Source organism: Lolium rigidum, chromosome 1 (genome assembly GCF_022539505.1).
Source record: "Lolium rigidum isolate FL_2022 chromosome 1, APGP_CSIRO_Lrig_0.1, whole genome shotgun sequence".
NCBI lineage: Eukaryota > Viridiplantae > Streptophyta > Magnoliopsida > Poales > Poaceae > Lolium > Lolium rigidum.
The window spans coordinates 304,051,025-304,114,568 of record NC_061508.1 but is presented as its reverse complement, the minus strand read 5'-3'; the positions used below and the strand labels follow the sequence as shown (position 1 = coordinate 304,114,568).

Genomic DNA, 63,544 nt, shown 5'->3' with positions numbered 1-63,544 from the left:
TGAAAAATTGTTATCCGGATGTTAATCTCGCCGATAATGCTAAAAATAAACCTTTGGGGAAAGTTGATAATGTTCATATTATGGTTAACAATAACCTTGTCCCCGTTGATTTTGTTGTCTTGGATATTGAATGCAATGCATCTTGCCCCATTATATTGGGAAGACCTTTTCTTCGAACCGTTGGTGCTACTATTGATATGAAGGAAGGTAATATTAAATATCAATTTCTTCTCAAGAAAGGTATGGAACACTTCCCTAGAAAGAGAATGAAGTTACCTTATGATTCTATTATTAGAACAAATTATGATGTTGATGCTTCATCTCTTGATGTTACTTGAGTTACACTTTCTGCGCCTAGCTGAAAGGCGTTAAAGAAAAGCGCTTATGGGAGACAACCCATGTTTTTACTCCAGTATTTTTGTTTTATATTTGTGTCTTGGAAGTTGTTTACTACTGTAGCAACCTCTCCTTATCTTAGTTTTGAGTTTTGTTGTGCCAAGTAAAGTCTTTGATAGTAAAGTAAGTACTAGATTTGGATTACTGCGCAGTTCCAGATTTCTTTGCTGTCACGAATCTGGGTCTACCTCCCTGTAGGTAGCTCAGAAAATTAAGCCAATTTACGTGCATGATCCTCAGATACGTACGCAACTTTCATTCAATTTGAGCATTTTCATTTGAGCAAGTCTGGTGGCCTAATAAAATCCATCTTTACGGACTGTTCTGTTTTGACAGATTCTGCCTTTTATTTCGCATTGCCTCTTTTGCTATGTTGGATGAATTTCTTTGATCCATTAATGTCCAAGTAGCTTTATGCAATGTCCAGAAGTGTTAAGAATGATTGTGTCACCTCTGAACATGTGAATTTTTATTATGCACTAACCCTCTAATGAGTTGTTTCGAGTTTGGTGTGGAGGAAGTTTTCAAGGATCAAGAGAGGAGTATGATGCAATATGATCAAGGAGAGTGAAAGTTCTAAGCTTGGGGATGCCCCGGTGGTTCACCCCTGCATATTCTAAGAAGACTCAAGCTGTCTAAGCTTGGGGATGCCCAAGGCATCCCCTTCTTCATCGACAACATTATCAGGTTCCTCCCCGAAACTATATTTTTATTCCGTCACATCTTATGTACTTTGCTTGGAGCGTTGGTTTGTTTTTGTTTTTTGTTTTGTTTGAATAAAATGGATCCTAGCATTCACTTTATGGGAGAGAGACACGCTCCGCTGTAGCATATGGACAAATATGTCCTTAGGCTCTACTCATAGTATTCATGGCGAAGTTTCTTCTTCGTTAAATTGTTATATGGTTGGAATTGGAAAATGCTACATGTAGTAACTCTAAAATGTCTTGGATAATTTGATACTTGGCAATTGTTGTGCTCATGTTTAAGCTCTTGCATCATATACTTTGCACCCATTAATGAAGAAATACTTAGAGCTTGCTAATTTGGTTTGCATATTTGGTTTCTCTAGAGTCTAGATAATATCTAGTATTGAGTTTTGAACAACAAGGAAGACGGTGTAGAGTCTTATAATGTTTACAATATGTCTTTTATGTGAGTTTTGCTGCACCGTTCATCCTTGTGTTTGTTTCAAATAACCTTGCTAGCCTAAACCTTGTATCGAGAGGGAATACTTCTCATGCATCCAAAATACTTGAGCCAACCACTATGCCATTTGTGTCCACCATACCTACCTACTACATGGTATTTATCCGCCATTCCAAAGTAAATTGCTTGAGTGCTACCTTTAAAATTCCATCATTCACCTTTGCAATATATAGCTCATGGGACAAATAGCTTAAAAACTATTGTGGTATTGAATATGTACTTATGCACTTTATCTCTTATTAAGTTGCTTGTTGTGCGATAACCATGCTTCGGGGACGCCATCAACTATTCTTTGTTGAATATCATGTGAGTTGCTATGCATGTCCGTCTTGTCCGAAGTAAGAGAGATCTACCACCTTAATGGTTGGAGCATGCATATTGTTAGAGAAGAGCATTGGGCCGCTAACTAAAGCCATGATTCATGGTGGAAGTTTCAGTTTTGGACACATATCCTCAATCTCATATGAGAATAATAATTGTTGCCACATGTTTATGCATTAAAGAGGAGTCCATTATCTCGTTGTCCATGTTGTCCCGGTATGGATGTCTAAGTTGAGAATAATCAAAAGCGAGAAATCCAAAATGCGAGCTTTCTCCTTAGACCTTTGTACAGAGCGGCATGGAGGTACCCCATTGTGACACTTGGTTAAAACATGTGCATTGCAAAGATCCGGTAGTCCAAGCTAATTAGGACAAGGTGCGGGCACTATTAGTATACTATGCATGAGACTTGCAACTTGTAAGATATAATTTACATAACTCATATGCTTTATTACTACCGTTGACAAAATTGTTTCATGTTTTCAAAATAAAAGCTCTAGCACAAATATAGCAATCGATGCTTTCCTCTTTGAAGGACCATTCTTTTTACTTTTATGTTGAGTCAGTTCACCTATCTCTCTCCACCTCAAGAAGCAAACACTTGTGTGAACTGTGCATTGATTCCTACATATTTGCATATTGCACTTGTTATATTACTCTATGTTGACAATTATCCATGAGATATACATGTTACAAGTTGAAAGCAACCGCTGAAACTTAATCTTCCTTTGTGTTGCTTCAATACCTTTACTTTGATTTATTGCTTTATGAGTTAACTCTTATGCAAGACTTATTAATACTTGTCTTGAAGTACTATTCATGAAAAGTCTTTGCTTTATGATTCACTTGTTTACTCATGTCATTACCATTGTTTTGATCGCTGCATTCACTACATATGTTTACAAATAGTATGATCAAGGTTATGATGGCATATCACTTCAGAAATTATCTTTGTTATCGTTTTACCTCGCTCGGGACAAGCGGAACTAAGCTTGGGGATGCTTGATACGTCTCCGACGTATCGATAATTTCTTATGTTCTATGCCATATTATTGATGATACCTACATGTTTTATGCACACTTTATGTCATATTCGTGCATTTTCCGGGACTAACCTATTAACAAGATGCCGAAGTGCCGCTGTCGTTTTCTCGCTGTTTTTGGTTTCGAAATCCTAATAACGAAATATTCTCTGAATTGGACGAAACAAAGACCCAGGGGCCTATTTCGTCACGAACCTTCCGGAAGACCGAAGAGCATACGAAGTGGGGCCACGAGGTGGCCAAACCACAAGGCGGCGCGGCCAAGGGGGGCCCGCGCCGCCCGTGGTGTGGGCCCCTCGTCGGCCCCCGACTCTGCCCTTCCGCCTACTTAAAGCCTCCGTCGCGAAACCCCCGAGGCGGAAAAACCACGATACGGAAAACCTTCCTGAGACGCCGCCGCCGCCAATCCCATCTCGGGGGATTTCGGAGATCTCCTCCGGCACCCTACCGGAGAGGGGATTCATCTCCCGGAGGACTCTACGCCGCCATGGTCGCCTCCGGAGTGATGAGTGAGTAGTTCACCCCTGGACTATGGGTCCATAGCAGTAGCTAGATGGTTGTCTTCTCCTCATTGTGTTTCATTGTTGGATCTTGTGAGCTGCCTAACATGATCAAGATCATCTATCCGTAATACTCTATGTTGTGTTTGTCGGGATCCGATGGATAGAGAATACCATGTTATGTTAATTATCAAGTTATTACATATGTGTTGTTTATGATCTTGCATGCTCTCCGTTATTAGTAGAGGCTCTGGCCAAGTTTTTGCTCTTAACTCCAAGAGGGAGTATTTATGCTCGATAGTGGGTTCATGCCTCGCATTGACACCGGGACAGATGATGTAAAGTTCTAAGGTTGTGCTGTGTCTGTTGCCACTAGGGATAAAACATTGGCGCTATGTCCGAGGATGTAGTTGTTGATTACATTACGCACCATACTTAATGCAATTGTCCGTTGCTTTGCAACTTAATACCGGAAGGGGTTCGGACGATAACTCCGAAGGTGGACTTTTTAGGCATAGATGCAGCTTGGATGGCGGTCTATGTACTTTGTCGTAATGCCCAATTAAATCTCACTATACTTATCATGACATGTATGTGCATTGTTATGCCCTCTCTATTTGTCAATTGCCCGACTGTAATTTGTGCACCCAACATGCTTTTATCTTATGGGAGAGACACCTCTAGTGAACTGTGGACCCCGGTCCATTCTTTAATACTGAAATACAAATCTGCTGCAATACTTGTTTTACTCGTTTTCTCCGCAAACAATCATCTTCCACACAATACGGTTAATCCTTTGTTACAGCAAGCCGGTGAGATTGACAACCTCACCGTTTTGTGGGGGCAAAGTACTTTGGTTGTGTTGTGCAGGTTCCACGTTGGCGCCGAATCTCCGGTGTTGCGCCGCACTACATCCCGCCGCCATCAACCTTCAACGTGCTTCTTGGCTCCTCCTGGTTCGATAAACCTTGGTTTCTTTCTGAGGGAAAACTTGCTGCTGTGCGCATCATACCTTCCTCTTGGGGTTGCCCAACGAACGTGTGAAATACACGCCATCAGGCTTCGTCGCTGCTGGCGAGCGTTTCCGGCTAAGGGTCTTCCGGCTCGCGGAAGGTCAAATGGGCAAGCCGGAAAATACAAAACCAGCACTTGCTTTCAAACTCAACGAAACATGCAAATAATATTAAACGGATAGCAGGATAAGTGTTTTCCGCCCGCGCATAACATGTTTTCGTCCCTAGCTACTTAAGAATTTAAGTTATTCATTACAAACCCACTCCGGGGCCAAAAGTGATGCATCAGTTCTCATTGTTTCACAGGTTCTCGGAGGACTGCTCTTCATCAGAAGCTATGTAGGCGGAGCCGTCGTCCGAGCCATCGCCTGAGCCGTCGCCGTTGAAGTCGGAGCCGTCCTCGTCATGGTCAGCACTTGACCCGGAGCCTTCCTCGTCGCCTTCCTCGGCAACCTCTTCTTCCTCTTCCTCCGGGTCGGAAAAGCCTTCGGGAAGATCATGCTTGTTGTACCAGAACGAGTGGTTAACTCGTCCAGCGAAAAGGCGATCAAATCCCATGGCTTCCGCAAGGAGGTGTCTCATGGTGGTACCCTTGGGGGCTCCGCGTGCGACATCTGCAAATTTCATGGTGGGGAAGTGCGCCTTGCAGGTGGCTAGCACGAGAGCAGCAACTCCGTGAGATGAAGACTCCTGCCAATCCTTGATGAGTTCCGGCACGTTCCTCATGAGCTTCATCATGCGGTCAATCACCGTTGTCTTGGCTGTCTTCAGGTTCAGGGCCTTGGCAATTCCGCGACATGCTTCGACGAGGTCCTCGATTGAGGTCCGCGCTTCATCATATGCCTCAGTCCTTTTGATGGTTGACTCTTTGGTCCATTCAAAGCCAAGGCTTGCTGCAAAGTAAAAAGGATCAGTTTCTTCCGCGGACAGAGGAAATTTTGAAGAAGCCGGAGTTAAAACAATAACAAAAAGGTTCCTTACGGAAGATCATCTTGTCAATAGCCTCCGCCTCCGCCTCCTGGATCTTGTTCCTGGCCGCCAGGGTGGTCACCCTTTGATGGCTCTTCTTGCGTTTGTCAGCCAGTTCCACCATTTCGCGGGAATGTTTTTCCGAGAGCTCCTTCTTTTCTTTGGTTTCCTTCTCGGAGGACTCTTTCAAGAAGTTCTTCAGAGTTTCATTCTCCGCCTCCAATACCTGGATCTTGGCGGACAAGGCGTCGATGGTGGGGCGCTTGTCAGTTTCTTCTGAAGACAGAAAATCACACAAGTTATACATTATGGTTGTTCATACAGTACAAATTTAAGCTACTCGGATTTCTCACCTTTCAAATGGGTTTCCAGGCGGAGCACAGCTTGACGGTTATTCTCAGCAGTCTGGCGCAGCCCTTCTATTTCCGTCATCTGCTCCAGCACATGGACGCGCAGGTCTTCGTGCAGCTTCCGCGTGCTCTGAGACGCAGAGAGGATTTAGCCGGAAATTCAAAATTCTGGGGGCTGGCGAGGAGTTCAAAGTTTTGGATCGAGAAAATTTTAAATTTCCGTCTAAGACTAATGTTGAGAGAAGCATCGGCTAACACATGTTACACGGAAAAATGTCTGAACCAATGCTTGGGGCTAGTGTTACCTGGCGCACCTCCTTATGTTTAGCAAAGAAGACCTTGAGTTCGCTCTCGAGGTCGGAGAGCTCCTTCATCTCTGTATCCGTAGGCCCCCACACCTTCTCCATCATGGCTGAAATTTCCGCATGACGTTCAGAGAGGGGGAGCTTCTGCAGCGACGGAGTCTGGGATGCGCCAGTGGCACGGATCAGCTGCACCTTCTGCTCGTATTGTTCGGCCGTAGGCTCGGCGGAAGTAGCGGTGGGTTGCTCAGGCGGAGGAACAGATGAGGAGGCGCCCTTGCCGGAATCTCCTTGGCCAGTCTCGTCGGTCGGGTCTTCAGGGATGTCATCAATGGTGATGACGTCCTTAGGATCCGGCTTGGCGGTTGAAGAAGCCTTGGGCGGAACTCCGACTTCTGGTGTGACTGGTATGGAAGCCGGAGACGGCTTAGTTTTCTTCTTGGGGGCCTTAGGGGCCTTGGGGGGCTAGCTTCCGGAACTTCTGTCGCGAAAAGAAAAGAGCGTTATGATTAAGTATATGCTGATTCACGATGGCGGAAGGATTTTCCTTCGGAAATTTAGCACTTACCCGGAAGGTCTGAAGAACTGGTGGATTACTGGTTGGGCTCGGTTGCTGGTATCGATAAGTTTGAGGCGCTTTTTCTCCGCCTCCGCCTTGCGAGTTGCCGCGGTGCTGAGCGCTTCGCGGGCACGTTTGGCTGAAGGACTGGAGGGGGCAGCCCTCTTCCTCTTGGATGGGCGCGGTGCTTCAGGAGCTTCCGCCTCCGATGCGGCCTCCGGGTCAGTATTGCCCGCGTGAGGAACCCGGAGGAGAGTTCCGAGGTCGCCTTCCTCGAGGGCTTCGAGCTTTGTTGCAGAGCCAGTACTTAGTCAAATTACAGATTACAAATAAGATAACAAGTTAAGACGCGATAACATACCGCGGTCCCGGAGCCGTTGGTGTGGATGTCCTTGTTACACACATGAACGTGAAGATCACGCGGAATCTTGATCAACAGTCGGATCCGCTTGTCGATGGCGTCGGCGGAGAGGTTGTCCTTGGACGCACGCATAGGATCGTCACGCCCCGTGTACTGGAACATCAGGCGGTCCCTGTGCTGAAGTGGTTGGATCCGCTTGGTGAACCAGGACATGGTAAGGTCCTTCCCCGTCAGACCCTCCTCCGTCGGCTTGCGGATCCGCCTAACCATCCGAGTCGGCCGAGGCGACTCGGAGAGATGAGGACATTGCGTCCAGGCCGGATCCTCGCTGGCAGGGCTGTTCTTAAAAGGTGGCAGCACCCTCTCGCTCGCCGGGTCGGAGACGTCCTTCAGATAGAAGAAACCCCCTGACCAGTATCGCGCGGATTCGTGGCGATCAGTTGGAGGGTAGACGCGGCCGGGGCGGAGCATGAAAGTGATTGATCCGCAGGTAGCCAGCTCGGAAGCTTTGGGAATCTTCTCCTTTTTCACGAAGAAGTAGTACTGGAACAGAGCAAGGTCAGGAGCTACCCGGAGATGGCCCTCGCAGAGCGTCACGTGGTTGCTGATCGCCAAGACAGAATTCGGGAAAATATTGTGGGGCTGGAGCCCATAGGTCTTCAAGATTTCTGAAAAGAAATCAGATGGCGGAAAAGAGAATCCGCGCTCCACTAGCGCCTTCGTCACCACCATCTCTCCGTCTTCGGGAGCTGGAGTGGGGGCACCCGGAAGTGTCCGCCAGGATCCGGGTTTAATGAAGCCCTCCGCCTCGAGGTTGGAGAGCTCCGCGTCGATGGTGGTGCAGGGCCACCACTTTCCCTTAGACTCGTTGTCTCGTTGACGAGCCTTGGATTTCTTGGCGGCTGCCTCCTCCGCATTCTTTTCCATTTGCTCTGCGCCCGCGATGTCTTCCGGGTTAGCAGAGGTGCCCTCGATATTCTTGCCGGAATCCTTTGAGGACTCCAGCCGAACTGGGACAAATGGAGGAGGGGCGGAGGAGATAGGCGTCGCCATGATTGGCTCGGAGGTTGGAGGCGGAGTCACAGAAGACATCTGAAGAAAAAAGAAGCGGTGGCGGAAAACGTAATGTTAGTCGGATCCACGTCGTCTTCCTAAGCATCCTCTCTTTCAACTACGGCGAAAGACTGAAGCTCGAGAACTCACCGTAATGGATTCCGCGGTGGTCGGAGGCGCCAGCGACGAGGATTTCGCGCGGTGGTGAAATCGCTCCGGTGAAACTCCGGCGAGTTTTCCGGCAGACTCCGGCACGGCGGAGGAGGAGCTCGCGGGCGGCACTTCGCAGAGAGGTGAAAGAGGGGGTGAATGGGAAGGTTAGGGTTGACGGTGGATATTTATAGGCCGCGGGGAGGAGATTCGTGCTCCGCATCATGTGGTCGGAACGCAAGCGTCGCACCGTTGGATGCGTGACACGTGTCCAAACCCTAAACGGTAAAAATGGCTAAGGATAAGTTACCGCTCAAATCGCGCGAAAATGGCGCCAGAATTGGCGGAACCGTTTGAGTCTCTTAAGATTCCGGGTAAACAGCGCGAAGATAAGCAGTTCTCATTCGCAAGCAGGGGAGTAACCCGGAGACATGTTTTGAACTGTCGATGGATGAAGTCCCGCAGGATGGGGAGGTTTTCCGACTAAAAGTTGGGAAAGAAGAAAATGTGAAGTTGGAGTTCTGCAAGTTTCTCCGCGTTACCAACATTGCCGGAGACCATAAGGCGCTAGCAAGGCGGAAACAGAAGGTGAAACTCGGAGAACTCTGGGGGCTACTCGTTGTGGGTATACTTCATAGGTGTACCATCGACGGTGCCTAGATCCGGCAAGCCCGGGTGGCCCATAGACGGTGATGTGGCATGTGGCCCATCGGGCGGCCCGATCTTGCGTTGATCATAAAGGATGAAGTCCGGCCCAGGATCAGTAAGCCGGATCCGGCCCGACCTTCGGAGGAACCCGGATCCGTGGAAGCCCATGAGGAACCCGGATCCAGTACGACGTATATGGAAGGCGGATCCGTGACGTACACGGCAAGACATTGTACCGTAGTTAGGCAATCTGTAATCCGGCTAGGACTCTCCATGTAAACCCTAGATCCGTGCGCCTTTATAAGCCGGATCCCGGGAGCCCTAGAGGCACAACCACAACTCATTGTAACAACGCGAAAGCGCCCGGATAATTCCGGACAAGCAGCGGTAGGCCCCGTCATCGTGCAGGTGTTCCGAAGCTGGGTAAATCGCGTACCACCGTCCCGTGAGCACTCCGCCCTATGGCCCCTACTTCTTCTCCCCCTCGTGAGGATCCCTCCTCCGAGGTACCGTCGATTAGGCAACGACACCGTCCACCGCGCCCCCGGCCGCCACCTCCGCCGGTAAGCGCCGGCGCCGCCCCTCCTCTTTTTTTAGTGTTAGATTAGTTAGTGTTAGAAAATAGTTAGTGTTAGATAAATAGTTAGTTTGTTAGATAAATAGTTAGTGTTAGTGTTAGTTTGTGTTAGATAAATAGTTAGTGTTAGTGTTAGTTTAGTTAGTGTTAGATTAGTTAGTGTTAGAAAATAGTTAGTTTGTTAGATAAATAGTTAGTTTGTTAGATAAATAGTTAGTGTTAGTGTTAGTTTGTGTTAGATAAATAGTTAGTGTTAGTGTTAGTTTGTTAGATTAGTTAGTTTGTTAGATTAGTTAGTGTTAGATAAATAGTTAGAAAAATTAGTTAAAACAATAGTTAGAAAATTAGTTAGAAAAATAGTTAGTGTTTTTGTGAAAAAGTTATGAGGGCCGCCGCGCCGGTAACCACTACGCGCGATGGCGCCCCCAAAATACGGTAGTGCCGACGCCCCTGCCGCGCCCCCAAAATAGAGTATGTAGTGTCGGCGCCCCCCAAACGGTAGTGCCGGCGCCGACTAAGTAGTGAAGTTATTTTTAAATTTATGTTAACGTTGGTATATATATATGATTTGTTTTCGTAGCTACGATGCCGCGACAGCCGCCGCGCCGTGGTCTGACTCTTCTAGAGGAGATGCAGCAGGCTGGGGAGGTCCGGGACCGGGCTCCGCCGGGGTGGCACCGGGAGGTCTTAGCTTCGGGTCGCGCACCTTGGTGCGGAATCCGGGTCCCGTCGTCGACCCGGATATTCTCTGGTGGAGGTCTTATGGGCCACGGTCGTTTCAGAGGGAGCCGGCCCCGCCGGAGGAGGTAGCTCAGCGCATTGCGGCGGAGGACGAGCACGTTCGCCGTTACATGTATGAGTTAGACAACATGTATAGGACCGGATGGAGTGTTATGCAGGGATCTCATGTTAGCTATGCTCCCGTGACTGTTCCGTGGCTTTGGGGGTTCACCCGGCGCGGCTCAGGTCCCGGTCGGCGCGTTATAGGACCCGGTCGGCGCGGTTGAGAGGTTGTAGTATTGATTGATGTATTAGGGTTAAATAAACATGAACCCGATCTACGTATGCATGTAACTGCACTATCTGCTTTCAGCACTATATTATCGATCCTTAGTTAAGAACTACATATGTAACTCCATTTTCAGTTTTCTGCATTATCCTTAATTTGATCATATGATGGTTCCTATATATAGCTTGCAGGTCGTTTTATAAAGCATGGAGAGAGATGAAACTCAAGAAAATTTTATGGCTGACCTCATAGCCCACGGTACTCTGGATGATCGCGATGACGACGTTATTCCAGATGATGGCGGTGACGATGTCACCGCAACTTTTTTGAATGACTCCGGTGAGGGAGCGGAGAATATTGAGGAAGAAGATCCTAATGGCGCCGGTGAGGAAGAAGATCATCATAATGGCTCCGGAACCGTAGTTATCACCCGTGTATATAAATTAATTAAGCCGCTGTTGATCGACTAGATGCATTAACTAATTAAATTGTACTGACTATGAATTATTTCTTTTTTAGCCCTCCGGATCGAGCACTTCTTCTGTAAAGTCGAAGAAGCGAGGCCCGGCCAAAAAGTTGGACGACGGTGTTAGGCACGACATCACCCATATCGCTAAGGATGGTAAACCGATTGCTCCAGAGAAAAGTGCAAAGTCATTTATAGCTCAATGCGGAGTGCTTATTAGGGACCACGTCCCGATCACCGTTCGAGAATGGAACAAGCCGAAGGGACTAGTGCTGTCTGCAGAGGAAGAAGCTCAAGGTCTTTATAACGATGATGTAGCCAAAGACAGCATTCTGACCAAGCTCATGTCGCATTTCAACATAGTACCCGAAGAGGGGGGTGCCGCTGAAAAGGCCAAGATGGAGCAGGCCCTCCGCAACTTTGCCAAGAAGAAGATGGCCGAACTATTCAAGAGCCACAAGAAAAGATTGCGCGTCCTTATCAAGAAAAAGAAGACTCCGGACAGTGAGAAGGTAAAAAAATCACTGGGACGAATTCGTGAAGTACAGCACGGAGTCAGAAGAATTTAAGAAAAGGTCGGCAACAAATAAGCAAATGCTGCGTTGAAGCTATATCACCAAATTCTGGGTCCAGGTGGATACAGGGCTAACCGTCCTAAGTGGCAGGCAGCTGAGGCGGAACTTACCAGGAAAGGGATCAGATTAGGGTGTTGACGTCAGAAACCCACTGGCGGGCAGAGACGGGCAACACCGTAGATCCGGGAACAACTAGGGCTGCGGCTGGCCCTAGTCCCTCTGAGCGACGGCCCGCAAAGCCTTCTGGTCGCACGCGCCGATGTTTATCACAAGGGCGTGCCACCTGACCTATACCTGGTCAGGAAGGTGTGGATGATGCCTCGCTTAGTTTCCTGCAGGGCACACACGTAAACGTTAAATACGAGCCTCGATCGGCTCTCAGGTTATCCTGTGAATCGGCTCGAAGAGCCGATCCACCCATGATTCAGACGAGGTGTCCGAATATATGGTGGTCCTGCTTGATCAAGGTAAAGCTAATGAAATCTACGACGATCTAGGGTTTTCACCGCATAATCGGATCATCCTACTCAGGTTCGGGCCTCGCGCTCGCGCACGGTGACCGTAGGTCCGATCCTAGACAGGGCCTAAAAACCAACACGAGGTTGATCCCCGAACATCCGTTCTAGGACTAGCAAACGCCACCCTACACGCCGCTGGATCCTCCGACCCCTTGTAAGGCCTAACTATTGCGAGATATTAAACTAATCCTTGTAGAACAAGGAGCAATCGTAACGGATCAGATCTACTAAACTATGATCAAGCGGGGTGCCGCCCCTACACCTAAGATAGGTGTAAGGGCGGCTAGACATGCAAGGGTTGCACTACGAAAGCATGCAGGCATGAAGAACAATGCTAACCCTAACATGTCTAAGATAACTACGTTGCTCGCCATCAAAAAGGCTTCGATACGAGCAACGCATGAACAACGTAGGCAGGCTTGTCTTTGCCTAGATCGCAAGATGCGATCTAGGCAGCATGATGCTTACCGGTAGAAACCATCGAGACGAAGGAGTTGGCGATGCGCCGAGATTTGTTTGTGGTTGAACGTTGGTTGTTGTTTATTCCATAAACCCTAGATACATATTTATAGTCCGGGGACTTTCTAATGTGGGCGTGCACTAAACCGTGCACGAGTAAGATTCTAACTTCTAAACTAAGATGCGATCTAATATGTTACAGATACATGGGCAATTAAGCCCAACTTGGTATAAAAGGCCGATTCACGTATTTCTTCCATGTATATATTCTTCAAGTCCATCTCGATCGCGGCCCACCTCTAACTTGGTCAAATTCTGGTGATAACACATGCCCCCCTGGTTTTGGAAATGACATTTCCAAAATCATTATGCCTTTCTTTCATCGGGTCATGTCGTGGCAGAACCGTCGCAGTATCCGTCACCATGAGGACTTGCCTTCTCAACTTCTCCGCGTGACTTGGCAGTCTTTTCTCTTTCTTTCAAGCACCACTCCCTCGGAAACTGCGGTGGCATTGAATTTCCACCATATCCCCTTTTATTTAACCGCTATGAACAGTTCTGCTCTGCACCTCCCTCGCATTAGCAGTCCAAAAGCCCTCCTGCGCCACCATGTCTTCTTCCTCCTCTCGCTCCATCGGATCCTTCCAGGCCCAGTCCTCCACGTCCCGTGAGCCGACGCCGGAGTACAACCCGGCGGAGGTCCATGCGGCCAACACCCGTCGCGCCATTGCGGCCGGGGAGGAGTCGACCATGACTTCTCCATCCGGTCCGAGGATGACCAGTCCTCGACGGACGGGGAGAGCGACCTCCGGTTCCTCGCCGACGGGGAATCGGAGGAGGAGAGCGATGACGATCGCTTCTCTCGGGATGACTTCACCTCCTCCGAGGGGGTGGAGGAGGAGGAAGAGGAGGAGGAGGACGACGACGACAGCCCCTCCGACGAGCCGCCGGCCAAGCGGTTCTGCCCCTGGCCGGGCAACCTTAGTGACTTCGACAGCAATGAGGACGACGCCGACGAAGAAGACGAGGACAACGAGGGCCCGGTCGGCGGCCATTGGAGCGACGACGAGCCCGCCGGGAGCGCGCGACAGCGGCCGGCGAGCGGCGACGACGAGGGCAGTGACGGCCCGTAGATAGGACCTCTAGCATAGGGCCAGTAGTAGTAGATGGGGCAATGTATCCCCTAGTATTTCCTTCCGAGAGCAATCAGCTCTTTGATGTAAGAAATCCCGCCTATTAATGAAGAACTTTTCCCCAATTCGATTTTGCTGATTTCCTTTGAGCTTAATTTAGCCGATTCTCTCTCATACTGACCCTGCCGATTCGTCCCCTTTGCCAATGCGTAATGAGCCGATAGCAACGCATCGGTCCTTCGACATTCACCCTTCCATCCTTCAACTGATGATTCTCTTTCCGGTAGATACTGTGGGACTTCCAAGAGAGCCCTTAAATTTCTCCCACCAGTTTCAGAGATCCTCCTTAGCGAGCGCTCATCGTTTTGTGAAGAAGGTTGCAACGGAGATCAGCCGATGGTACCCCAATCGGTTCCTCAATAGAGCATCTACCAGGCCTGTTGCCCCCCGAGTCTCAGCCAAGGCAAAACAGAGACAAGGATACGCAAATTAGCTGCATAGACCTGGGCTTGATCGTGTGTGGGGAAGTTCCTTATGCAGAGCCAGCCGATTTGAACATAAATCGGCTTCTCTAAGCGAAAGCCTTCAAGGTGAGCTGCCCCCCGAGCTTTCTTCAGTTCTTGCCGGCCAGATCGGCTCCTTCCCTCTGGTGGACCTGATGCGCTCCATCCTTGACCTGATCCGCACGTCCAGGCCGCTCCTGGCATTGTTCTTGAAGAGAGGATCCAAGCCCTTAGACTACTCCATTGAGGAGCTCTCTTCCATTAGTGCTCCATGACCCTACGATCGTAACGATTACTCCTCTTAAGTCGATGTCTCGCTGCATCGGCTCGTGCTCGAAAATTTTCGAATTTTCAGCTTTTTGGCCGACTGGTGCATCGGCCCCCATACTCCAATACCCATCACCAAAAGATGAGATGCTTCCGTTGCATATCCTCGTATTTTATCCCCCTGGGTGCCCCCCCGAGCCGATTCTGTCAAGAGAGTTGATGGTATCGGCTCTGTTGGATAATATGTTGAACCCAAGCAGAACGGTGGGTGAGGATAATTTTGGCCGATTGCTGGAATCGGCCTCCATGTTGCTTGTTCGATGAAAGGTTTTGTAAGTTCCCTTCATAAATTTTTGGGGCCGATCACAAGGATCAGCCTTGCCATGTTTGCTCATTGACGTGCTCTTGTCACTCGTTCAGGCCGGTCGATAAGACCAGCCCAATCTCTGACTTTATCATGTTGGCACGCTTGCTGTCGCCCACCTTGAATGCATCGTGTGATCGTGGAGCGCTAAGCTTCGCCGGAAGAACGAGTACCATGTTTGTGCCAGCCGATGCTTCATCATCGGCTTTCCTTTGCTTGGGGCGCCACTCCATTTTCCGTGGACGACCCTCTTCATCCAGGGTTCGCTGAACCTTTGCAGCCAGATCAGGCCTTGCCTTCCTCAATGTATGCAAGTATAACCTCTCGGCTTCTTCCAGGCCGCGCAATCGTTGAACCCTGCGTTTCTGGGAACGGCTGAGTCCGTCAGGGCACCACCTTGGCCGGTGGTACCTGTTTTCTTCTTCCCCCTCGTCTTCTGAATCTTCGAGATCTTCCAAACGAGGGGGCTCAGCTCGTTTGCTCTGTGGCGGGAGAGGTCCTAAGCGCTCGAACACGGACACGTTGGCTGCCTCCTTCTTCTTCCGGTTGCATTCTGGGCAATTGCCGATTGTTGGCAATCGGCTCATTCCTGAATCCCAGCGGTGCTCGAAGAAAGGACAATCCCGGTGCTCTGTCCTCGTCGTCTTTCTCCCTTGCCTTTCCCTTGGCACAACGCTCGTGCTCCTCCTCATCGCGATTACTGCCGACGATGTCTTCTGGCTTCTCCGGCCGGACGAACTCTTTCATCATCGTCGCTGGACCGTCGGCGTTGGTCGTACTGACTCACATACTTGTTGAGGAGGTGATCGAGAGAGAGGTCGCCGATATCTTATGTTCTTCACTTCTCCCTCTCGTTACGTAGCGCTTGCCGTCTTGGCGGAGCCGATCGCGTGGAGCGGCTTCCTCTGTTTCTTTGCTATGAGAGCAGCTGCCCTCATCTCCATCCTTGCCGGCGTGGTGTCCAAGATCTACCATGTTGATATTGCACGAGGAAACCCGGCTGGCACCCGCATGGCAAGCATACTCCACCATGTTCACGGCGGGGAAGGGCTGGGTATCGACCTTCATGGCGTACTGGTTGAAAATTAGACGCCCGTTCTCTATCGCCGCTTGGATGTGCTCTGCTGCCACACCCTGCGGTCGTTGGTGGTGTGGGAGAACGTGTTATGCCATTTGCAGGTATGGCCTTCCGTTCAGCTCTTGCACCGTGGGGAACTTGTGGCCTTCGGGTACCTTTATATGCTTCTCCGTGAGTAAGAGATCAAAGATGCTGCTCAGTTTTGGTCACGTCGAAGTCGAACCCTTTCGGAGGGCCTTGTGGCTTCACCCATTTGCAGGTCACGGGGCCTGTCGCTCGAGTCCATTCAGCCACTGCTACCTCCTGATCTCCCATGGCACCTTCGTCTTCGTCTGCCTCAACCACAGCCACCACCCGCTTGAATTTGTCCTAGTAAACATCTGGGTGGCGCTGTTCATATGCGGTCAGCTTCTGCACCATGTGCGCTAACGAAGGGTAGTCTGCTTGGGAGGCCACGTCCTTGATTGATGATGAGAGACCCACCACCGCCAGCTCGACTGCTTCTTTTTCACTTATACGAACCGAATAGCATCGGTTCCTAAGATTCCTGAAGCGCTGGATGTATTCTGTCACAGTTTCTCCGCGCTTCTGACGTAGCTGTGCTAGATCGGCAATGCTAGACTCGGAAGCTTCTGAATGATACTGCTCATGGAACTGCTCTTCCAACTGCTTCCAAGTTTGGATGGAGTTTGGTGGTAGCGATGTGTACCACCCGAAAGCCGATCCTGTGAGGGACTGTGAGAAGAACCTCACGCGCAACTCATCTGACGCTGAGATCGTGCCCAGCTGTGCCAAATATCGGCTCACATGCTCGATGGAGCTGGACCCCTCTGACCCACTGAACTTTGTGAAGTCCGGGAGCCGATATTTGGGTGGCAGCGGGATCGGTTCGTAGCTGTTGGGGTACGGCTTGGTGTAGCCGAACGCCTTCCTTTTCGGCATCATACCGAACTGATCTTTCAGAATTGCACAGATCTGATCCGCTGTGATGGCCGTAGGCGCCGAACCCTGAAGATTCGCCGGGGTGGCATACTTAACCAGCCATGCTTGCTTTTCCGGTTCTAAGCCAACTGCAGGAGCTGGGCCTTGGAGGTTCGTCGGGGTGGCGTACTTAGCCAGCCATGATTGCTTCTCAGGATCGGCTCCTGACGTTCCTCCTGACGTTCCAGAGGCCGCTGATATTGCAGCCTGGTTCGAGAGTGCCCGTGCGTTGCGGTCCGGTACGTATGCGCACGTGTATCCGTGCGGGATCTCCTTAGGCGGCTCGGTAGGAATTGGTAGTCCCTAGGATCACCACCATCCTTGTAGACGACGTATGCCGATGAGTTCGGCGGTTCCGGTGCTGCCCATGCGAACGGCTGGGGCTGGAGCGGCATCTCTCCTTTGAAAGTCCCCGAGCCGGTCCCGACGGGGAGTACCGGTGACTCATGATTTCCTGGACGACGCGCGCAGCGACACGCTCCAAAGTGTTCACCGAGGCTCTCGAGTGGCGGTGCGGCGAATGAGCCACCATGTAGTTGATCTCCTGCCGCGGCGACCTGGTGCGTTCTTCTGACGGGGCGGACAGGTCCACTCCATCGAGCGCGCCTTCAGGTGTGAAACCCTTCCACCTGACGCCATGGGAGCGGGTTCGGTGGAAGGAGCCGATGAGCTCGGCTTCAAGGGTTGCCTTGATCTCGTCATGCTTCTTCTTGAGCTCATCAGGCAGATCCGCGTACGTGACCGGAGTGTCTTCCGCCATCTCGGATGTAGATGGCGATGTCGTGGACGTCGTCGATCGTCCCACCGGGCGTGCCGGAATGTGTTGACGTCGAAACTCACCGGCGGGCGGAGACGGGCAACACCGTAGAGCCGGGAACAACTAGGGCTGCGGCTGGCCCTAGTCCCTCCGAGCGACGGCCCGCAAAGCCTTCCGGTCGCACGCGCCGATGTTTATCACAAGGGCGTGCCACCCGACCTATACCCGGTCGGGAAGGTGTGGATGATGCCTCGCTTAGTTTCCTGCAGGGCACACACGTAAACGTTAAATACGAGCCTCGATCGGCTCTCGAGGTTATCCCGTGAATCGGCTCGAAGAGCCGATCCACCCATGATTCGAGACGAGGTGTCCGAATATATGGTGGTCCTGCTTGATCAAGGTAAAGCTAATGAAATCTACGACGATCTAGGGTTTTCACCGCATAATCGGATCATCCTACTCAGGTTCGGGCCTCGCGCTCGCGCACGGTGACCGTAAGCCGATCCTAGACAGGGCCTAAAAACCAACACGAGGTTGATCCCCGGAACATCCGTTCTAGGACTAGCAAACGCCACCCTACACGCCGCTGGATCCTCCGACCCCTTGTAAGGCCTAACTATTGCAGATATTAAACTAATCCTTGTAGAACAAGGAGCAATCGTAACGGATCAGATCTACTAAACTATGATCAAGCGGGGTGCCGCCCCTACACCTAAGATAGGTGTAAGGGCGGCTAGACATGCAAGGGTTGCACTACGAAAGCATGCAGCATGAAGAACAATGCTAACCCTAACATGTCTAAGATAACTACGTTGCTCGCCATCAAAAAGGCTTCGATACGAGCAACGCATGAACAACGTAGGCAGGCTTGGCTGCCTAGATCGCAAGATGCGATCTAGGCAGCATGATGCTTACCGGTAGAAACCCTCGAGACGAAGGAGTTGGCGATGCGCCGAGATTTGTTTGTGGTTGAACGTTGGTTGTTGTTTATTCCATAAACCCTAGATACATATTTATAGTCCGGGGGACTTTCTAATGTGGGCGTGCACTAAACCGTGCACGAGTAAGATTCTAACTTCTAAACTAAGATGCGATCTAATATGTTACAGATACATGGGCAATTAAGCCCAACTTGGTATAAAAGGCCGATTCATGTATTTCTTCCATGTATATATTCTTCAAGTCCATCTCGATCGCGGCCCACCTCTGACTTGGTCAAATTCTGGTGATAACATAGGGACACACGGTTGGATCGAACGGTGTAAGGAGTGGTTCTACGGGATTGGGGGAACGTTGCATTCAGAAACAGGGAAGTGCATCTATAAGAAAGCTCATCTGAAGTTTCCCATTGAAGCCCTGGAAAAAGCACATAAGGACGTGGAGGAGGGGAGGTTCCAGCCCGAAAGAGAGAACGATGAGCTGACACGCGCCCTTGGGAACAAAGAACACGGCGGACGAACACGAGGCACAGGAGGCTCCGTTCCGTGGAAGTATGGCTTTCTGCGGAAAGGAAGAGATTTCCCGATAAAAGCCATGAGAGGAGAAAGGCAAGGGAAACGGACCGCATAGCGTCCTTAGAGGAGGGTATGAGCACCATGAAAGCCCAATTAACCATGGTAACCCAAGTACTTACATCCCGAGATGGCTCGGGGGCAGGCTGTAGATCCTGCATTGCTCAATGCCCTCGTCCCGCCGCAATCTCAACAACACCGGAAAAGCAGGCATGGCTTCCGGTCAGCAGGTGGATAATGATGATGATGACCAGGTGGTCGAGCCTCCTCGCTACCCCCGTGGATGATCTCACCGAGAGCCGTCCTTGTGAGCTGCATGTTAAAGTTTTCAACCTATCCTTCAAGGCGGCGGTCGGCATCCTCTTACCTACAAGGTCTTACCATTGCCGTCCGGTCCAAGACGACTTTGTCTGTTGTGATGGTGGATGAAGTGTTGAGAGATTATGAGGGGTTGGTGCTTGAGCACCCTGCAGGTGAAGATGGGGAAATCAAAGAACTGGGAGAAGCCCGTAGAACCACCATGCAATGGCGGAAGGAGAACATTGTGTTTCCAGGTGAGAAGCCACCAAGCAGGCCACCTCATCCGCCTCCTCCGCCACCTGCGCAGTCTCCTCCGCGTGATGATTCTCCTATGCGCGATGATGATTCCCCTGTGCATGAGAAGTCTCCTCCGCGTGAAAATACTCCGCCGCCTCCTCCTCCTCGCCAGGAGACTCCGCCGCCTCCACCTAAGCAAAAGAGGAAGCTAACCGCGGCATCTCCTACAGCTCCAAAGAGATCATCAACTCCGATGAGGGCATAGACTCCAGAGTTGTTACCACATGAGCAGACTGAAGAGCAAAAGGCGTTTCTTGCGCCGAAGAAGATGTTTATTCCACCGCATACAGTGAAGCACTTTGCCGAGACGAGAATGAAGAGACCTGAGCTAAGAGCTGATTATGACCGCTCTCTTGGACAGTCCTCTAGAGCGAGCAAAGAAGCAAAAAAAAGTCGCCCAGCTTGGACAGCAGGACATTCAGGCCATACCCCACTTCGTCGTGCAGCCCTATGATGATCCAGAAACGGCATCGATGATCGAACAGGAGGCTAGAGCTCAGGGAGCATCAGTTGAGTACGAAGATTACTATCCAACGGCTCAAGTAGTAAACAAGTATAGATACGGATCTGATCTCGTCAAACCTGGCGAGCTCGCGCGTCTAGGGACTCAGATGCGAAGGTTGCATGACTGGTACCTGAAAGCCTGTCGAAGAGGTGATCGCTACCTCACGGTGTATCTTAGAGATGAGCATTACTTCCGGGGGTCGAGGAGATAAACCTTGAGTTAGAAGAACTGTTTCAGTTATTCAACCAAGATGCCCTCGACAAAGCTGTCATCAGTTGCTACTGCCTGTAAGTGATTTATTTATGTAATTAAGTCTGTAGCTCAGCGCTCATTCATTTGCACAAACAATTATCCTCACTATATTCTTTGTGTACGCTATACATTTAATTATGCAGAATGAAGAAGCTCGAATGCAAAAGAGGCAAGCTCCTACCGCTGGGGTTCATAGACCCAGACACAGTTCATGAAGTTACGGTTCGAGACTTCGCCAAGGACACAGAGGACAACATGGTAATGCTTTTAGTGAAGCAAGCAAACAAAGAGGATATATTCTTTCCCTACAACTTCAAGTGAGTGTTATATATAACATACATTATGCTTGTGCAGCTTCCATTTTATTCTCGTAATCATTGAGCTATGCTTGTGCAGATTCCACTTTATTCTCCTAATTATTGATCTTCACAAAGGAGTCGTAAATGTCATGGACTCGAAACGTAAAGAATATGCGGAATGGGCGGACATGGCTGCCATCCTCCAGAGGTAATTTCAATCAATTTCGTATTGGCATCTTCATCTGTTCTAATTCGACGATATCATCAACTAATCAATAACTCATTTACTCATTATTTTTTGTCGGGCAGGGCTTGGAAACGGTTCATCACTACTGTTCCGGGTAAATGGAAACCGGAGCTTACATTTAAAGATTACCCTGTAAGTAGTACTATATATATAGCTATGTCCGTGAAACTCTATATATGATATTTACTTTCAATACGATGCTTGATTATTAGTTTGATCAAACTATTTTTTCGTAAAGTGTATAAGGAAGGAACCCGGGAATAACTTATGTGGATACTACGTCTGCACCTTCATTCGTGACATGTCGTGTCCCAAGGGTGGGGATGCCCGTATACACCAAACTCGTGTACGATAACAAATTCTCAGAATTATCTTAATTAGTACTATCTATTGTATTGATTTCTATTCATATATTGATCTCCTTTTTAAAATATAGATGATACGCCTGCGGGACACTCTCATAACGGAGGATCAATACGAGCAATTCAAGAGGAAATCGCGGGATTTTTTCTTACCGAGGTCATTACCCCAGGTGGAGAGCACTATGCGAGGTCATAGCTAGGTGTTGAGCAACTTCGTAGAAGCTAATAGATTTAGTAAAGAGATCCGACTTTATATTGTAAATATGCATGCATTACGTGTACTGTTGACGATGTCTATATATATTCACGACGATTTTTTGTGGTTTCTTGAATGATATATATGCATTGCTGAAACTCTGCCGCGGCAGAGAAACGCCATGTTTCTCTGCTGCGGCAGAGAAACGCTGCTCCACCCTAAACCTGTGTCGCTGCAGAGAAATAGCAATTCTCTGTCGCGGCAGAGAACCCCAGGCCCGGTTCGTACCACGAACCGGGACCAAAGGCTATCCACCGCGAGCTTCCTGGCCGCACCACGTGGCGCCGCCTTTAGGCCCGGTGCAACTTTGAACCGGGACTAAAGGGGGGACCCTTTAGTCCCGCCTAATTGGTCCCGGTTTGGAAACCGGGACTGAAGGCCCAAATGGACCGGGCCTATAGCCCCGTTTTCCACTAGTGCATCAAACCTTTAGTAGTTTTTCCAGCTTCCTTAAGAACCGTCTATGCACATGATCTAAACATGTAAATCCACCAGCCCTATCACGACACATACGCGCATCTGTATACCTAACCTCTCTCACAAGTTTTGTGCTCTTAGCCTCTCTTCCATCGATAAGTCTAGACGCAGAGTAGGAACCTCTTGGAACCAAAATGGTGGGAAAATTTAATAGATTCGTTCACTTACGAAATAACGTTTATGATTCCCCATCGTAGAAAGGTACTAAGCTCGCGTGCTGGAAATTTTACTATTACCCATTCAACTCTATCTACTTGACGTCGGGAACTTTGTAAGACTTCTGGAAATCCATTACATTAACAACATTTCATTGTTATAAAGTCACAAGATGATTAACTATTTCATGTATTTCTTCGATAACACGTAGATGAATAAATGTGCATTTTCTGACGAAAACAAAAATACATGCGTATTTTTCAACATTATTTCATCATCTAATAATCATTTCAGACAGTTGCCTCCACAATTTCGATTGGTAATTTTATGGACATCCGTTCACATTTAGGACCACTTAGCTAAACTTTCATGCATAGTTTTTCATCTAAAAAAACAGTGCCTACAATAAAAGAAATTATGAATATCTATTATTCGCAATAAAAGTAAAAAAACATATATCCTTTTCGACATTTTGGCTAGGTGCACATAATACCATCCAATAAAGGGTGATTAAAAGCCAACATGTCATAAAAAAATGTGTTGCACCAATCTGGAAGTGAAGTGGAGGGTATTATAGGAAAAAGAAGGCACTACTGCAATTTTTAGCTGACACACTTACCAACGACTTGCTTGGTCGTTTGGGTGAAGGCCAGCTCTGACCTCTACCCTCTCCTGCACAGAACAAGCCTAGATATTTTTGGTTAATTTAAGGATATTTTGGAGTGCCATGCACCCCACCCGTACCCATCTTTTGAACCAACCCATGCGGGCACCAGAATAAAATTCAGCGTTAAGATCCCTCTCCATCGCCTGCTCTCTGTGTCATCATCGCGTATAAAATAACCTCACCACCCTTCCCCTCCTTCCTCTCCACCTTCCACGCATCGAGCCAGCCATTCGCGCGATCTCTCCCCCTCGATCAGAGCTTCTACCCCCTTGACCTGATCGCCATGCGTGTGCAGTGCGACGTCTGCGGCGTCGAGCCGGCCGCAGTGCTCTGCTGCGCCGACGAGGCCGCGCTCTGCTCCCCCTGCAACCGCCGCGTCCACCGCGCCAACAAGCTCGCCGGCAAGCACCGCCGCATCACCCTACTCCAACCCTCCTCCGCCACCGAAGACGCCGGTCCGCTCTGCGATGTCTGCAAGGTGCGTTCTTGCTTGTCCTATCTGCCCGTCCGACGCTACAAAGGTACTAGGAGACAGTTGAGCTGACGGCTCTGCTTCTGGTGTTTGATTGCAGGAGCGGAGGGGCGTCGTGTTCTGCGTGGAGGACCGGGCCATCCTGTGCGCCGACTGCGACGAGCCCATCCACAGCGCCAACGAGCTCACCGCCAAGCACAGCCGCTTCCTCCTCGTCGGGACCAAGCTCTCCGCCGAGCCCGTGGACCAGGAGATCCCCTGCCCCGACGGAAGCTCCGACGAGCATGACGACTCCTCGGCCGCCGAGGTCAACACCCCCGCGGTTCTTGAAGTTGAAGCCAGCCACGGCAAAGGAGGAGCAGAGGTAGGACACGACAGCAGCAGCATCTCGGACTACCTCACCAACATCTGCCCCGGCTGGCGCGTCGAGGACATCCTCCTCGACGACGCCGCCTTCGCCGCCGCCGCCGCCGTAAGTCTCCACTCTCCAGCCATCTCTTTCCCCTGTTCCGTCTGTCCAACGCATCATGAGTAAAAGTAAAACTGATCACCCAAACTTTTGCGCTTTGGCAGAAACAGAAGGGCCGCGACGAGCAGGTGCCGTTCCTGGACGCTGACCTGTTCGACGTGGTATCCGGCGGGCGGCCTGGGAAGCGCGGCGGCGCGTGGGCGCCGCACGTGCCGCAGACGCCGGCGCCGCCAGCGTGGGGCTTCGAGGAGGTGCCGTTCACTATGGTGGCCCCGCCGACGGCCAAGGCCAAGCAGGGGCACGTGAAGGATTGGTACCACAGCGACAGCGACAGCGACGTGTTCTCCGTGCCGGAGATCTCGCCACCGCCGCCGGCCAAGAGGGCGCGCGCTTCGTCGTTCTGGTGCCTGTGAGCGAGCTATCACTCACGCCGCGCAGCGATCGGGCGAGCTAACTGGCTCGATCGATCGATCACTAGTGTAATCTTTGCTCGTTGTAGCTTGGTGTGACTGTCACTGAGCTAATGCTGCTAGCTGAACTCTAGTAATTTTGGGGCAACTATGATGATGTTATGTAGTACTATGAGATTGAGATGTTTTAAATTGTTTCATAAATAAGTAATGTATCTCCATCTCCTTCAATTCTCGCATTCGAAATTTCAATTGCTAAAACCCAAATGTACGAGACTGATATATATGTGGTTGTATGATACATGTGGTTGTATGATATATGTGGTATGTTTCTTGATTACACAAACTTTGATATATTGTTGAGTACTGATTGCGGACGCAAATTAATCATATTGAGTTAGCATTTTCACGTTAGAACGATTGATAATTATTTGCCAAAACAAAAACGGAAACAACGTTAACGTCCGTCCTTTTTTCCAGAGGAAATCCATTTGGCGGACCAACATCACCGCATCGAGTAATAGACATGTAGGTTTTCAGCAATTGCACTGAAATTTCAATATCTAATACAAACCCTCCCTTTTTTTTTTGGGTCCGTTCTAGTATGATCATCGTGTGTTCTTCTATGTTTTATCTAAACTATTACAACTATATTTTCATAATCCTTTGGTTTGCAGCTTCATTCTTGCCAAATTCTTGGGTTTACCATTCATATATTCCTTCATGTACTATACTGATATTCTAAACATCTAAAATATGAACCTTTATAAGTTTATATGCCTGCGTTAAAAGAAGAGATCCCATGTTAGGGCATGTTTGGAAGGGAAAAAATGAGTTATAGCGAAGATATTTTTACAGTGTCGCACCGAAGTAAGAAGAAATAAACATCTCCTAGAATATGGCTATTCCACACTAATCCTAGAGATGTCTATATTTTGCTTGATGCACTAATACAATTGCCTCTGACAAAGTAATCGGGAGAGAGAAAATAGCATGAGGTTGTTTACATGTTTCCTTCCTTGTGTCGATCTCAAGTGTTCCTATGGTTCATCATGTACAAATGTGAAGAATGTGCCACTCTTATTTGTAATACATCTTATAGTATTTTAAGAAAAATGAATTTTATTTTGAAATGGTACATCCCTTTTGGCAATAAGGAATATACATACATGCAATCGAATATGGGGCCTAGAAGACGGGCTGGACGAACATAATATAAGTCTGGATTTTCACACAATATTTACTAAGCGCGTTAATTACTGACTTAAATCTTGTCAGATAAATTATGTAGCTGCGACTATGAAGAGGTTGTTCTGAACAGAATGCCTTTGTTGAAGCGGATCAGATGCTTATTCGGCTAACCAATTAAGGTATGGTCCATGGTCCATCCATGCTCCTTGGCTCTTTGCTATAGAAAGGGCAGCAGCGAAAGGGAGAGGAGTGCCCTTGGTGCAGTGTAAGCAAATTATTCTCTCCTATATAGGGATGCATGCACCGTCACAGCAACCATTTCAGAGAGGTGCAATTGGTGAAGATACAGCCGCCGCTGATATTATTGCAGGTAGAGTAGTTCCTATGAGCATAGAAGGCATGCGTTGTACATTTCGCAGTTGGTCTCCAAATGTTTCTTTCTAGCCAAGAAACAAACACCATTTACTAAACAGCATGGCAATAAACAACCTTCTACTCTAGTTTCCTGAAACCTCCTCCAACGATGTGCGAACCGATTTGTAATATCCGACCCACCCCTGCAGCTCTAAATGATTTATAGACTTCTTTTGTGAAATACATGATCTCTCGACTGATCTCCACGGGCCATCACTACCCTTTCCCGCACACTTTATACTCACTCTTGCACACTCAGGAAGTACGACTTCCCAATCGGTTACACATATTTTAGTTGCTCTAGGCCAAGCATGTTTAAATGAAGTTTCTTTGGAAATGAGTTTTCGGAAATGGAGTTACGTATGAGTATCGAAAAACGTGTGTTTGACAGGTGCTCACTACACACCCATACATTTTTTTAGTTTGTCATTTGTATCTCACAAACTCCACAAAGTATGGATTTGAAGATCTGCTGGTCACAGTACAACGAGAATGTAGGGAAAATATTTCCAAATATTTCAAGCAATTTAATTTTTTTAATATTTAAAATTCAAAAATCTTTAAATATTTATGATTTTAATGTCATAAAAATCCTGAATTATTGTTCCTACATTCTGTATCAAACATTTCAATGAGATGCAAAGTTTCAAGTGCTAATGTTATATAGTGTGAGAGATACAAAGGAAGAAGTTGTTTGTGAGGGGGAAAAAGTTGGCGCATATCCGAGATAGGGATGTGCAGTGAGCACCTGCTGTGAACATCCCACCTGCTGTGAACATCCCCTCTCGTAAGTATCTACTATCAATTTATTAAACCCACACACGCGGCAGGAGCGTCGGTCTCACCGTGACGATCGATTGATCCATCGGCATCCATGACAATCCACATGTGAGATGGATGACTAAATAATTAAGCTAGAGAGAGTGCATGTATGAGTGAGAGATCGGCGCCCTTGGTTAACTCCTTTAACAATTCCTACTTCCTCACACATGCACTTAGCAGTTGACACGCCAGCGGATGCATCGATCGATGCCGATCTCTACCAAAGGTGGCATTAGCCATAGCCAGCTAGTCACTGCATTGTTGCCCAATTCTAGCAGAGTTACACACACTGTGAGTAGCAAGGTACCGGTAGGCTCCTCTTTCCTGGATGCAAGACTCTTCAGTTTTAGGTGTGCTTCAAACAGAAAAGTTACCTGAATTAGGTGTGCTTCAAACAGAAAGAAAAGCCATGACCAATCAACGGACCAAATATGCATGATACGATGTAGGAGTAAGAATTATTCCCAAATCGAAAGTTAGTTCTGAAAAGGACGCTTATCAAGGTTTATGCTGGGTACAGTTGGGAAATGCATGCCTTAAGTTGATCCCGCCTCACACCAACGCCGAACCCAGTCCCAGGGATTCATAGTTATCTCAAAGAGCACGAGGAATAATATTTTGTACGTTCAGTAGTTGTCAAAAAGATTCTGTAAACCCAGATCGATTGAACGCGGCAACTTGACTCATATGCGTATTTTAGTACTCGAATTTCCGATGTAAACATACATTGGTGCCTGCACCATGTATTAAACTGACTATTTCAGCGCACCTAAAGAAGCAAATTGTTCCTGCAAAACAACATTCTACATATTGTAGCTTTCATGTCAAGTGGGAACCGACATGAGTCATCTAACCCATCTTTTTTAGTCAATTGGATTGAGATACTGTTATGATTTTATTAATAGGTAATGCACCACCATCTCTTTTATTTCTCAAATTTGAATACTAAATTGCTTAAACCCATACGTATCAAGAAGTAATGTAGATGATGTACTTATGTTTCACCCACATTTGAAAACTGAATTTAGAGATAGATTAATAACACTGAACTTAGGTTGTTGTGCTCGAACAACCATCGCTTTGTTTAGATAAAAAAAGAATTTGATCTTATGCGACCATTTGGCACACAAACAAGATCACATATTTAATGAAATAATATCATTGGATGACTTTCATCATTGCATACAAATTTTAGAATCAACTTCAACCTCTTTATGAACCCTTCATTAGAATTAATGGCATTCTCATATATATGCCTTTTTTAATATTCTATTAGAATTACCCTTATCACCTTTCTATATTTTGTAATCATTTGTCTTTCTTACGGCAACATTACATCTTTGAATTGAGTCCAGCTTTCAAGTTAGCACATGTTTGGGCCAAAACAGACAATGATATTCTTATTTGCAGATTTAATTACATGGGAAAACATTAGTATACATTATAGACAAATAGTTATCTCATTAATTTCTTTATTAATTCTCATGGTATGGCTATTTCACAATATCTCATTTTAAAATTTCTTAGCGTATTTATAAAAATGTGTATTATCGAAAACTAATAATTCTATATAAAAATGACATGTGGTTATCTTTTTTTTTGTTTCTTCTCCTTGTGTTGAATCTTGAAGTGATCATATGCTTCATCACTTATAAAAGTAAATAACATGACACTCCGACTCGATGATTTGAATTCCTTTACTCCAAACTACGGCATTTTTTTTGTCGTAACTAGGTAGATACATGTGTACACCTGAGTATGGGGCCCATGAGGGAATATTGGTGAACACAATACCACTATGGATTTTAACATTTGTTTCTAAGGTCATTAGTGATCTAAATAACAACGGGTCAACTTATATAATCACAACTATCAAGACGTGGTTCTCAGCATAATTACACTATCACATGTCTAGTTGGCTAACGAATTTAGCCCATGGTCCATCCATGCTCCTAGTAGATAAAGAAAAGGAAACTACGATAGGGATAGGATTGCCCTTGGTATAATGTAAGCAAATCATTCTCTCCTATATATGGTGATGGTGACCATTTCACAGAGATGCACTTGGCACAATTACAACAGTCCTTATATTTTTGCCAGCCCTATGAGCAAAGATACATTCTATTTTGTTAGGATCGAAAGATATTTCAGGTACGCACATGACATTTTTGCACTTGATCTCGATAGATTTTCTTCCGTCTAGAAACAAGTAGGATTAGGTGCAGTTACTTAATAGCAAGTCAATTAATAACCTCTAACTCGGTTATGTTTGCCTTCTTCCTTTCTAGATCTTCGTATTAGCGCCCATTTTTTTCAAGTAGACGACTGAGTAAGGATCGCTTGTTGAAGACTCTAGACCCGGATGGATGTGTCCACACTTCACCATACTTGGTGTGTTACATCGTAACGCACGATCTCCATGGGCTATGACACTAGGTCATGCTAGTGACATTCTCCTCTACATAGTAGAAATGGTTATGTGTTCTTTATGGAGTAGATGCACCGCCTTAATGTATCTCAAATTACTCTCTTCATCCTCTTCTCTTTGCGGCACTATTTTGGTTTGTGATCGTCTCCACAGAAAAAAGTTATGTACTGTCAAGGTGATTTAATTTTCGTGGCCGGTTCTTCTATCCAATTCCGTGTTTTCGTTCGAGACTCACCTAGATCGATTTTGTGAAGTCCCTAACACCGGGCGATTGTGATCTTTTCTGAAATCCTTTGACCAGTAGCTTCACCTCGCCGTCCCGCAAAAATTCAATTGTTCAAGCTTTCTGCTTCGGTAGTCATAGGGGAAGTGGACAAGTGGTTACAGGTTATGCTAGCACACATGATGTTGGAGACACATGTGGTAAGTTTACCATGGTAAAAAGAGATGGATACGATCGACTTAATGCAAGCTTACATCATAGACAACCAAATCTGGAGTGTCTGTTCCTTTCAAACTCCTTTTTTTTTTTTTGCGGGGAGTTCCTTTTCAAACTCAATGCAAAAGACAACCAAACGAGGTGCGTAAATCTCTGCCAGAGCTCTCCCACCAAGACAGCTAAGCATAGCCTGCTGAGAAACTGGCTATGCACACAACCAAACCATGGCAGGCTATTTGCCATTTTGCCCCTGTCTATCGCTCGCCAGCTGCTGGTCTCTGTCCGAGGTAGGAGGCGATGGAACCGGAGCGCGCGCGTGGAGTGATTCCTCCACGCGTTCCCGTCACGGGCGTCGGTCTCGCCGTGACGACTGATCGATCCATCGGCATCCATGGCAACAACGGCGCGCGCGGCGGATTGCTAAATTAAGCTAGAGATCGGCGCTCTTGGCTAACTCGTTTGACAATTCTATCTCCTATTTGGCCGATCTCCGCGCGTGATGTGCCATTCTGTTCGCCCTTCGCTGCACTGCCGCCCAACTCTACCGGAGCTAGATACTCACACAGGATTATCAAAGGTAGGCTTCTCTTTCCTGCAACCTGGATAGATAGATAGACTTCTCAGTTTCGTCTCATGGACGGCGGCGCGCGCGCAACCGCAACGGAAGGGAGGCGCCCTTCTGTTCCCGAAAAGTTCCTAAGCATTGCTGTCGCAGAACTGTAGAGGGTTACCTGATGAATGTCTATCTGTACGCCGTTGCCTCAATAAGGTAGGTGCTCCAAACAGAACCACGATTGACCACCATTCAACTGACCGAGCATGCATTCCCAGATCAGAAGTTCGTTATGAAAAGGACACCGCGCGCGAGCAGGGTTTATGCCGGGCAACAGTTGGCAGATGCGTGCAGCAACTTGATCCCGTTCCACACCACACCAACGCCGCCCGAACCCAGGCAGAGAGAGAGAGAGATTCATGGTTATCTCAAAACAGAACGAATAGCACATCACGACGAACAAATTTATATGTACGCCAGCTGTCAAATAAGATTATGTAAACCTCTACTTCAAAAAAAAAAGATTATGTAAACCTCAGCCAAGATGGATCAAATAAGATGGCAACTTAATTGGAAAAATCGTATGCTTATTCTAGTTGAAATTGTGCTGCAACCATGCGTCCATGCATGCATGCGCCATTTGACCAATTCGGCACCCTTAAAGAAGCAAATTATGTTTGCAGAGCAGGTTTCTTATTATATATACCGCGTTTTCTTCCCACTAGAGCTTTCATGTCATGTGGGATCCGACATGAGTGACAACTCAATCTGGTTCACAGGTAGGATCATGCATGGGGGCTCTGCCTAATGCTGCCTGCTGGTGGGTTGGGTGCGCCCTACATATATAATCAGATCATATTCGTCCCATATATCGAACCCATCTTGAGATAGACAAGAATAAGGCCCTACCGATTGCAGAGTGGTGTACTTTTTTAATATGTATCTTTGGGTCGTATGCATGAATTGATAAAGAGGCCGGGATACCCCATTTCAAAACAAAACAAAAACTGTATTTTTGGGTTAACAAAATAATCCATCCATTGTCCCATCGGAGTCTGAAAATAACACTTTGTCTTTTTAATGATATGCATGAGCTCCACCGGCGCAACTTGCTCATCAACAATCACAGGAAAATAACAAAAGTATTTATAGAAGATAGGGAATTCGAGAAAAGTAGCAGAATAATTGATATTTTTATGAATGATTTGAATCCTACTATCTTGTTATAAACTTTCTTGAATTCTTTGGGCCGTATGATTTGAACCGAGGTCCATATGCGTATTCGACTCAAATTTCCAACGTGATCATACATTGGTGCATGCACCATGCATCAAATTGACTATTTCAGCGCACCTAAAGAAGCAAATTGTTCCTGCAAAACAACATTCTACATTCCTTCAAAAAAAAAACAACATTCTACATATTACAGCTTTCATGTCATGTGGGATCCGACATGAGTGACATCTCAATCTGGTTCACATACAGGGGATCATGGGGGGCTCCGGCTATTGGTGCACCCTACATAATCAGATTACATTCGCCTCATCTAAACCATCTTTTTTAGTCTATGGGATTGAGATACTATTATGGTTTTATAAATAAGCAATGTATCATCATGTCATTCGTTTCTCAAATCTAAATAATAAATTGCGTAAACCCACACCTACCTATAAGTAACGTATGAGAACCAATTGATGTATTTTTGTTCCCCCCACATGTGGAACTGAATTTAGTGACATATTAATCACACTAATCTTAGATTGTTGTTCTCGAATGACCAACAGTAGTTGAGAAGAAGAAAAACCTAAAATCAAGGAATACGCCAGATTTTTGGAGAAAATCATATTCAGTAGAATTTGATCTTATGCTACCTTTGGCAAACAAATGAGGTCATGTATTTAGTTCGATAATATCATGGCTGATATTTATTCATTGCATACAAATTTTAGCATCAACTTCAAATTTTTATTACTCATTCTTTTATAATTATTGTGATTCTCATATGCTTTTTTATTTTCCATTGAAACAACAATCCTTATAACTTTTCTATACTTTGTAATCATTTCTCTTCCACTTGCATTATTGCCAAATGCTTGGGTTTACCATCCTGCATTTTATCATGAGTTGTGATGAGATTTAAAATGTCTAGTGCTTAGCAGAAAAGTTACATTGCTGAATTATAGTCGAGGTTTGAAGTTAGGATATGTTTGGGGAAAAATAGGCAATGCTATTCTTATTTGCACATTTGAATATGGAAAAGAATTTCTATAGATTTCTTGCCGTATTCATAAAAATGTGTATTATCAAAAACAAATAATTCTACATGAAAATGACATAAGGTCATTCCTTTTCTCCTCTTTATGTTCAGTCTTGAAATGTTTATATATACTTCATCATTTCTATAAATAAATAAATAACATGACACCGTGACTCAATGATTTGAATTCCTTATTCCATACTACTACATCTTTTTGTTGTTACTAGGTAGATACATGAATGCGACCGAGTATGGGGCCCATGATGGAATATTGACAAACACAATATAACTCTTGATGATTTTAATATTGTTTTTGCTAATGTAATTCTTGATCTAAATAATAGGTAACCTTATATAATTACAACTATGAAAACTTGGTTCTCAACTTAAATGTCGTGTTCCCAATCAAATGTTTATTTGGCTAACCGGTGTAGCCCATTGTCCATCCATAATCCTAGCTAAAGAAAAGGCAACTGCGATAGGGATATGAGTGCCCTTGGTACAGTGTAAGCAAATCATTCTCTCCTATATATAGGTCATGGTGAACATTTCACAGAGGTGCACTTGGCAAAATTACAACGGTCCTTAATATTTTTGCAGGAAGTTCCTATGAGCAAAGACACATTCTATTTTGTTAGTGTCGAAAGATATTTCAGGTGCGCACATGATATTTTTGCTCTTGACCTCGATAGATTTCCTTCCATCTAGAAACAGGTAGCATTACATGCAGTTACTTAATGCCAAGTCAACTAATAACCTCTTACTACTCAATTATGTTTGCCCTCTTCCTTTCTAGACCTTGGTGTTAGCACTCATGTTTTCCATGTAAGCCGACTGAGTAAGGATGGTTTGTTGAACACTCGAGACCCGTATTTCGTCATAATCCATGGTCTCCATGCATGGGTATGACACTATAGGTCATGCTAGTGCCATTCTCCACACCATAGTACTAATGGTTACGAGTTCTTTATGGAGGAGGTGCACTGCCTTCTTGTACCTCTCTCAGTTCACTCTCTTGATCCTCTTCTCTCTGCGATTGATTTTGCAAATTCCGTCGCGTCGGGCGGTATTTTCTGAATTCCTTTGACTAGTAGCTTCACCTTGCCGTCCCACACAATTTCAATTGTTCAAGTTTGCCATGCTAAAAAGCGATGGGTACAACCGCCTTAATGCAAGCTTACATTTAGACAACCAAATCTGGAGTGTCGGCAATTCTTCTGCGTAGCAAGTTTCTCAGCAAGCTATGCTTAGGCAGTCTTTTTTTAGACGGAAGGCTTGAAATGAGCCCGACTTTGAATTAACAAAGCCATCAACCGGCCAGGAGTTACACCATAAGTTACAACTCACACAGAGTGGAAACTAAAAACTAACAACAAAAGACAACACAAAGAGTGCAGCCAAGCGCCATGTTGAGGAAGCCTTGTCTTCTATTGCACCGGAGCGAGCACATCGTAGTCCACGCCAACAAACCTCCTTCGCCCCAACACAATATCACAAGGGGGACTCAACGACGGGCTAGCAACCTAGCAGAACTTGAGGATCCAAAGGGGAGGGGACTTGCGGCGACGCCTCCAAGAAGGTGCATGGCGCACGAATGCGTCATCGTCGTCGGCAAAGACCGGTCGGTCTCTGCAAAGCTTTCACCCAGACCACGAACCACCACCCCCGAGCTCAGGTTAGGCCCAGACCAGAAACACCACATCTTCCAATGCCATTGGGATAGGCACACCGGCCGAAACTGCGACCAGACACCGACCTAGCAAAGCCCCCCAAGGCACTAGGCGAGTCGTCAGCTACCGAAGCAAGGTCGTGTATAAGCAGCCAGGCCGACGAGGTGCGAGGGCTGGAACACCAACGAGAGATCAAAGGGTGATCCACAAGACACTACAAGAGAAGTGTGGTGACCCGGCATACCACTGCATGGTGTAGTATGCAAGTCTGATATAACACCAATGAAACACCGTTCCACTAGTATTATATCGCTCGAGTGGTACAACGAAAACATATGCGGGTCCAAGGTATGTCTATAGAATTACAACATTGACTCTGTTACATAAGATCATCACAGCCTCCTACTTTACAATGAGGTAAAGCTGCAAATAAACTCCAGAAGAACGACTCGTAGTCTAGTCTTATCACGAACTCTATTTGTAGAGTATTTAACTAGCTATAGAGGCTAAGAATAGGTTCTAACTAAATAGGGGCTAGGTTTAGGAAGCTAGTTCCCTTCTATGGCTATACTAGGTTTTCTCCTTGTTGGATGTGATATCTGACTCCTCTGACAGGGTCCTGTCTCTTGAAGTAGTTGTTAACTCCTCGGCCTTCGAGTTGCACTGTAGATCCTCCTTCGATGCCTCCATATCTAAGCAGGGGATTTAAGAGTGGGATGAGTACGAGCGTACTCAACAAGTTCATTATAGGAAAGAGGTGTTTAATGCACTAGCTACAGCATTAGACCAGAAAGTCTAATACCAATGCAGGTTTTCATAACCATTTCTTCAAAAGGTTGTCTTTATTCAGAAGAACTATGTCCGTCAGCCTTCACCGGTTTACTAGAACTTCATGGAGCTCCTTTCCGGCAGCGTTCGCAGTTCCATATCCCGGAACAGGGAGTGACAGGTCACGATTCATTACACTCTGCAGAGGTGTGTTGCTTTACCCATAAGAGATCTTAACCTTGGTGCCAACCGAGCCGCGAGCTCGTCCACACTTCTTTTGGTGTGAGGCCCGGTATAAGATCTAGCCAATCATGTTCCTCCGCTACCTCGAACACCCACCCTTTGTTGCAATCTCCGACCCTGGATCCTCGCCGGTCCTCTTACACCAATTAAGGATGGACCCCGACCACGACGTCAATGCAGGGCTCTACCATACATTCCTTCGCCGGCAGTTGCAACCCATCATAGACCACATTACCGTGGGGACTTCTACGGGTTCCCCACCCTGCATCTTGTCTCTCAAGATCAAGTGCCTACAGTAATGCGCATCCGTTGATGAACGAGAGGTGGAAACACTTTTGACTACTCCGTCCCACTCCGGATCTTATGGTTAACACGGTTATTACGGCACAAGAATCACTGGACGACATTTGTTGTTTAATCCTAGCTGGATATAACCCTTGCAATGGAACCTCCACCATATCAACACAATCCATGGTTCCATTGCCCACCACATAGTCATATTCATAGTTATGAAAATAGTGGTTTTTCTTTTTATGCAATAGTGATAAACATAGTACTTTGCAAGTAATTTGGTAAAAATACTCAAATGACATGAGCAAGTGATGAACTTGCCTTTCTTGGCTGCAAGATTATGCAGACAAGGTCTTCGATACGCAAAAACTCCAAATTCTAAAATAGCATCATCGTCCGGTAAGGACGATGTTTAAAAGATTGCCAAGGATGCAATAATGCATAAGTATGAGATGCAATCGCTCTAAACGTGACCTAACCCCGATGATTTAGGATTAGTGAGTTTGTATGATTAGTTTTGGTGTGTTGCACTTTTAGAATGATTCTCATACAAGGTTCTTATTCAGGTGTGGTTACATGGTATCATAAAGAGGTGTTGCAACATATCATAACAATAACACTAATAGCACACAACAATAAGATTCGGTATAATCCTAACATGTAATGAATAGTGGTTGGTTTTAGTACTATATGTCATGGTTAATGATTGATTATTATATACTTCAAATGAATAACTTTTGAAGAACATGTTCTTCAATAAAGAACAAGTATGATAATAAAGGTTGGGGAGTTCTATGGTTTACTATGGTTTCAACTAGTTTCTGGAATATGGATTAGATGGATCACAACCTAGTTGGATTCATCAACACCAAGGCTTGTAAGGTTGAGTTAAGCCTAGGCATCCTAAGCAATTATTCATACAAGGTTGCTATCAAGATTGGTTCATCTTGTTGGTGGTAGCTAGCTAGGGTTTATAGGTCCTTATAAGCAGGGTTGATGATGATTCTTTATTTACTTCAAAAGAATAACTTTTGAAGAACATACTTCTTAAGTAAGAAGAAGTATTACAATTAAGGATGAGGTTGTCTAGGATTAGCTATTGGATCTCTAAGTAGAGAATGGTGGGTTCCTAAATGGGATGGTTCATAAGTATCTCACATTAGTAGGGTTAAGTGGAGTATGCTATATGATGCACAATGTTGGCATGGTTGCTATTGGAATTTATCACAATGGTGTGATGCTAAGCATGGTCAATTAAGGTTGATATCTTTAAGGATAGGAGCTAGTGTTTAGACTTGGTTGATCCTACTTGATCAACTAGGTTTTATTAGGATGAAATACTGATTTATTAGTGAGGGGCTTCTATATCTAATGTGGATATAGATATGCACTTAGTGGCTGATTATGGATCTATGGATGAAAGAAAAGTATCTTGATCACATGTCCTAACCTAGGGTTTAAGTTTAGAAGTAAATTAGGGTTCCCATAAAATAATAAGGTTAGGGTTTTAGAGTTAAAACAATTTTGGGGTGATCACATAAAATAGTGGGATCGAGGTTCTTACTAATAGTAGTATTAGGGTTTCTAAATATGATACAATTCTTAAAATAATAGTTGGTACTAAAGTTAATGTGATTAAGTACTTTAAACAAAATTAATAAGCCTTAGCATGTAATTATTTTAAAAGGTTTAAGAATTAAGACAAATACTAGTTAGGGTTTAATTTCTAGAATTAGGGTTTTTATGTTGGTTATTTAACTTATAAATTATTAACTTGTTAAATAAAAAGGTTGGAGTAAATAAATAACTTTTCATTGCAATTTAATATTAGTTATTATTATTATTTTATTTGCCTTTTCTTATCACTTTATTTACTTAGAGAAATTTTCTAAAAAAATTACATCCTAAAAGAATAGGATGGGCAGAGCCCATCAGATTCAGTCGGACCCAGTTTAATGGGCTGGCCTAGTAGTGCCCGTCCTGGTCGGGTTCAACCCGACCCAACCCAGCTCTCACTCACCCCTCTCTCGCACACGCACACGACCCCCACCTATCTTTCTCTCTCGCGACCACCAGGCCCCTACGGCGTCGCCGCCCGCCCCCGGCTGCTCCTGGCCCTCTCCGAGGCCGGCGAGTTAGGGTTTTGGTCGGCCGCGCCCAGCTCTACAAGCTCGACCTGATCGATTTGTTTTCCTCGGCCTAGGTTGCTCGCTCACGACCCTGGAAACCCTAGTGGTCACCGGCGGTTTTACCGCCGCCTGCTGCTGCTCCGGCTGTCGCCGGTCTACTCCTCCGGCGCTGCTCCCCGGCGTGGCTTCACCACGGACTTACCGACCATCAGCCGCTGCCTCGGCGCCGCCTCCTCTCCCGCACGCGTGCCTCACGGCAACCCTAGCCTACGAATGGCTCGGTCGCCGGCGTACTGCCACACGCCGTTGCGCCTCCCTTTGGTTTTCTGTGTCTCCTCCACACCACCATGATCACCTGTACCTCAATCCCTTCAGGTTCCAGCTCTATTCCGCTGTGTCCGGCTGTTCTGGTTCATGAGGTGGTGATGTTGGTGTTGGAGTGCTGCTCGTGATGCCTACGTTGACGGTGAACTGGTGGCGTGGCGGCTACTTTGTTCTCGACGCCGGCTGGACGGTGCCGTAGGCGCAACCCCGGCATCGACGGCTGCGACTACGCCCCTACTACACTGTGAGCTATTCCTCTTTTCTTTTTGTGCTCATAGCTACTGCTATCTGGTTACTACTAGCTTGTGGTTGTACTAGTTCATTCAATTGACTATTGAAAACTTGTGGTCATGAGGTGATATTGGTGATATATATGTGTGTAATGCTGCCGGATGATCCAAGTACCTTGTGCTTGATTCAATGCCTCAATATGACTCATCCCGGCATGTGTTATAGCTTTCGTGAGGTGTGGTTCGGGGCTGGCCCTGCTCTGATTTAATTGCTCACTGGCTTGTGCTATGTGTGGCTTAATCTTTAACTTGAGATTGCTGTGATAGTGTGGTACCCTATTTAACTAATATATGAGTGCGGACAATAGGATACAGATATTGTTGCCACAAAAGGACAATTTACCTTATGATTGGCCTGGTAGTTTGATTTTGAGCTCATATGCATGCTTACAGTGCTATGCTGCGATTATGGTACTACTTGGTGATACGTCTCCAACGTATCGATAATTTCTTGTGTTCCATGCCACATTATTGATGTTATCTACATGTTATATGCACACTTTATGTCATATTCGTGCATTTTCTGGAACTAACCTATTAACAAGATGCCGAAGTGCCGGTTCCTGTTTTACTGCTGTTTTTGGTTTCAGAAATCCTAGTAACGAAATATTCTCGGAATCGGACGAAATCAACGCCCGGGTTCCTATTTTACCCGGAAGCATCCGAACACACGAGAACCGCCGGAGAAGGGGGCGGGGCCACCACACCACACCCCGGCGCGGCCAAGGGGGGCGCGCCGCCCTAGGGTGTGGGCCCCCCGTAAGCCCTCTCCGCGCCGCCTCTCCGCCTATATAAAGCCCCCGACCTAAAAACCTCGGGGCGTTCGACGAAAACCACGAAACCTTCCGAGCCGCCGCCATCGCGAAGCCAAGATCCGGGGGACAGGAGTCTCCGTTCCGGCACCCCTGCCGGAGCGGGGAAGTGCCCCGGAAGGCTTCTCCATCGACACCGCTGCCATCTCCACCGCCATCTTCATCACCGCTGCTGCTCCCATGAGGAGGGAGTAGTTCTCCATCGAGGCTCGGGGCTGTACCGGTAGCTATGTGGTTCATCTCTCTCCTATGTGCTTCAATACAATAATCTCATGAGCTGCCTTACATGATTGAGATTCATATGATGATGCTTGTAATCTAGATGTCATTATGCTAGTCAAGTGAGTTTTACTTATGTGATCTCCGGAGACTCCTTGTCCCACGTGTGTAAAGGTGACCAGTGTGTGCACCGTGTGGGTCTCTTAGGCTAGATTTCACAGAATACTTATTCACTGTTGAATGGCATAGTGAGGTGCTTATTTATATCTCTTTAAGATTGCAACATGTTTTGTATCACAATTTATCTATGTGCTACTCTAGTGATTTGTTATTAAAGTAGTTTATTCCTCCTGCACGTGTGCAAAGGTGACAGTGTGTGCACCGTGTTAGTACTTGGTTTATGCTATGATCATGATCTCTTGTAGATTGCGAAGTTAACTATTGCTATGATAATATTGATGTGATCTATTCCTCCTACATATGCATGAAGGTGACAGTGTGCATGCTATGCTAGTACTTGGTTTAGTCTCGTTGATCTATCTTACACTAAAGGTTACTAAAACATGAGCATTATTGTGGAGCTTGTTAACTCCGGCATTGAGGGTTCGTGTAATCCTACGCAATGTGTTCATCATCCAACAAAGTGTAGAGTATGCATTTATCTATTCTGTTATGTGATCAATGTTGAGAGTGTCCACTAGTGAAAGTGTAATCCCTAGGCCTTGTTCCTAAATACTGCTGAGTTACTACTGCTTGTTTACTGTTTTACTGTTTTACTGTGTTACTACTGCTGCAATACTACCACCATCAACTACACGCCAGCAAGCTATTTTCTGGCACCGTTGCTACTGCTCATACTTATTTATACCACCTGTATTTCACTATCTCTTCGCCGAACTAGTGCACCTATTTGGTGTGTTGGGGACACAAGAGACTTCTTGCTTTGTGGTTGCGGGGTTGCATGAGAGGGATATCTTTGACCTCTTCCTCCCCGAGTTCGATAAACCTTGGGTATCCACTTAAGGGAAACTTGCTCGCTGTTCTACAAACCTCTCGCTCTTGGAGGCCCAACACTGTCTACAGGAAAAGGAGGGGGAACGTAGACATCAAGCACTTTTCTGGCGCCGTTGCCGGGGAGGAAAGGTAAAAGGCTCTCATACTACGGTCTCAGGTAAAGTATTTTTCTGGCGCCGTTGTGTGTGTGCTCGAAGCTATTTCCTTTAGATCCTGCAATTGCATCTTGTTGTTTCTTGTTTACACTAGTTTGGCATAATGTACAAGAGTGAGCTTCTTATTCTATTTCCTGATTTAAAACATGGATTGTTTGATGCGAAAATTAAAAAACCTATGAAATCTTCCTTGCATGATGGTAGTAATATTAGTATGAACGCTTTGAACACCATTGTTGACAATAATATAGAAAGTTCTAAGCTTGGGGAAGCTGGTTTGCATGATATTTTTAGTCCCCCAAGCATTGAGGAGAAAATTTTCTTTGATGATACTTTGCCTCCTATTTCGATGATGATAATGATAGTGGTATTTTTGTGCCACCTACTATGGAGAGTAAATTTTGTTGTGATTATACTATGCCTCCTACACTTGATGAGAATAATAATGATAGCTACTTTGTTGAATTTGCTCCCACTACAACTAATAAATTTGATTATGCTTATGTGGAGAGTAATAATTTTATGCATGAGACTCATGATAAGAATGTTTTATGTGATAGTTATATTGTTGAGTTTTCTCATGTTGCTACTGAAAGTTATTATGAGAGAGGAAAATATGGTTGTAGAAATTTTCATGTTACTAAAACACCTCTCTATGTGCTGAAATTTTTGAAGCTATACTTGTTTTATCTTCCTATGCTTGTTACTTTGCTCTTCATGAACTTGTTTATTTACAAGATTCCTATGCATAGGAAGCATGTTAGACTTAAATATGTTTTGAATTTACCTCTTGATGCTCTCTTTTGCTTCACATACTATCTTTTGCGAGTGCATCATTAAAACTGCTGAGCCCATCTTAATGGCTAAAAAGAAAGAACTTCTTGGGAGATAATCCATGTGTTATTTTGCTACAGTATTTTGTTTTATATTTGTGTCTTGGAAGTTGTTTACTACTGTAGCAATCTCTCCTTATCTTAGTTTTATGTTTTGTTGTGCCAAGTAAAGTCTCTATGGTAAAGTTGATGCTAGATTTGGATTGCTGCGCAGAAACAGCATTGCTGTATGTCACGAATCTGGGTCTAATTCTCTGCAGGTAACTCAGAAAATTATGCCAATTTACGTGAGTGATCCTCAGATATGTACGCAACTTTCATTAGTTTTGAGTTTTTCCATTTGAGCAAGTCTGGTGCCATTTTAAAATTCGTCTTTACGGACTGTTCTGTTTTTGACAGATTCTGCCTTTTATTTCGCATTGCTTCTTTCGCTGTGTTGGGTGGATTTCTTTGTTCCATTACCTTCCAGTAGCTTTGAGCAATGACCAGAAGTGTTAAGAATGATTGTGTCACCTCTGAACATGTGAGTTTTTGATTATGCACTAACCCTCTAATGAGTTTGCTTAAAGTTTGGTGTGGAGGAAGTTTTCAAGGGTCAAGAGAGGAGGATGATATACTATGATCAAGAAGAGTGAAGAGTCTAAGCTTGGGGATGCCCGGTGGTTCATCCCTGCATATATCAAGAAGACTCAAGCGTCTAAGCTTGGGGATGCCCAAGGCATCCCCTTCTTCATCGATAAATTATCAGGTTCCTTCTCTTGAAACTATAATTTTATTCGGTCACATCTTATGTGCTTTACTTGGAGCGTCTCGTGTGCTTTTGTTTTTGTTTTTGTTTGAATAAATTGGATTACATCATGCTTGTGTGGGAGAGAGACACGCTCCGCTGGTTCATATGAACACATGTGTTCTTAGCTCATAATATTCATGGCGAAGTTTCCTCTTCGTTAAATTGTTATATGGTTGGAATTGGAAAATGATACATGTAGTAATTGCTATAATGTCTTGGGTAATGTGATACTTGGCAATTGTTGTGCTCATGTTTAAGCTCTTGCATCATATACTTTGCACCTATTAGTGAAGAATACATAGAGCATGCTAAAATTTGGTTTGCATAATTGGTCTCTCTAAAGTCTAGATAATTTCTAGTATTGAGTTTGAACAACAGGGAAGACGGTGTAGAGTCTTATAATGTTTTCAATATGTCTTTTATGTGAGTTTTGCTGTACCGTTCATCCTTGTGTTTGTTTCAAATAATCCTTGCTAGCCTAAACCTTGTATCGAGAGGGAATACTTCTCATGCATCCAAAATACTTGAGCCAACCACTATGCCATTTGTGTCCACCATACCTACCTACTACATGGTATTTACCCGCCATTCCAAAGTAAATTGCTTGAGTGCTACCTTTAAAATTCCATCATTCACCTTTGCAATATATAGCTCATGGGACAAATAGCTTAAAAACTATTGTAGTATTGAATATGTACTTATGCACTTTATCTCTTATTAAGTTGCTTGTTGAGCGAGTAACCATGTTTCGGGGACGCCATCAACTATTCTTTGTTGGATATCATGTGAGTTGCTATGCATGTCCGTCTTGTCCGAAGCAAGAGAGATCTACCACCTTCATGGTTGGAGCATGCATGTTGTTAGAGAAGAACTTTGGGCCGCTAACTAAAGCCATGATTCATGGTGGAAGTTTCAGTCTTGGACACATATCCTCAATCTCATATGAGAATAATAATTGTTGCCACATGCTTATGCATAAAAGAGGAGTCCATTATCCGTTGTCCATGTTGTCCCGGTATGGATGTCTAAGTTGAGAATAATCAAAAGCGAGAAATCCAAAATGCGAGCTTTCTCCTTAGACCTTTGTACAGGCGGCATGGAGGTACCCCATTGTGACACTTGGTCAAAACATGTGCATTGCAAAGATCCGGTAGTCCAAGTTAATTAGGACAAGGTGCGGGCACTATTAGTATACTATGCATGAGACTTGCAACTTGTAAGATATAATGTACATAACTCATATGCTTTATTACTACCGTTGACAAAATTGTTTCATGTTTTCAAAATAAAAGCTCTAGCACAAATATAGCAATCGATGCTTTCCTCTTTGAAGGACCATTCTCTTTACTTTTATGTTGAGTCAGTTCACCTATCTCTCTCCACCTCAAGAAGCAAACACTTGTGTGAACCGTGCATTGATTCTTACATATTTGCATATTGCATTTGTTATATTGCTTTGCATTGACAATTATCCATGAGATATACATGTTATAAGTTGAAAGCAACCGCTGAAACTTAATCTTCTTTTGTGTTGCTTCAATACCTTTACTTTGAATTATTACTTTCTGAGTTAACTCTTATGCAAGACTTATTGATGCTTGTCTTGAAGTGCTATTCATGAAAAGTCTTTGCTTTATGATTCAGTTGTTTACCCATGTCATATACATTGTTTTGATCGCTGCGTTCACTACATATGCTTTACAAATAGTATGATCAAGTTTATGATGGCATGTCACTCCAGAAATTATCTTTGTTATCGTTTTACCTGCTCGGGACGAGCAAAACTAAGCTTGGGGATGCTGATACGTCTCCAACGTATCGATAATTTCTTGTGTTCCATATCACATTATTGATGTTATCTACATGTTATATGCACACTTTATGTCATATTCGTGCATTTTCTGGAACTAACCTATTAACAAGATGCCGAAGTGCCGGTTCTGTTTTCTGCTGTTTTTGGTTTCAGAAATCCTAGTAACGAAATATTCTCGGAATCGGACGAAATCAACGCCCGTGTTCCTATTTTACCCGGAAGCATCCGAACACACGAGAACCGCCGAGAGAAGGGGGCAGGGCCACCACACCACACCCCGGCGCGGCCAAGGGGGGCGCCGCCCTAGGGTGTGGGCCCCCGAAGCCCTCCTGCGCCGCCTCTCCGCCTATATAAAGCCCCCGACCTAAAAACCTCGGGGCGTTCGACGAAAACCACGAAAACCTTCCGGAGCCGCCGCCATCGCGAAGCCAAGATCCGGGGGACGGGAGTCTCTGTTCCGGCACCCTGCCGGAGCGGGGAAGTGCCCCGGAAGGCTTCTCCATCGACACCGCTGCCATCTCCACCGCCATCTTCATCACCGCTGCTGCTCCCATGAGGAGGGAGTAGTTCTCCATCGAGGCTCGGGGCTGTACCGGTAGCTATGTGGTTCATCTCTCTCCTATGTGCTTCAATACAATAATCTCATGAGCTGCCTTACATGATTGAGATTCATATGATGATGCTTGTAATCTAGATGTCATTATGCTAGTCAAGTGAGTTTTACTTATGTGATCTCCGGAGACTCCTTGTCCCACGTGTGTAAAGGTGACGAGTGTGTGCACCGTGTGGGTCTCTTAGGCTAGATTTCACGGAATACTTATTCACTCGTTGAATGGCATAGTGAGGTGCTTATTTATATCTCTTTAAGATTGCAACATGTTTTGTATCACAATTTATCTATGTGCTACTCTAGTGATTTGTTATTAAAGTAGTTTATTCCTCCCGCACGTGTGCAAAGGTGACGAGTGTGTGCACCGTGTTAGCACTTGGTTTATGCTATGATCATGATCTCTTGTAGATTGCGAAGTTAACTATTGCTATGATAATATTGATGTGATCTATTCCTCCTACATATGCATGAAGGTGACAAGTGTGCATGCTATGCTAGTACTTGGTTTAGTCTCGTTGATCTATCTTACACTAAAGGTTACTAAAACATGAGCATTATTGTGGAGCTTGTTAACTCCGGCATTGAGGGTTCGTGTAATCCTACGCAATGTGTTCATCATCCAACAAAGTGTAGAGTATGCATTTATCTATTCCGTTATGTGATCAATGTTGAGAGTGTCCACTAGTGAAAGTGTAATCCCTAGGCCTTGTTCCTAAATACTGCTGAGTTACTACTGCTTGTTTACTGTTTTACTGTGTTACTACTGCTGCAATACTACCACCATCAACTACACGCCAGCAAGCTATTTTCTGGCACCGTTGCTACTACTCATACTTATTTATACCACCTGTATTTCACTATCTCTTCGCCGAACTAGTGCACCTATTTGGTGTGTTGGGGACACAAGAGACTTCTTGCTTTGTGGTTGCAGGGTTGCATGAGAGGGATATCTTTGACCTCTTCCTCACTGAGTTCGATAAACCTTGGGTATCCACTTAAGGGAAACTTGCTGCTGTTCTACAAACCTCTGCTCTTGGAGGCCCAACACTGTCTACAGGAAAGGAGGGGGAACGTAGACATCACTTGGTTGGCCTGGGATTGTTTTCCTGGACCCTAAGTAGATTTCTGTAATATGTTGATTATTAACTGTTTGCTTATGATAATGGCTAAAGCATATGTATATATGATCCTGGACAGAATTGTGCTGTAGTGCACAAGGGATGCTTTTGTAGATTCTGGAATATGATCTAGTTGCTCAATAATAACCAAGAGATGATTTTTTTTTCCAATGTTGGATTTTACAGTTGGATCTTGTTGTCCCCTATTTTTTAGATATAAACTGATAAGAACAGATCCAATGCTGGATCCTCTTGACTCTGCCTATGATGCAAAGGCTGAGGCAAAATCTTGGATAAGAACAGATACTATTTATGGTTTATAAGATTCTCTGTGATGAATATTGCATAGCACTTCTATGCAGATCTGCGAGAAATCCATTTCTCAAATCCTCCTAGACAGAGTCTAGTTGAAGGGTTGATAAATGGAGGGTTGTGTATTATTCTCTTTATTTTCCTTGATCCTAGCTGTGCAAACTAGTATGCCGAGATGCTTATGTTAAATCAATGGATTAACCTGTTGTAGCAAAGTGATGTAGTTGGTGTTGAAAAACTTGATCTACTGCTTGTTTGACTGCACCTCCTCCTAGCTCCTGATCTGCTTGTTCGAGGCTATATGGTTGTGTTCTTGCTGTTCTAAGAATTTCTGGATAGCCACTGATGTGTGCGTATGATCAAAGGCTATTGGTGTTGCCTTTGCCAAAGCAAAAACAAGGATGCGGCTGGGTGTTGGTTTGCTTTTATAGTGCTGGCTGTTGGCTGTGTGTGACAGCACAATAGCATGCATGTGTGATAGTGCTACTTGCAGGTGGCCCCCTCTCCATGTGTAAGTGAACAAGTTGTATTTCTTCTCCTCCTTGTGCAAGCTTCGGCTGAGTGATATTTATCCCTTGCTAGACCTTTTTTTTTATGTGCTGCAGAGTGGTTAATCCGTATTGGCTAATACATATCAGCTTAACAGACTAAGTGTCTATATGATTTAATTAGGCTTTTCTTAATTACTATGTGGCTTAAAGATAATTGTCTTAGGATCATATTGACTTTTCTATGTCAAAAATGATCCAGTAAAATTACTAGTGGGCTTTCTGTGTATAGGAACTTGACTAGGTTAGAGGGATTGATAAGATACCCTAAGATAAATGGATCAAACATTGTTGCCCTTGTCCCTTCTTTGATATGGATACAATGTTGCCACTTGTCCCTGTTGCCTACTTTCTCATTGTTGCCTAATGATACAAAATGATCCATTTGTCCATCTTATGATCCAGAGATGATACATGATTCCCAAAGCTGCCTATAGATTGAAATTGATCCCTCTAATCCACAATTTAGATATTAGGACAAGTTCCTAATGTATAATAGTTGAGTTCCAATATCAAAATGCCTCATCCTTGATGATGGCGACATTTTAATCGTAACACCATTCTCTTTTGTCTTTGTTGTATGTTTTACAGGAAGGAATAACAAGAAGAGGAATAGAAGATTTACTTTAGGGTTTTCTTTTATTCTTTTGTAATTTTACATTTCTTTTCTAGCTTGTAAGTTATGGAATAATTTTATTTGTAATAAAGTTAACTCATTTATTTATTTGGACTTATCAAGTGTATTTACTTTTACATATTATATTTATATACTTGTTTAAATTTCAAATTCCAATTCAATTTATGATTTGAATTATGTCTTTCATAATTGAATTTGAATTCAAACTATTTCCCTCGAAAACATAATAAATCAATAAAGGTCACGTCGAAATTGATCGCACTTGTGTCGATGACACACATCAATTCCATCGACACAAGAGAAACCTCGATCACTTTGTGTTTTAGATGAATACGCGAAAATTCCCCGGATTTTCTATGCATGAATGCAATGCACACTCTCGTGTTCTCTCTTTTTCTAGCCTCTAAACCTGGGATATTACAGTCTCTACCCCTTAAACTAAACTTCGTCCTCGAAGTTTGCACTCTCTAATGTTTCGGAGTGTGGATCTGACTTGTGCAGACTACGACTTTTCTCGAATTCCGTGTTGATCTTGTTGGATATATTTGAATATATCCCTTGTCCAGATTCTTCCTGGAATCCATTAGTGTCTATCTTTGTAATATCCCAGGTAATGGGGTTACAAAAATAGAGGAAACAGATGTGTGCATTGCATTCATGCATAGAAAATCTGGGGAATTTTCGCGCTTTAAAGTAAAACAGTCACGATGAATCGAAGTTTCACTTGACCTTGGTGGAATTGAAGTAGTTCATCAAGTCAAGCGCTATAAACCTCAATGTGACTTTGCTAAAACCTTGTTTTGGGGTAGAGTTGATTTGATCTAATGGGTTAGATCAAATGGAACTAAAACCAACACAACAACACTTTATTCAATGATCAATTGCTTGATCTTATGAAAGCTCATAACATGGTATTCTTTACCATATCATCTAAACAACTATTCAATTGGAAATCAAGTAACAATAAATGGAGAAACCATTCTTCACTTATATTTTCCATGTCCTTAACAAATAAATATTCCTACCATGAACCTCATGGTATTTCTTGAACTAAACTCTTGAACTTAACACCAACAAAAGCTTATCATTAAACCCTAGAGATGGGAGAGGTATATAACCATAAAAGAGATAAGAAGCACACTCTAAATTATTAACACTTAAAAGTTAAGCAACTACCTTGAGGTACAATTGAATTCACTTTAAAACTAAATACCAAATATGGTAAAAACCCAAGGACCTAAGTGCATAAAAGCCACACATTCTAATTTTATTCATAACTTATTAAATATGTGCAATATCACAAAACTAAATTCGTTTACATTACGAATTATAGTTCAAACTATTTGAATAAAATAAACTATGAGTATTTTGAAACTCATATGATCATGCCTTGGTGAAATCAAACATCACCATTCAAAATTGGGGTATAATCCTGATCTTTGACATTTTGATCCCAATAATAATATAAATACAATCACACATGATATAGTGACTCAACCACAAGCATAAAATCATTCACAAGATATTTAGTAACAAAAGCCACTTGGCTATCCAAAAATAAATCACATGAGAGGATAATCTCAATGCCACATAGGATGAAAATATCTACATAGCTTGAATCCTAAACTATGCCACCTCATGCTTAAAGGATTGCTATGGATGAGAGCATGACAACCAAGCACCTTATTCATAAATTTAAAGCAAGAGTCATCCCCCCATGTGTCATGTTACTAGAGCATGCCCAAGCCTATAAAAGGAGCATCACACTTCATCCATTTCAACATCTTGCACCATGATGCAAGACCAACACATTGAGCCACTCCATAAAATAGTTAGGATCAAGATGAAGCAGCTAGGAGGTGGAGGCATGCCACAAGATGCAGGTTTATCAGAATTCATGAAGAACAAGCTACAGAAGATAGCAAGGTAGAATTCTTAGGAAGACCACATATTTAGATAATCACATCATCATTCATTGAGTAGCACCCTAGATTTTAATCCAAGTCCTTGTGGAGTGAGAGGGGTAATTAGTATTACCATATTCAAATATTTCTAGTAATAACTTAGGAAGCCAAACCTTGATCATTATAAATTGTGTAGTGATCATAAACCCTAAGAACTTGAAGTAGAAGATATAAGCTCATAAGTAAAGCTTAGAGTTAAAGCCTATAATATATATGGTGAGAAACCATTCATCATTATAACCAAAGTTAACTATAAAAAGAATTATAGCTACTTTAGTTACTTAAACAATAGATTAAGGACATAATAGAAATCTATTGGAATAAGATAAAACTAATTTCCAAGTCCTTAGTAACTAAAGGAGAACCTCAACTATTAAGCAAGTAACTACCTTATCATGGATAGGGAAGACTAAACCCTAGTTGGTGCATCACTTGGGTGATCACAACTACAGACCTAGTTCACATTTGAGTTCCAAACCATATGACATTAGGTAAATATCATTAGAATCCTATAATTGCCACAAACTAAATCTTATGCTTCAATTATTGAACCTAAGATTAACCTAGTGCTAAGTCCTATAATTAAAACCCATAAGTGGTGATCAACCACTTATCATTATAACTAAGACCAAACCATGATGGGAGTAATATCTACTCTAGGTAATTCAAGGTGCTATTAAATATAATCCTAGTGCTACCTTTGAAATATAGTTATAATAAAACCCACAAGACCTTAACAAGCAAGTGCTCACATAAAATTATATGCAAGTAATCAAATTCTCTAATATGAGATAAAGTCCTTAGAAATAATCTAGCACATAAAATCATGCCATCAAATCCCTTTCTAGTAGAATCTCCAATTTATTAACACATAATTGTGCACATAAAATAACATGCAAGTGATCACTTCCTAAATGGAAACCAAGATCTAATTCAACCTCTGAATTACTTTGAGTTGGAAGTATCAACATTAATCAATCCCAACAGAATTGATTCATAAGAAAAATTAAAATTAAAATATAAACTCATGTCCAATTGCTATTTTGAATAAGCACATATGTATAAACACAATCTAATACAAGATAATTGTATCAAATGAAATAGTGGTGTAATAATTATTACACCAGATTTTAATAAAATTAACATATTGAAATACCTGCAAAATAGAAAAGAGTTTAAATATGAATTCAAATCTGAATTCAAAATAGAAATACAAAACAGAAAATAAATAGAAGAGGAGAAAAAACATACCTGGACCTTACCTGGTTGTGGCAGCCCACCAGCAGCCCAGCGACACGGCCCAAACCGCAGCCCACAAGCCAGCCCAGCAACCACAGCCCATACCCCTTCGTCAAAAGATCGGGAGAGGGTCGTCCTCATCCTCTCCGTGTACTGGAGGCCAGCACGACGACGTGCTCGTCTTCTCCCTCGCGCTGGCAAGCCCTCCGTCCTCGACGACGTGACGAGGCTCGCTTCTGGAGCCGTATATAACCCTAAACGACGAACCCTAGCTCCATTTCTTCCTCCTCTGCGTAATTTCTCCCCCAATGCCGAAACCCTAACCCTCAGACCACCACCTCTCGCCGTCGTTTGGAGCCTCCCCGGACCTCGTCGTGACCACCATCAGCACCGCCATGGTCGACATGGTCACGGTGCGGGAGGAATCGAGCCGAAACCCCTCAGAGCATCCTCACCGAGCTCATCTCTCCGACGACCGGCGCCATGAAATCCGGCGAACCAGACCACCGCAAGCCACGCCGTCAAGCCCTGCGTGCTCCTGGTGAGCCACTGATCCTCCTAGCATGCGTAGCTCGCTCGATTGCATCCCGTAGCATGCCCCGCATCGTAGGCCCGTGAGCTCGCCGCTCGGTCTCGCCGCCGGCCAAGCTCCGGCGACCATTTGGAGGCGGCGCCACCACCCGCAGGTTTGTCTCGTCGCCCTCGTTCGACCGAGCACGGACACGCCCTCGCGGGAACCCGGGAACACCGACGACCATCGGCGACCGGCCGTCGGCCAGCCATTTCCTCGCCACATCGACGCCACGGTGGCGCCCGACGTGGACCACCGGCCCACTAGCCGGTGGCTGTGGGTACATTAGCCGGGTACATTTAGTTGTTTTCGGTTTATTTCAAATTACGTAAAATGTCTGAAAATTTGAAATAATTTAGAAAATCCATCATAACTCAGAAAAATCCAAATGAGATATCAAAATGATCCTAAACATAAAATCTATCCAATAAAAATATAAAATGAAATCTATATTTTTAATAAAAATTCAATTATTTAATACTTGTTCTTTAAGCCTTATATACTAATTCTAAATTCAATTAAAATTCAATAATTAGGAAAACTTCCTAAAATAAATAAAAACCAGTAAGTAAATAAGGAAAACATTAAAATTAATTTTCCTTTACCATTAACTTATTAAATCCTTATTAGGAGGATTTAAAACCCTAATTAATAATTACTTTAATTATTAATTCTTTAAAAATAATAAAATGCCAAATCCAATCTTATGTTTATTATAAAGTGATTAATAACTTCAACCTTATCATGAAGTTATGAACTTAAGAACTAAATGGTAATTAGGAAACTCTAGTTCCATTATACATGAAATAGTAGTTCCTTAATTTCATGTGAATTCTAAAACCCTGATGCCATTAAGAACACTAGCTCCATTAATCAATAGGAACCATAAATTGTTTCTAAAACCTAAACCCTAGATATAACATGAGATCATGTATTTCCTTTTGATTCATAGAACTATAATTAGCAATTAAATACTTGCCATGCCACATAAAATGTAGGAGCCCTATTATCAATAATTTTGTATTCCATGTATGCATACCTATCCAACCTAGTTGATCAAGTAGGATCAACCAAGACTAAACCCTAGCTCCTATTATCAAAACCAATATCCTTACTTAGCATCACACCATTGTGATGAACCCTAAATGCAAACATGGCCACTTTGTGCATCCTATTCCATACACACTAAACCCTATTAGTATGAGATAATTATTGAACATCCTACTTAGGAAACCACCATTCCTTACTTAGTGAATCCAATAGCAAACCCTAGACAACCTCAACCTTAATTGCAATACTTCTTATTACTTAAGAAGTATGTTCTTCAAAAGTTATTCTTTTGAAGTAAACAGAGAGTCATCATCAACCCTGCCTAACAGGACCTATAAATCCTAGCTATCTATTACCACTAAGATATATCCCCATGATAGCAACCAATAATTGCTTAAGATGCTTATGCTTCACTAAAACCTTACAAGCCCTAATTATTGATGAATCCAACTTGGTTGTGATCCATCTACTACTTACTCCAGAAACCAATTAGAACCATAGAAAACCAGAGAACCCCACAAACCTAATTATCATACTTGTTCTTCATTAAAGAACATGTTCTTCAAAAGTTATTCTTTTGAAGTATATGATAATTAATCATTAACCATGCCATATAGTGCTTAAACCAACCACTATTTATTACATGTTAGGATTATACCAAATGTTATTGTTGTGTGCTATTAGTGTTATTATTAGGATATATTACAGCACCTGTTTATGATACCAAGCAAACAATCCTTAATAAGAACCCTGTTTGTGAATCACTCTAAAAGTGCAACACACCCTAAACCAATCATTAAAACTCACTGATCCTAAATCATCGGGGTTAGGTCACGCTTAGAGCGATTGCATCTCATACCTATGCATTATTGCATCCTTGCCAATCTTTTAAACATCGTCCTTACCGGACGATGATGCTATTTCAGAATTTGGAGTTATTGCGTATCGAAGACCTTGCCTTCATAATCTTGCAGTCAAGAAAGGCAAGTTCATCACTTGCTCATGTCATTTGAGTATTTTTATCAAATTACTTGCAAAGTATTATGGTTATCACTATTGCACAAAAATCAAAACCACTACTTTCATAACTATGAATATGACTATGTGGTGGGCAATGGAACCATGGATTGTGTTGATATGGTGGAGGTTCCATTGCACGGGCTTATATCCATCTAGGATTAAACAACAAATGTCGCCAGTGATTCTTGTGCCGTAATATCCGTGTTAACCATAAGATCCGGAGTGGGACGGAGTAGTCAAAAGTGTTTCCACCTCTCGTTCATCAACGGATGCGCTTTACCGTAGACACTTGTATCTGTCAGGGCAAGCGGTGGGCTGGGGAAGCCTTAAGTCCCCACGGCATAGTCCGTAGACACTTGTCGCTCGAAGTGCAAGCGGTGGGCTGGGGAAGCCTAAAGTCCCCACGATATTGCGGTCTATGATGGGTTGCAGCTACCGGCGAAGGAGTTTGGTTCGATCCCAAACTGTTGTCGTGGTCGGGGTCCATCCTTAAGTGGTATAAGAGGACCGACGAGGACCCAGGGTCGGGGTATGCAACAAAGGGTGGGTGTTCGAGGTAGCGGAGGAACATGATTGGCTAGACCTTATACCGGGCCTCACACCATAGGAAGTGTGGACGGGGAAATTGCCCGGTTGGCACCAAGGTTAAGATCTCTTATGGGTAAAGCAACACACCTCTGCAGAGTGTAAAGAACCGTGACTCGTCACTCCCTGTTCCGGGATATGGAACTGCGAACGCGGCCGGAAAGGAGCTCCATGAAGTTCTAGTAAACCGGTGAAGGCTGACGGACATAGTTCTTCTGAATAAAAGCAACCTCTTGAAGAAATGATTATGAAAACCTGCATTGGTATTAAACTTTCTGGTCTAATGCCGTAGCTAGTGCATTAAACACCTCTTTCCTATAATGAACTTGTTGAGTACGCTCGTACTCATCCCACTCTTAAATCCCCTGCTTAGATATGGATGCACCGAAGGAGGATCTACAGTGCAACACGAAGACCGAGGAATCAACAACTACTTCAAGGGACAGGAACCCGTCGGAGGAGGCGAGATACCACATCCAACAAGGAGAAACCTAGATTAGCAATAGAAAGGAACTAGCTTCCTAAACTTAGCTCCTATTTAGCTAGAATCTATTCATAGCCTCTGTAGCTAGTTAAATACTCTACAAATAGAGTTCGTGATAAGACTAGTCTATGAGTCGTTCTTCTGGAGTTATTTGCAGTTTTACCTCATTGTAAAGTAGGAGGCTGTGATGATCTTATGTAACAGAGTCAATGTGGTAATTCTATAGACATGCCTTGGACCCGCATATGTTTCTGTTGTACCACTCTGAGCGATATAATACTAGTGGAACGGTGTTTCATTGGTGTTATATCGGACTTGCATACTACACCATGCAGTGGTATGCCGGGTCACCACAGTTGGTATCAGAGTAAATGCTTTGACCCTAGGATTAAAAACCCTTTAAAGGGGACCTATAGGATTGGAAGTGTCTATAGGAAGTTGTTTTAGCTAAACAAAATAGTTCTTATGACTTGAGATGGATATTCACTTGAGAATAATCCTGACACACTTGAGTCAACATTTCTTACCTATATTTCCTAAGTAATGTTAGCCAGCTAATCTCAAAGTATGTAGGATACTCTTAAGACCCTAAAATAATTATGAGTAGATCACAGTTGGTATACAATACATGGTAGTCCAAAGAGAGGATACAACCATAAGGAAGATATCCTAGTGGAAGATGTATACCAACACATATTATGGTTAAGTAAAAATTATTCAGACCTGTAATAGAAGTGATACAAGTAATGGGTAAGTAAATTATCTAAGCTTGTAAAACCACTGATAGTAAGTGATAAATATGAGTTATATGCAGTAGTATAGACCATGATGAGTCAATCATGGGAGGTAAGGAAGAGAGATAGGAATAAAACATGTCTACTTACATGGTAGTGATAGTAATCATATATGATTCACTCGAGAATCATTATGTGATGGACTCGAACCTCATAATTAATTAAAAGGAGTACAACAAGAAGCCAGATGTTAAACAATAGTGTAAGAATTGTGTTCCAAAACCATGGGAACTGTGTCAAGTACATCAGAACCCTAGTTATGTGGTAAGAGCATATGGAAGTGTATGAGCTATATTTCCATAGTTATGTGTTTAGAGTAGCAATGTTAGAACCTAGACATATCATGTGAGATAGTCCTCAATAAAATAAAAGTTAAGTAGTACTTCCAAACAAAACTAGGTTAACCTTAACCATCCCAAACCACTTTGTTTCAAGTTTATCTCATTGCAAATGTGCAATTAAGGTAATTGTTGAGACAAAAAGTAGAATCCCAAATATTCGTGCTAAGTATTACAATATAAACTTATATTAGGTGGTGTTATATACTACACATCAGAGCCCGATGTTTAGAGATGTCTTACTCAACTATTTTATTCAGGCTTATGATGGTGTGTATTATATGCACAAAGCTGAATCTTCTTGGATTTCATTGGATTTTCATTGATTGACTAGATCCATACATGAAGTTTGACTTCGATATGCAAATGCATGTTGCAATATCAAGTCCTTACTTAATGCTATAGATCTAGAGGGTAATGGTATTCGTATAAGGAAGTGACGAATTCTGGAGATTTTGAAGACAAGATGAAGGTTCACCAGATAAAGGAAACAAAGTTGTGGGAAGTAACTACAATACTCTGAATGAAGTACAATCAGAAACTCATGCTTACCTCAACAGAGGAGTACTTTTGTACGAAGGAAGCATGAAGGTGAGAAATATAATGATTATGGTGAAGCTGAAGCAGATCCATAGTTAATATAGAAGAGGGAATGCATGGGAAATCACTTAGGATACTATAATCATAGTGTCAACTAGTGGTTTTCTTGCAAAATAAACCCTGAAGGAAGGAAGATAACCTATCAAAACATAGCATATATAAGAAGACCATAGTTGATATCAGAAGACCACAATTGGTATAATATCAATACTGCGAGATAAAGTAGAAGATGTCCCGTCCAGTTGATCAGAACCTAAAATAGAATCCATTTTTAGATATCAAATAGCCACAGTTGGTATAATAACCACAGCTGGTATCAGTTGGTATTACAAATAGTCCACGATTTAATTTTTTGTAACAAAAGTTTGTGAACAAATAAAAATCCTGTCAGCCAATTAACTATAACTTATAATCATTCAGTTGTAGGATTCACATTGGATGTCCACAATTGAGTGGATACACCACATAGATTCTTCACAAGACCTTAGTAGAATATAAATAATAAGCTACACCTAGACCAATATTCTAACCATCAATTCGATGCTTGGAAGAAAAGGAGTTGAAGACCATAAGAAAACTCTAAGGGGTAGAGTAAAGATTGAGTTGGATGTACAATAACTCAATACTTTGAGCATAATAGAAGAAGAAGGTCTGAACTGAGAGGATGTTCGATCTTATTTTCATAAGATTGTTGAACACTACTTTCAGAAGGATGTCAGACCAGAAGCCAAAGTTTATACCTCGAGGAAGTAAGAAGTGGACTATAACTTGAGAACGTGAGTAGTATTTACTCAAAAATACGAAAGCTCAAGTGAGTAAAGCATATAGAAGTTGGACGAAGGAAAAATCAAAGACCAAATATAGCTCAAGGAGGTCAAAGACTGAAGGGATTTGACCATACCAGAATCAGAGACTACACGAAAGATTCCTTCCATGAAACCTAAATAAACCAAAATAGTTATAGGTATCAACTATAAACCATGATTGGATAGGCTAAATGAGTCTAACCTTCTTAGTAAAAGAACCCATCATGATCATTTCCATGTTAAGTACCTTACCAAGTACCATTATTGCAGTCTTGGTAGTGAGGGAAAAACAAAGACCTATTTTATCAAATAGGAGATTGTTATCCAATTAGTCCTCAATTAAGACTGTCAGGACAAGAAGAAGTCCCAATCATTGAATAATCAATGAGAAAGGAAACAAGCTTATAATATTGGAGGAAATCATGAAAGTAAAGGAAGTAATAGTTGTTTGATGTCAAACATTAATGGATTCCAGGAAGAATCTGGACAAGGGATGTATTCAACTATATCCAGTAAGATCACCATGGAGTTCGAGAAAAGATTTAGTCTGCACAAGTCAGATCCACACTCCGAAACGTGAGAGAGATCAAACTTCGAGGACGAAGTTTAGTTTAAGGGGTAGAGACTGTAATATCCCAGGTGTTGGGGTTACAAAAATAGAGGAAACGAGATGTGTGCATTGCATTCATGCATAGAAAATCTGGGGAATTTTCGCGCTTTAAAGTAAAACAGTCACAGTAACTGAAGTTTCACTTGACCTTGGTGGAATTGAAGTAGTTCATCAAGTCAAGCGCTATAAACCTCAATGTGACTTTGCTAAAACCTTGTTTTGGGGTAGAGTTGATTTGATCTAATGGGTTAGATCAAATGGAACTAAAACCAACACAACAACACTTTATTCAATGATCAATTGCTTGATCTTATGAAAGCTCATAACATGGTATTCTTTACCATATCATCTAAACAACTATTCAATTGGAAATCAAGTAACAATAAATGGAGAAACCATTCTTCACTTATATTTTCCATGTCCTTAACAAATAAATATTCCTACCATGAACCTCATGGTATTTCTTGAACTAAACTCTTGAACTTAACACCAACAAAAGCTTATCATTAAACCCTAGAGATGGGAGAGGTATATAACCATAAAAGAGATAAGAAGCACACTCTAAATTATTAACACTTAAAAGTTAAGCAACTACCTTGAGGTACAATTGAATTCACTTTAAAACTAAATACCAAATATGGTAAAAACCCAAGGACCTAAGTGCATAAAAGCCACACATTCTAATTTTATTCATAACTTATTAAATATGTGCAATATCACAAAACTAAATTCGTTTACATTACGAATTATAGTTCAAACTATTTGAATAAAATAAACTATGAGTATTTTGAAACTCATATGATCATGCCTTGGTGAAATCAAACATCACCATTCAAAATTGGGGTATAATCCTGATCTTTGACATTTTGATCCCAATAATAATATAAATACAATCACACATGATATAGTGACTCAACCACAAGCATAAAATCATTCACAAGATATTTAGTAACAAAAGCCACTTGGCTATCCAAAAATAAATCACATGAGAGGATAATCTCAATGCCACATAGGATGAAAATATCTACATAGCTTGAATCCTAAACTATGCCACCTCATGCTTAAAGGATTGCTATGGATGAGAGCATGACAACCAAGCACCTTATTCATAAATTTAAAGCAAGAGTCATCCCCCCATGTGTCATGTTACTAGAGCATGCCCAAGCCTATAAAAGGAGCATCACACTTCATCCATTTCAACATCTTGCACCATGATGCAAGACCAACACATTGAGCCACTCCATAAAATAGTTAGGATCAAGATGAAGCAGCTAGGAGGTGGAGGCATGCCACAAGATGCGGGTTTATCGGAATTCATGAAGAACAAGCTACAGAAGATAGCAAGGTAGAATTCTTAGGAAGACCACATATTTAGATAATCACATCATCATTCATTGAGTAGCACCCTAGATTTTAATCCAAGTCCTTGTGGAGTGAGAGGGGTAATTAGTATTACCATATTCAAATATTTCTAGTAATAACTTAGGAAGCCAAACCTTGATCATTATAAATTGTGTAGTGATCATAAACCCTAAGAACTTGAAGTAGAAGATATAAGCTCATAAGTAAAGCTTAGAGTTAAAGCCTATAATATATATGGTGAGAAACCATTCATCATTATAACCAAAGTTAACTATAAAAAGAATTATAGCTACTTTAGTTACTTAAACAATAGATTAAGGACATAATAGAAATCTATTGGAATAAGATAAAACTAATTTCCAAGTCCTTAGTAACTAAAGGAGAACCTCAACTATTAAGCAAGTAACTACCTTATCATGGATAGGGAAGACTAAACCCTAGTTGGTGCATCACTTGGGTGATCACAACTACGGACCTAGTTCACATTTGAGTTCCAAACCATATGACATTAGGTAAATATCATTAGAATCCTATAATTGCCACAAACTAAATCTTATGCTTCAATTATTGAACCTAAGATTAACCTAGTGCTAAGTCCTATAATTAAAACCCATAAGTGGTGATCAACCACTTATCATTATAACTAAGACCAAACCATGATGGGAGTAATATCTACTCTAGGTAATTCAAGGTGCTATTAAATATAATCCTAGTGCTACCTTTGAAATATAGTTATAATAAAACCCACAAGACCTTAACAAGCAAGTGCTCACATAAAATTATATGCAAGTAATCAAATTCTCTAATATGAGATAAAGTCCTTAGAAATAATCTAGCACATAAAATCATGCCATCAAATCCCTTTCTAGTAGAATCTCCAATTTATTAACACATAATTGTGCACATAAAATAACATGCAAGTGATCACTTCCTAAATGGAAACCAAGATCTAATTCAACCTCTGAATTACTTTGAGTTGGAAGTATCAACATTAATCAATCCCAACAGAATTGATTCATAAGAAAAATTAAAATTAAAATATAAACTCATGTCCAATTGCTATTTTGAATAAGCACATATGTATAAACACAATCTAATACAAGATAATTGTATCAAATGAAATAGTGGTGTAATAATTATTACACCAGATTTTAATAAAATTAACATATTGAAATACCTGCAAAATAGAAAAGAGTTTAAATATGAATTCAAATCTGAATTCAAAATAGAAATACAAAACAGAAAATAAATAGAAGAGGAGAAAAAACATACCTGGACCTTACCTGGTTGTGGCAGCCCACCAGCAGCCCAGCGACACGGCCCAAACCGCAGCCCACAAGCCAGCCCAGCAACCACAGCCCATACCCCTTCGTCAAAAGATCGGGAGAGGGTCGTCCTCATCCTCTCCGTGTACTGGAGGCCAGCACGACGACGTGCTCGTCTTCTCCCTCGCGCTGGCAAGCCCTCCGTCCTCGACGACGTGACGAGGCTCGCTTCTGGAGCCGTATATAACCCTAAACGACGAACCCTAGCTCCATTTCTTCCTCCTCTGCGTAATTTCTCCCCCAATGCCGAAACCCTAACCCTCAGACCACCACCTCTCGCCGTCGTTTGGAGCCTCCCCGGACCTCGTCGTGACCACCATCAGCACCGCCATGGTCGACATGGTCACGGTGCGGGAGGAATCGAGCCGAAACCCCTCAGAGCATCCTCACCGAGCTCATCTCTCCGACGACCGGCGCCATGAAATCCGGCGAACCAGACCACCGCAAGCCACGCCGTCAAGCCTCGCGTGCTCCTGGTGAGCCACTGATCCTCCTAGCATGCGTAGCTCGCTCGATTGCATCCCGTAGCATGCCCTGCATCGTAGGCCCGTGAGCTCTGCCGCTCGGTCTCGCCGCCGGCCAAGCTCCGGCGACCATTTGGAGGCGGCGCCACCACCAGGTGGGTTTGTCTCGTCGCCCTCGTTCGACCGAGCACGGACACGCCCTCGCGGGAACCCGGGAACACCGACGACCATCGGCGATCGGCCGTCGGCCAGCCATTTCCCTGCCACATCGACGCCACGGTGGCGCCCGACGTGGACCACCGGCCCACTAGCCGGTGGGCTGTGGGTACATTAGCCGGGTACATTTAGTTGTTTTCAGTTTATTTCAAATTACAGAAAATGTCTGAAAATTTGAAATAATTTAGAAAATCCATCATAACTCAGAAAAATCCAAATGAGATATCAAAATGATCCTAAAAATAAAATCTATCCAATAAAAATATAAAATGAAATCTATATTTTTAATAAAAATTCAATTATTTAATACTTGTTCTTTAAGCCTTATATACTAATTCTAAATTCAATTAAAATTCAATAATTAGGAAAACTTCCTAAAATAAATAAAAACCAGTAAGTAAATAAGGAAAACATTAAAATTAATTTTCCTTTACCATTAACTTATTAAATCCTTATTAGGAGGATTTAAAACCCTAATTAATAATTACTTTAATTATTAATTCTTTAAAAATAATAAAATGCCAAATCCAATCTTATGTTTATTATAAAGTGATTAATAACTTCAACCTTATCATGAAGTTATGAACTTAAGAACTAAATGGTAATTAGGAAACTCTAGTTCCATTATACATGAAATAGTAGTTCCTTAATTTCATGTGAATTCTAAAACCCTGATGCCATTAAGAACACTAGCTCCATTAATCAATAGGAACCATAAATTGTTTCTAAAACCTAAACCCTAGATATAACATGAGATCATGTATTTCCTTTTGATTCATAGAACTATAATTAGCAATTAAATACTTGCCATGCCACATAAAATGTAGGAGCCCTATTATCAATAATTTTGTATTCCATGTATGCATACCTATCCAACCTAGTTGATCAAGTAGGATCAACCAAGACTAAACCCTAGCTCCTATTATCAAAACCAATATCCTTACTTAGCATCACACCATTGTGATGAACCCTAAATGCAAACATGGCCACTTTGTGCATCCTATTCCATACACACTAAACCCTATTAGTATGAGATAATTATTGAACATCCTACTTAGGAAACCACCATTCCTTACTTAGTGAATCCAATAGCAAACCCTAGACAACCTCAACCTTAATTGCAATACTTCTTATTACTTAAGAAGTATGTTCTTCAAAAGTTATTCTTTTGAAGTAAACAGAGAGTCATCATCAACCCCGCCTAACAGGACCTATAAATCCTAGCTATCTATTACCACTAAGATATATCCCCATGATAGCAACCAATAATTGCTTAAGATGCTTATGCTTCACTAAAACCTTACAAGCCCTAATTATTGATGAATCCAACTTGGTTGTGATCCATCTACTACTTACTCCGAGAAACCAATTAGAACCATAGAAAACCGAGAGAACCCCACAAACCTAATTATCATACTTGTTCTTCATTAAAGAACATGTTCTTCAAAAGTTATTCTTTTGAAGTATATGATAATTAATCATTAACCATGCCATATAGTGCTTAAACCAACCACTATTTATTACATGTTAGGATTATACCAAATGTTATTGTTGTGTGCTATTAGTGTTATTATTAGGATATATTACAGACTCTGTTTATGATACCAAGCAAACAATCCTTAATAAGAACCCCGTTTGTGAATCACTCTAAAAGTGCAACACACCCTAAACCAATCATTAAAACTCACCGATCCTAAATCATCGGGGTTAGGTCACGCTTAGAGCGATTGCATCTCATACCTATGCATTATTGCATCCTTGCCAATCTTTTAAACATCGTCCTTACCGGACGATGATGCTATTTCAGAATTTGGAGTTATTGCGTATCGAAGACCTTGCCTTCATAATCTTGCGGTCAAGAAAGGCAAGTTCATCACTTGCTCATGTCATTTGAGTATTTTTATCAAATTACTTGCAAAGTATTATGGTTATCACTATTGCACAAAAATCAAAACCACTACTTTCATAACTATGAATATGACTATGTGGTGGGCAATGGAACCATGGATTGTGTTGATATGGTGGAGGTTCCATTGCACGGGCTTATATCCATCTAGGATTAAACAACAAATGTCGCCAGTGATTCTTGTGCCGTAATATCCGTGTTAACCATAAGATCCGGAGTGGGACGGAGTAGTCAAAAGTGTTTCCACCTCTCGTTCATCAACGGATGCGCTTTACCGTAGACACTTGTATCTGTCAGGGCAAGCGGTGGGCTGGGGAAGCCTTAAGTCCCCACGGCATAGTCCGTAGACACTTGTCGCTCGAAGTGCAAGCGGTGGGCTGGGGAAGCCTAAAGTCCCCACGATATTGCGGTCTATGATGGGTTGCGGCTACCGGCGAAGGAGTTTGGTTCGATCCCAAACTGTTGTCGTGGTCGGGGTCCATCCTTAAGTGGTATAAGAGGACCGACGAGGACCCAGGGTCGGGGTATGCAACAAAGGGTGGGTGTTCGAGGTAGCGGAGGAACATGATTGGCTAGACCTTATACCGGGCCTCACACCATAGGAAGTGTGGACGGGGAAATTGCCCGGTTGGCACCAAGGTTAAGATCTCTTATGGGTAAAGCAACACACCTCTGAGAGTGTAAAGAATCGTGACCTGTCACTCCCTGTTCCGGGATATGGAACTGCGAACGCGGCCGGAAAGGAGCTCCATGAAGTTCTAGTAAACCGGTGAAGGCTGACGGACATAGTTCTTCCGAATAAAAGCAACCTCTTGAAGAAATGATTATGAAAACCTGCATTGGTATTAAACTTTCTGGTCTAATGCCGTAGCTAGTGCATTAAACACCTCTTTCCTATAATGAACTTGTTGAGTACGCTCGTACTCATCCCACTCTTAAATCCCCTGCTTAGATATGGATGCACCGAAGGAGGATCTACAGTGCAACACGAAGACCGAGGAATCAACAACTACTTCAAGGGACAGGAACCTGTCAGAGGAGGCAGATACCACATCCAACAAGGAGAAACCTAGATTAGCAATAGAAAGGAACTAGCTTCCTAAACTTAGCTCCTATTTAGCTAGAATCTATTCATAGCCTCTGTAGCTAGTTAAATACTCTACAAATAGAGTTCGTGATAAGACTAGTCTATGAGTCGTTCTTCTGGAGTTATTTGCAGTTTTACCTCATTGTAAAGTAGGAGGTCGTGATGATCTTATGTAACGAGTCAATGTGGTAATTCTATAGAC

At 43.5% G+C, this 63,544-nt stretch overlaps 1 protein-coding gene across 1 annotated transcript; it reads left to right on the top strand.

Annotated features, from left to right (window-relative positions):
* Window positions 1-23,173: 23,173 nt before the first annotated feature.
* On the top strand, window positions 23,174-24,578 carry LOC124684047 (B-box zinc finger protein 23-like). Its single transcript, XM_047218453.1, has 3 exons — window positions 23,174-23,368; window positions 23,463-23,834; window positions 23,936-24,578. The coding sequence occupies exons 1-3, from the start codon at window positions 23,174-23,176 to the stop codon at window positions 24,242-24,244; spliced, it is 876 nt and encodes a 291-aa protein (XP_047074409.1). The 3' UTR covers window positions 24,245-24,578.
* Window positions 24,579-63,544: the final 38,966 nt, after the last annotated feature.

What these genes read in the sequence shown, in the direction of transcription:
- LOC124684047 (XM_047218453.1), top strand. Translation starts at nt 23,174, where the DNA reads ATGCGTGTGCAGTGCGACGTCTGCGGCGTCGAGCCGGCCGCAGTGCTC. An exon ending in CGCTCTGCGATGTCTGCAAG is followed by an intron (nt 23,369 to 23,462) that starts GTGCGTTCTTGC and finishes GTTTGATTGCAG; the next exon opens with GAGCGGAGGGGCGTCGTGTT. An exon ending in CCTTCGCCGCCGCCGCCGCC is followed by an intron (nt 23,835 to 23,935) that starts GTAAGTCTCCAC and finishes GCGCTTTGGCAG; the next exon opens with AAACAGAAGGGCCGCGACGA.